Source organism: Salmo trutta, chromosome 24 (genome assembly GCF_901001165.1).
Source record: "Salmo trutta chromosome 24, fSalTru1.1, whole genome shotgun sequence".
Lineage (NCBI taxonomy): Eukaryota > Metazoa > Chordata > Actinopteri > Salmoniformes > Salmonidae > Salmo > Salmo trutta.
The window spans coordinates 37,682,777-37,754,865 of NC_042980.1; the positions used below are offsets into that span (position 1 = coordinate 37,682,777).

A 72,089-nucleotide genomic window follows, 5' to 3' on the forward strand; every position below is an offset into this window, starting at 1 on the left:
CTCGGTCCCAGCTTTTTCTTTTATTATTTTTTATTTTATTAGGATCCCCATTAGCTGTTGCAAAAGCAGCAGCTACTTTTCCTGGGGTCGACACAAAACATGAAACATAATACAGAATGATATAATACAGAACATCAATAGACAAGAACAGCTCAAGGACAGAACTACATAAAAAAATGCAAAAGGCACACGTAGCCTACCTATCAATGCATATACACAAACTATCTAGGTCAAATAGGCAAGAGGCATTGTGCTGGTTTTTTTAAACCAGGTTTGCTGTTTATTTGAGCAATATGAGATGGAAGGAAGTTCCAAGCAATTAGGGCTCTATACAATACTGTACACTTCCTTGAATTTGTTATGGATTTGAGGACTGTGAAAAGACCTCTGGTGGCATGTCTGGTGGCATAAGTGTGTGTGTCAGAGCTGTCTGTAAGTTGACTATGCAAACAATTTGGGATTTTCAACACATTGATGTTTCTTATAAAAAGCTTTGATGCACCTGTCCTAACACTTCCTTGTAGATGGTATTGGGGTGAACAGGCAGTGGTTCGGGTGGTTGTTGTCCTTGATGATCTTTTTGGCCTTCCTGTGACATTGGGTGCTGTAGGTGTCATGGAGGGCAGGTAGTTTTCCCCCGGTGATGCATTGTGCAGACCGCACCACCCCCTGGAGAGCCTTGCAGTTGTGGGCGGTGCAGTTACCGTACCAGGCGGTGATGCAGCCCGACAGGATGCTCTCAATTGTGCATCTGTAAAAGTTCGTGAGGGTTTTAGGTGACAAGCCAAAGGTCTTCAGCCTCCTGAGGTTGAAGAACCGCTGTTGCTTCTTCACTACAATGTCTGTTTGAGTGGACCATTTCAGTTTGTCCGTAATGTGTACGCCAAAGGAATTAAAAGTGTGCAAAGCTGTCATCAAGGCAAATGGTGGCTACTTTGAAGAATCTCAAATATAAAATATATTTTGATTGTTTAAACCTGTTACGGCTGGGGGTTCCGCTAGCGGAACGTTTCCACAACATCCGGTGAAATTGCAGAGCGCGAAATAAATAAAAAATATTCGAAATATTTAACTTTCATACATTCACAAGTGCAATACACCAAATTACAGCTTAACTTCTTGTTAATCTAGCCACCGTGTCAGATTTCAAAAAGGCTTTACGGCGAAAGCAAACCATGCGATTATCTGAGGACAGCACCCCATCAAACAAACACATGACAATCATATTTCAACCCGCCAGGCGTGACACAAAACTCAGAAATAACTATATAACTCATGCCTTACCTTTGAAGAGCTTCTTCTGTTGGCACTCCAATATGTCCCATAAACATCACAAATGGTCCTTTTGTTCGATTACCGTAAATTCCGGACTATAAGCCGCAACTTTTTTCCCACGCTTTGAACCTCGCGGCTTAAACAATGACGCGGCTAATATATGGATTTTTCCCGCTTTCAAATTTGTGGGTCCTGACAGCATGGAGCATTGTCAAAAAATCCACTATCATCAATGGGTTTTGAAAGGCTGGACTGCTGCGTGTTGAAGAGGGCTCAGTGGGGGATTTGCCTCCGGATGAAAGTGACGAGAGCGACAAGGAAAACGATCCAATATCGGATGAAGCAATTCTGAGGCTATTCAACTCCGACACCGAAGGAGATGACTTCAGTGGTTTCAGTGCACAGGAGGAGGAAGATAGTGACCAATGACTTTCTTGGTAGGCTACTGTTTACTGCGAATTTTTTATTTTTTGTTACAAGCCATGTTTTGTTAAAGCCTATTTATTTTTGTTACAAGCCGTGTTTTGTTAAAGCCTGTGTAAAGTTTATTTGTTTCAATGTACCGGTAGGCACCTGCGGCTTATAGACATGTGCGGCTTATTTATGTTCAAAATAATACTTTTTTTAAAATTCAGTGAGTGCGGCTTATATTCAGGTGCGCTCAATAGTCCGGAAATTACGCTAATTCCGTTGTTATATCTCCAAAATGGCAATTTATTTGGCGCGTTTGATTCAGAAAAACACCGGTGCCAACTCGCCCAACATGACTACAAAATATCTAATAAGTTACCTGCAAACTTTGTCCAAACATTTCAAACAACTTTCCTCATCCAACTTCAGATATTTTAAAATGTAAATAATCGATAAAATTTAAGACGGGATAAACTGCGTTCAATAGCGGATAAAATGAAAGTGGAGCGAGCTTCAGGTCGTGCGCCCCAAACAAGAGTACACTAGGCTGGACCCTCGTTCTGAATAGCCGTACTTCTTAATTTCTCTAAAGAAAAACATCAACCAATTTCTAAAGACTGTTGACATCTGGTGGAAGCAATAGGAACTGCAACCAAGTGCCACAGAAATCTAGGTTCCCATAGAAAATAAATTGAAAACACAGTGAACTCAACAACAAAATAATTCCTGGATGGTTTGTCCTCGGGGTTTCGCCTGCCAAATAAGTTCTGTTATACTCACAGACATTATTTTAACAGTTTTAGAAACTTTAGATTGTTTTCTATCCAGATCTACCATAGATCTACCATGTCCTAGCTTCTGGGCCTGAGTAGCAGGCAGTTTATTTTGGGCACGCTTTTCATCCGGACGTGAAAATACTGCCCCCTATCCCAAACAGGTTTTTAACCGCTGCGCCACTCGGGAGCCCTGAGTGGGAATAATGCCTTGTAATGCTTGTTAATGCGTTTCAACTTAAGTTATACACCTTGTATGTGAATGCATTCATTTTACAAAGTTCATTAAATATGACTTGCCAAGATAAATAAAGGTTAAATCATCATTCTTTAAAAAAAAATGTATTGAGCTGTATCTAATCACATTGCATGCATTGTTTATATGTGCTATGTGCCAAGATAACCAGCCATGGTAAAAGAAAGTTGTTTCGTAATCAAGTGTACTATGAACTGTTTCCGACGCACTCCCTCCCCATCTCCCTTCACACACGGTGGGTCCAGATCACAGCTTCCCAGGTTTATATGCATTGAGTTTGAATGTTTGTTGCAAGACTATGTACAACTTCACCCGAGCGATCCCAAAAAAAGACATTGAAACAGCTCTCGTTCTTCCTCTCACCTGTTAAGGATCCAGTTGGTGGACACATGGGTAAGAGATGATTCTATAGTGTTTATCTCTCAGGACCATTTGACTGTTTGGCCAAGAGTGGATTGTAATTTTCATTGATGTCAGGCATCTCTGCCTATCAGGATCATTATTCCTATTCATACACAATAGAGATAAATCTTTTTCCAATCCAAGTCCCTGTTTTTCATTTGGTGTAGCTGTTTTCTCTCTGGACAGAACCCAGATTGGGTTTAAATCTTTCTGTTTCAGGGCAATCCAGGGCTTCAGTCCAGAAATCTTAATCAGCTAACTAGTCAATTCATTGGGAAGGTTTGAATGTTTAATGCAGAATCATCCAAGGCTTCTACTAGCCAGTCCCAACGGAGCAGAAAGCACAGACATTCTCCTTCTCCATCTGCCAGTAAGTACATAATTGAGTTCATGTGTTGAAGTCAGTCATTGAAACCCCTAGAATACAGGACATTATTGAAGTGGTCAACTATATGTATGTATTAAGTCCTGTGATTTCACTCCATATTTTTGCCATCACAATCTGTCTGTCAGGCTCTGTTGCATGTGTCATACTTTAGTTCTCTCTTTAAAAACCCCAAATGTCCATTAAGTGTCAACAAAATATTCTTCTTACAAATGTCTTTACAACATTTCAGAGTTTCAGAAGTATGTCCTTATTAAATTGGTGGAGATATTGGAGGAGGTGAGATGTGTTGGGAGAGCAGAGTCTCCATGTCAAGAGGATGGAGAACGAGGAAGACTTGCAGAGTCCCAGGACTCAGAGTTCCATGTCAAGAGGATGTAGAATGAGGAAGACTTTGAGCACCTACAGGAGCAGCTCCAAAGTGTGGATGCACAGAATCTGATAGTGACATTTAAATGTATTTTGTCATTTAATTTACACTGCAGATTTAGTCTATATTTTTCACACTACTTAAAGGAATAGTTCAGGTTTTTGGATGTTAGACCTCATTTCCACTTACTTGGAATGTTGAAAGCTCATCAAAACAGTTTTTCGGTCCTATTTCCATTCTTGATGTTTCTCTGGCTTGCTATGGGCTGGTATTTACCCATGCTAGTGAATGTTGATATGGAAAAGTTGTATTATTTCCACTATTACAAGCATAAATATTATTCTACCTGAAAATACTTTCACTGCTTAATGAGTATAGAAATATATATTTTTTCCAAAACATTCTCTGTTTGAAAATTATATGTTTATGCTTGTAGTAGTGGAAATATATTATGTTTTCATATCGACATGCATGTATAGCCCACAAAAATATGAGATGGCTGTAGAATTTATTGTGGAAAGTAAGTACCGTAAATTCCGGACTATAAGCCGCAACTTTTTTCCCAGGCTTTGAACCTCGCGGCTTAAACAATGACGCGGCTAATATATGGATTTTTCCCGCTTTCAATTTATTTCTTCCAAAAAACCACATTCTGTGACGTGCTCAGTTTTTTAGCAGCATGAAGCTTTCATTAGACCAATGAAATTGCCGAACGGGTTAAGGTCAAACAACTTTTTTGTTTACTGTTTAGATTAAATCGAGCGCTCTCAAACTTCCCATCATTCTGATTACGGTAGTCATTTTGTCACCCTCATCATGGCAAAGACACGGAAAAATGCATATGATGCAGCTTTCAAGTTGAAGGCGATTGATCTGGCTGTTGGAAAAGGAAATAGAGCTGCTGCACGGGAGCTTGGTCTTAATGAGTCGATGATAAGACGTTGGAAACAGCAGCGTGAGGAATTGACTCAGTGCAAAAAGACAACTAAAGCTTACTGCTAATTTTTTATTTTTTGTTATAAGCCGTGTTTCGTTAAAGCCTATTTATTTTTGTTACAAGCCGTGTTTCGTTAAAGCCTGTGTAAAGTTAACTTGTTTCAATGTACCTGTAGGCACCTGCGGCTTATAGACATGTGCGGCTTATTTATGTTCAAAATAATATATTTTTTAAATTCAGTTCAGCTTATATTCAGGTGCGCTTAATAGTCCGGAAATTACGGTAGTCATACTGAAACAGTGATTGCTGCTATAATCCACTTCCACTAGTATGGCTAATGCTAGCGGTTAAGCCATCCAGAAGAATGCTTAAGAATGGAAATATGTCTGAAAAAAGTGTCTGGATGAAACTACAATACTCCAAGTAAGTGGAGAATTAGGTCTAACTTCCAAAAACCTGAACTACCCCTTCTACACAGCATAACTTTTGGTGTTTTAAACAAAAAGTAATTGTTAATTGACTCTTTTGCCACTTAGATTGCAAGGTTAAGCAAAATTGGTGGCAAGGACACAAAAGACTGCGCCAACAACAAGTATATAATACCTTCAGAATGGATCCAATAAGAAAATAATTTTGAAGATATCGTCAGTGATACTAAGTTTCTGCAACAAAGACAATAAAATCAAGAGCCATATCTCCTCAGCAGTTTGACAATGTTCCATTCACTAATAAAGTGCCTCCTTTGTGTGCTTGAATTCTTGTTCAACTTCAATGGCCATCGCTCAAAACGAGGATTATGAGACAGCCGTGTACTCCGTTGTCAGTGGTAGCTACAAACATGGCATTATTCTGTAGTATATACTGTATATATACATACATTTTGGGTACAAAATGGGTGGCTCATTCTAAGTCCACACAGCACATTAAATGATATGGAACATCCAAAATGAGTCCTACAGTCCTGTTACTTATGTTTTTGCACAGTTCAGTCTATAAAATGGCTTAGTTAAAAAGTTGACACAGAATAGACTTCTCTGTTGTTAGAAAGACAATTCCTCCCATCTTTTCTCCGTCCTCCACTAGCGTTCCACTTAAAACGTCACAGGTGAGAGGAAACAAGCACGTAAGAAATGAGATGTTCCGCACGCAATTTTCTTCATCTGTGGTTGATGTGTGTACTCTTAAAACTTCTTACATCTACACGTTCCGCTAGCGGAACGTCTGCTCCAATATCCAATGATGGGCGGGGCGCGAAATTCAAACTCCTCTAAATCCGAAAACTTACACTTTTCAAACATATGACTATGTTACAGCTATTTAAAGACAAGACTCTCCTTTATCTAACCAAACTGTCCGATTTCAAAAAGGCTTTACAGCGAAAGCAAAACATTAGATTATGTCAGCAGAGTACCCAGCCAGGAATAATCACACAGCCATTTTTCAAGCTAGCATATCATGTCACATAAACCCAAACCATATCTAAATGCAGCACTAACCTTTGATGATCTTCATCAGATGACACACCTAGGACATTGTGTTATACAATACATGCATGTCTGTTCAATCAAGTTCATATTTATATCAAAAACCAGCTTTTTACATTAGCATGTGACGTTCAGAACTAGCATTCCCACCGAACACTTCCGGTGATTTTACTAAATTACTCACGATAAACGTTCACAAAAAGCATAACAATTATTTTAAGAATTATAGATACAGAACTCCTCTATGCACTCGATATGTCCGATTTTAAAATAGCTTTTCGGATGAAGCACATTTTGCAATAATGTAAGTACATAGCCCGGCGTTACAGGGCTAGCTATTTAGACACCCACCCAGTGTAGCCTTCACCAAAATCACATTTCCTATAAGAAAAATGTTCTTACCTTGCTTGTTCTTCATCAGAATACACTGCCAGGACTTCTACTTCAATAACAAATGTAGGTTTGGTCCCAAATAATCCATCGTTATATCCAAACAGCGACGTTTTGTTCGTGCGTTCTAGACACTATCCCAACGCTAAATCTCGGCCACGAGCATGACGCAAAATATGACAAAAAATTTCGAAATATTCCATTACCGTACTTCGAAGCATGTCAACCGCTGTTTAAAACCAATATTTATGCAATTTATCTCGTAGAGAAGCGATAATATTCCGACCGGGAATCTGCCTGTCTGTAAACTGAGGAAAAAACCAAAAGCCGGGGGCGGGGCGTGTCACGCGCCTAAGGCTTAGTCCATTGACTGACCACTCAGCATTTGCTCTCGTGTGCTTCAGCCAGGGCTTTGAATGACATCATTCCTGTTTTTCCCGGGCTGTGAGACTCCATTGTTGACGTGAGAAGTGTCACGTAAGAGCAGAGATCCTTTGTAAACGACAGAGATAATAAAGAAGGGCAAGAAATGTTCAGACAGGGTACTTCCTGAACAGAAGCATCTCAGGTTTTTGCCTGCCATAGGAGTTCTGTTATACTCACAGACACCATTCAAACAGTTTCAGAAACTTTGGAGTGTTTTCTCTCCAAAGCTAATAATTATATGCATATTCCAGTTTCTGGGCAGGACTAATAATCAGATTAAATCGGGTACGTTTTTTATCCAGCCGTGAAATTACTGCCCCCTAGATGTAACAGGTTAACAACTCCCCAAAATGAACTCACTAATATCTACAATATTCATAATCTACTCATTTGAATGTGTCACGTTTTGTTAATGCTATGAAAGATTATACAATAGCCCATAGCAAAATGAAAACCTGATCTTTCAGAAGAATTTCACAACAATTATCATTATATTTACCTGTAGATGGTAAATATTTGCTATACCCTTAGCGCTTAATCGCGTAAGCAAACGAGAATATGTTCCATCATCTATGTTCATTTACATTAGAGCAAATTGTCCACCGATAGTCCTGTCATTTCTCAGCCCTTTTGGCTATATGAAAGTCTATACCCTCACGCATACATATTTGTTATTTGTTATTATGAGAAAGTTGAATGTACTTTTCCAGCACATTCACCCCATCTATTTACATTGCTTATGCATATTCAGTGTGTCCTGATTATGTCAAAAAGATGGGAGGAATTGTGTAGTTGACAGCCAACCTTTATTATACTTTGGAAATCTCTATTAAACCCTAAGCTGGATGTCATTGAAACCAGTTTGAATGCAGGTTTTTTGGGGGTTTTATGCAATGGAGTGGAAGTGGTTTTATGTACAAGCCCACTAGGTCTGGAAGAGTTAAAGCCCCAGCCATCTCTTCTAACCCAAACCTCAGCTGGATAAACAATGCCTGTTTTTAATTTTCTCTTTCAAGGTCTCTGGAAATCAGTTTGTTTGAATATGCTCAAACTGTGGGGGCTGTCAGTGCAGTGTGTGTGCATGTGTGAATCATATTTACATGTGTGTTGTTGTTTGTATCTGACAGGACTGGATTATTTGAACTAGTACCAAGGCTGATGGAGCTAGATGAAAGCAGAACAACTGAACATGTGTCTCCACGGCCTTGAGACTTCACACAGGCCTCAACTGCAGTGCTCCTCTCTGTAAACACAGTTTCCTCCCGTGGCTGTGTGTTTGGACAAGAAACAAGGAAGTGGCTCAAACACTGGCCCAGAAGGGCAAATGGTGTGGCGGTTCCTTCAAATCGAAGGAAATGTGGAAAAATAAACATAAACATGTAGTGTTGATGTTGAAATGTAGGTGGTTCTGTTTTTCTTTGTTTCATGTGGGACGTGTCAGCAGTTGTGCCTAAAATATAACCATGGTGAGCTGAGATTCCTATCTTTCACCTGTCTCAGGCAATGTGGAGGAAGTGAAAGGATAGACACACACACACACACACACACACACAGGTACAAACACACAGGTGCACACACAGGTACACACACAGGTACAAACACACACACAGGTGCAAACACAAACATGTACATATACTCACACAGTAACCCAGTACATATGCACAGATACACACACACACACATGCAAAGACAGACAGACAGACAGACAAACAGACAGACTGACTGACTGACTGACTGACTGACTGACTGACTGACTGACTGACTGAAAGACTGAAAGACTGAAAGACTGAAAGACTGAAAGACTGAAAGACGTACAGACAGACAGACACTCAGTACAGTATGTTTAAGACTTGGTTGTGATGACATCATTGGCGGCAGACAATAGGGAGTGGAATATAACAACCCATTAGCTGTATGGCTTCAAGGAGATGGGTAGGACAGGAGACAGAAAGACCGAGAGAGTGGAAGAGGATGACTGGGAGAGAGACGTAGAAAGAGAGAGGGGGAGAGAGAGAAGGACTGGGATAGAGAGAGAGAAGCTGCATGAGAGAGAGAGTGCGTGAGAGAAAAAAAGCGAGCAAGAGAGAGACAGAGGAGAGGCAACATACTATAAGAGAGAAGGAAAAATGTGGCCTGGCATCTGCCTGTCTTGCTGGGATACACCTCTCTGCTCCCCTCTTGTGGTAGCTTAAAAAAGTGCAGATGGCAGAACACACTTCTCTACTTACTCAGCTACAGATACAGCCTACATAGAACATATTTTTTATGTGCAGAAAAACTACCCTGAAATTCTTAAGAATGTATCGAGATGGTTGTAAAACTTATCTGGACTTTCACTGAAGGGCTGAGAGTGTTTTCTCCAACTCTCTGACCACTCAAATGTTATATCACCACAGGACCACGTTAGTGTACTGTACTTTCATGATAATCTATTGGGAAGGATGTGCTGTACTGGGAGCATATCAGTGTCGCTGACATTTGTGTGATCAACATGTTTATTGATTTTGCACTAAAATAATGAGACAATAACATTACATACAATGTTACTGTTCTCTTTATGAAAACATGAGAACAGTGCAGACGTCTTTCCTCTCAACCACAGTTTCCACCTGAATTTCTATCTATTTCTATCACTGCAGCTGTTTGAAAGCGGTTTCATTTCCCCAGAACTGTATGTAGGGAAACTGAGAGGAGAAAGGGAGAACCTGAGTGAAGGTAGAAAAATAAGAAACAGGGGAGTCTGATTTTCAGACTTTAAAGCTAGGGGGAGAGTGAACCTGTCTAGTACTGGAGGACAGAGGAGTCAAGTGTTGGTTTGACCTCTGTAGCAAGGTGGTGTCTGAGTCCAGTTGTTTCAGGGGTTAAATGATGTTTTTAAGTTGGGAGTCAATTGTAGAGCTGAGAGGTCCCTGAGGTTTGGCAGCATCAGCAATAATAGCAACAGTAGAAGTAGATGTAGCAGTAGCACCACTAGCAGCAGCACCACTAGCAGCAGCACCACTAGCAGTAGCACCACTAGCAGCAGCACCACTAGCAGCAGCACCACTAGCAGCAGCACCACTAGCAGCAGCACCAGTAGCAGTAGATGTAGCAGCAGCACCACTAGCAGCAGCACCAGTAGCAGTAGATGTAGCAGTAGCACCACTAGCAGCAGCACCAGTAGCAGTATCAGTGGGGAGCTGCAGATCCGTGGAGATCTGGAGCAGGGGAGTACTGATCTCACTGGACTGCAGGCCGCTGGCCACCCTCAGTAGGCAGCTGAGCACCATGTCTTTGGCCCGGCCCGCTTCCAGATGGCCCTCACGGCTCAGCTGCAGGGTGATCTGATCCAGGCTAGTAAGAATCAACTCTGAGGCCAGCAGAGGGCAGGGCAAGCCCTCAACATAGCCCCCATCATGGGCCATGTTCTCCAGCATGTACTGTTGGTACAGGTCCAGTATCTTGTTCTCCAGGTAGCGGTTGAGCAGCGAGTTAGAGAGTGGCCCCTCGAGCCCCTGAAGAAGGACGCTCCGGTCGCGGCCACTCCCCGCCCTCCAGCGGGAGGACCCCGAGCCTGAGCCCCACTGGAGAGGACGCAGAAGCCCGTCTTCAGTGGCCCGATCTGGGGGAGAGTCTTCTGCGGCCGGGAGTACGTCACAGGAATGGAGGAAGGGGCCGTTGGCTTGGTTGTCGCTACAGGGCAGGACCTCCCCATTGTGGGCCAAGAGAGGCAGCACCTGGTCACCCCCGATGTGGAGGTCGCTGTAGTTCTGACAGATGCTCTGGCAGAAGGAGGGCACCAGGAAGGGGACCTCGCCACCGGAAAAAGCCTGCCCAGGGATCTCCATCTCTGGGGAGATGTGTCTGTCAGGATGGGGACTCTGGGAATGCAGGTCCTGCGGTGGAGAAAAGGCCTGGGGCTGGATTTGGGCACTCGCCTGGGAGGGCCTCTGGTTTTGGGGCACTCTACTGAGGATGGAGTGGCCATTTCTGCTTGGCTGGCCTGGAGAGGCCTGAAGCAGGGTGGCTGCAGCCAGCTCTGACCCAGCCTTCACGCTCCTCCTGGGGGGCTCTATTACAGGGGGGAGAGGGTCCAGTCTATCCTGGTCACTACAGTAGGTCATGCTCCATAGTCTGCTCTCACACAGCATGGCTGGAAAGGAACACACATACAGCAGATTGGTCAGTTTACAGCAGTTTGGTCAGTTAACAGCAGTTTGGCCAGTTCATTTTTACACTGCTGGTACTTGCTGTTTATTATCTATGCATAGTCACTTTACCCTTACCTACATGTACAAATTACCCCGACGAACTTGTACCCCCGGACATTGACTCGGTTCCGGTACCCCCTGTATATAGTCTCATTATTGTTATGTAATTGTGTTACTTATTTTTTTTTCTTTAGTTTATTTAGTAAATATTTTCTCAATTCTATTTTCTTAACTGCATTGTTGGTTAAGGGCTTGTAAGTAAGCATTTCACGGTAAGGTCACACCTGTTGTATTCGGCACATGTAACAAATAGAATTAGATTTTACAGCAGTTTGATCAGTTCACAGCAGTTTGGTCAAAATATATTTTGGAATGTATTCATACATTTAAGAACTAACTGTGGGCAGTTATATGCATTTTTGTTTTGACTCTTGAATCATAATAGTTCAGTAGTAAAGCACCTTACCTTCAAATTCAAATGATGCAATGCGTCTCTTCAAGTCATGCAGTCCTCCACCTGTTGCTCTGGGTTGGAGGTGTGCTCCTCTCCTCGCTGTATTCAGGTCAATGTCTCCAGCTTCTCCAGGTCTATTGTACCAAGCCAGTGAAGTATTGTACCAAGCCAGTGAAGTATTGTACCTAGCCAGTGAAGTATTGTACCTAGCCAGTGAAGTATTGTACCAAGCCAGTGAAGTATTGGACCAAGCCAGTGAAGTATTGTACCAAGCCAGTGCAGTATAATAGAACAGTTTGAGTGAGTGGTTTTGTGTAACTAGCACTACTTTATACAAAACCAAGAGGAAGTGAGAGAGCGGTCCCTGTATCCTCCATCATAGCATCTGTGAAACATGTCCAGGACATGAAACAACAGTTTAGTTGAAAAAAAGCAGGTGAGTGGTTTAAAAGAGGAAGGACATAGTTATTTCATGAAAGAACACTACAAGCAAATACTATAGAAAGGGGACTCTCTCTTTCTCCTTTTGTCTCAGTGTAAAAGGATGTGGCCCTTTTTAAAGTAATGGAACAGGACGAAAGTGTGTGTATGTCAGTGTGTGTGTTTAATAAGAGTGGAGCGAAAACCCTCAGACACTAGGCCCTCCGTTGAATGAGTTTGACACATGTGCACTAGTCACTGGAGATTGCCTTGCGTCTGCTGACCCGCACAGAACCAGTCCAACGATGGCGTTCAGAGGGCCTGAAACATGAGACTGCAGCTTAATTACTTATTTGGCAGGGAAACTTCGACAGATATTAATCTACCAGTTTGACGATTAGGATAGCTAAGGTTTTGTCAAATAATGAGGAACGCATGCATGGCTCTGGTCCTCAGATGTGAATGGGTCACATGGTTAGGCCGACAGATTGGGAATTGTGCGTTGCATATCCCTTTTGAAGCTGCCTATCATTTTTCCTAACTTAAATCCAATGTGAGAAATGCTGAAATAGTACATTGTGTCTATAGCCGACTGGGCAGAGAGACTACAGCGTGTGAGTTTTGGTGACACTTGGTGTTAGGCCCGTTTGGTGACACTTGACACTAGGCCCGTTTCCATAACTCAAGCCCCCATAACCTCATAGTGACAGATGGTGGAGTTGAGAAGAACTGAGTACAATGTGTTCCACCTCCTGGCATTCAGACAGTTTCAGCACCATGGAGTATCAATGTGACACTGTTGTTTAAATGCGTAGTCCACTTGTTTTGTAGGTAATTTCTGAGGAATATTGTTTGGAAACGGTTATGGATGGATGTGTCAATGTCATTTCGACACCACAATCTAGCGACCATTATATTCTCTAACTGTGATCCGCTCCATGCGCAATAGGGATGTTTAGGAAGATCAACAAGGTGCAGTAGTGGTGTTTAGGAAGATCAACAAGGTGCAGTAGTGATGTTTAGGAAGATCAACAAGGTGCAGTAGGGGTGTTTAGGAAGATCAACAAGGTGCAGTAGTGATGTTTAGGAAGATCAACAAGGTGCAGTAGGGGTGTTTAGGAAGATCAACAAGGTGCAGTAGTGGTGTTTAGGAAGATCATCAAGGTGCAGTAGGGGTGTTTAGGAAGATCAACAAGTTGCGGTAGGGATGTTTAGGAAGATCAACAAGGTGCAGTAGTGATGTTTAGGAAGATCAACAAGGTGCGGTAGGGGTGTTTAGGAAGATCAACAAGTTGCGGTAGGGATGTTTAGGAAGATCAACAAGGTGCAGTAGGGATGTTTAGGAAGATCAACAATGTGTTCGCCGCAACCACCAGGGACACAGGTGATGGCAGCCCATGGTCCGCTCAGGACTACCACAGTGCGTGCACGTCAAGCTGGTGCACAGCACCTCCATACTCCTGTGGGCCAGAGGACACAGCCATCCATCAACTCCACCCTAAAGTGGAGCAAATGTTGAGTCCACCAGCGCCTTGTAATATTACCAGAGGCAGGACTGGATATGGCTCTACTCTCAAAACCAGAACTGTCTGGATATTTGAAAGAGCTGGTGGCTTAGAGACGGAAAGGAAAGTCAAGGAAAGTCAACAACTTCAAAATCAACGAGATTAAGGCCACCATCTCCCCCAAGAAGAAGCCAGAACCCCTGCCACTCACCTCCAAGGACGCATAGGTAGAGAGGCTGTGTGAAACACTAAATGGCTATGACCTCTCCTTACCATTATCTTTAATGTGTCCTACATTAAATTGTTGAAACACTGAATGCCTAATAAAGAAATTAATAAACAATCTTATTCTCTCTTTTGTTTGTGTTGTGGTTTTTTTCCCGACAGATCATGAGGACCAAACTGTTTGCCCCTCCAATCCCCATTGAGGAGGACACTGGACTTATTTTACGCTGTCATCGTGAGCTGTGACCCTGAGCCCACGAGCAAGCTCCACTTAAACGATGGGCACGCTGATGTTGATTTTTTGGTGAGTTGTTATTTAGTTAGAAGTAAGATCAAGCTGCTTAAACCATGAAGACAGTGGACAACATCCTGTGGTTGATCTACTGGTCATTGTGAGCGACACTGTTGAAATCGGCCTACATAAAGTTTCTTGTCTCCGAGTAACTGATCACAAACTATCTTTTTGTGTTTTTTCCTGTCTTCCTGTGTAGAATTTTGATGGGCATTTTGAGAACTGAAGTGAACCCATCTCTCTCTCTCTCTCTCTCTCTGTGGCCACAAGCACCTCTGGGCATGACCTCCACTCCAACTGGGTCATGAGTGTCCCACAGCATCCCATGGATGAGTCAAAGCTGAAGAAGCCGGCCCCAACCAGTGACCACAGCAGCAGCACGGCCAAGAAGAACAGCGACAACGAACAGCCGACGACACCTAGAGGAACCCCATCCACCTGCCAAAAGTGGTTGATTTCTCCTTCCAGACCCCGCGACATGTACGCAGCTGGTGAGGAATTGGTGGGGAAACACTGTAATATGAAAAGCAGCAGGAAGTGAGAGAGATGTGAGAGGAGTAGGTTGACTAGAGGAAGGAGGAACTGAGAGAGAACGAGAGTAAACATGGTGGTGTGGCAGCCAACGATGACATGAGAAATTCTGTCAATATTTTGGCATTAATACGTTTGCAAACAAAGTAAAAAAATAAATAATTGAGTTAATAAAGTCGCATACAAACGTGGCCTCTTTTTTTTGCGTTCTTAAGGCAGCTCCTAAATGCAGGTGTTTCAGCCTGGCTCAGTGCTTCCTGTGGTGGTGGGGCAGTCAGTGGAAAATACGGCGTGTAGGGGTTGGTAATGTTTTCTTGTTGTGCCGTGATTGGCTCAGTGTTCTGTCACTCATGGAGACACTGTCACTGCAAAATCTACAGGGAGAGCTCCAAAATTCAATCCCCTTGGGTGCTGCCATAGAGTTACATTAGAAGTGCCCATCCAAGAAGGCTCAAGGTCACTGGCCACAGATAAAATGAAGTCAAATCACGTTATATCTACAGTAGCTTTAATTGGACTGATCATGTCAACATCGTAATTTCAAAATCTTAGCTAGCAAGTTAGACAAGCAGTCATCATCATGAATCACATCAATATACTGGCAAATCCTTTTTATCCTTCTAATATGAAGATAAATTATAGATAAAACATATTAGTGCTCATCGGCCATTGGACATAAACAAGTTGGAAATCACAAATTCAACAATGAGTGGTTTGGAAGGAATCAGTGGCTAAATGCAAGCGTTGCAACGCGATCCTTAGCCTGCTATTCAGTGGAGTGGGTGTGTGGTCCAAGTCTGGGTTTAAGGGTCTCTTTTCCAAGCTTAAAAGGATAAACATTCAACATCATGGGCCAGAAAAGGTTGAATATATTGGCCATGCTGTCAATCTAGCATGACTTCTGCCGCGTTCAAAACAACTGGAAACTCGGAAATCTCAGACTACAGTGAGTTCAAGACAACTGGGAACGAGCTCCGACTGGGAAGATACGTTTTGAATGGTCATCCAACTCAGAATTCCAAGTAGGGAACTTGGGCCTCTTTCTAGATTGGAACCTGAAGATCACTGACGTCATGATTCGACCTTGTTCTTTTCAGAGTTCCTAGTTGTCTTGAAAGCAACATAAATCCAGAGAATGCCAGACTTCGATGACAAAATTTGCCCACAAGGACCGCTGCGCCACCTTCCTGTTAAAGTGAGCACAGCACAACAAGGTGAGTCCAAAAATGTATTGTACGCTGCTGCATACATTATGTAATATGCCAGGGTAATATGTATACTGTAGCTAAGAAAGTAATATTAAGTGTATATTGTGTAGTAAGCTGTCCATGTGCCACACTCTAATAATTTGGTCCCTTTCCCCCTCATAACTTAGCCTACTGTCTTGACTTGGTGGTACATAATGTAGCCTATAGCCTGTTTTAGAGAAATTGAATCAGTGAATATTGTAAGAGCTTTCATTGTCTGCTTATATGGCCCCTTTATTTATCTTACAGATCTGACTGTACAGGGAGAATACTGTTTAAGCAATGTTTTTTTAAAAGGCAGTAAATGAGGCTGAATGAACTGTGTCGCTGCCAGACAAGGCTCTGCTGATAGCCAGGTGTAGCAGTGATAAGGATTCACTCCATGGTGCTGAAAAGAAAGCTCTGCTGTTGGGACAGCTTTACGTAGGCCCAGTTTGTGGGCACCGTTTGTCACCGTTATAGTGCAATTCATGTATTTTTTTGTGTTGTGTAGTGGCTTTTCTGGCATGCATTAAAAAAATGTTTTTGCCCCACCAAGATTTACATGCTAAAATTGCCACTGCTACAGGGGGAACAGAGAAAATGGTATCTGCCAGAGCAGAGGCACCTGTCCTGACAACATCTGTTGGGTTTTCACATTTCTAATCCTGGCGGCCTGATAAATAGTCCAGTCTGCTGCGGCCCCTGTGACTGTTACCTGATCCACAAAGGGCTGTGCGTAATTTGGGACAGTGTAATGCCCAACGAATGCTCTCATTACCTAGTTACTGTGACTGTAAACAGACCATCTACTCCACATGACTCAGCTGTCATCACAAGTCTGTCAGCTGAACAATGCAACTGTCCATTTTCTTTATAGACTCATTTTATCCGTTTTTTCCTGGAGCATCCGTCTCTCAAGACAACCAACATTAGGTTGTTCACCATGTACCTTAAAGACTGAATTATTAAACCAAGGTTCTGCTAATGTAATATTATGCTGTAGACCAGGCTATCATTGTACTATTACAATATGATATATTCTATTAAGCGTATATTTCTGAATATTAAAATGGCTCACCGTGGCACGTTCACTTTTTCCATGATTTCATATGGACCTGTGGTGTGTTTGTTAAATTGTCTGAAACTGAATATTACATGTTGTACTCCTGCTGGTTATCTACAGTAATCTGAGACCACATGTTGTACTCCTGGATGGTTATCTACAGTAATCTGAGACCACATGTTGTACTCCTGCTGGTTATCTACAGTAATCTGAGACCACATGTTGTACTCCTGCTGGTTATCTACAGTAATCTGAGACCACATGTTGTACTCCTGGTGGTTATCTACAGTAATCTGAGACCACATGTTGTACTCCTGCTGGTTATCTACAGTAATCTGAGACCACATGTTGTACTCCTGCTGGTTATCTACAGTAATCTGAGACCACATGTTGTACTCCTGCTGGTTATCTACAGTAATCTGAGACCACATGTTGTACTCCTGCTGGTTATCTACAGTAATCTGAGACCACATGTTGTACTCCTGTTGGTTATCTACAGTAATCTGAGACCACATGTTGTACTCCTGCTGGTTATCTACAGTAATCTGAGACCACATGTTGTACTCCTGCTGGTTATCTACAGTAATCTGAGACCACATGTTGTACTCCTGCTGGTTATCTACAGTAATCTGAGACCACATGTTGTACTCCTGTTGGTTATCTACAGTAATCTGAGACCACATGTTGTACTCCTGTTGGTTATCTACAGTAATCTGAGACCACATGTTGTACTCCTGCTGGTTATCTACAGTAATCTGAGACCACATGTTGTACTCCTGTTGGTTATCTACAGTAATCTGAGACCACATGTTGTACTCCTGCTGGTTATCTACAGTAATCTGAGACCACATGTTGTACTCCTGCTGGTTATCTACAGTAATCTGAGACCACATGTTGTACTCCTGCTGGTTATCTACAGTAATTTGAGACCACATGTTGTACTCCTGCTGGTTATCTACAGTAATCTGAGACCACATGTTGTACTCCTGTTGGTTATCTACAGTAATCTGAGACCACATGTTGTACTCCTGCTGGTTATCTACAGTAATCTGAGACCACATGTTGTACTCCTGCTGGTTATCTACAGTAATCTGAGACCACATGTTGTACTCCTGCTGGTTATCTACAGTAATCTGAGACCACATGTTGTACTCCTGGTGGTTATCTACAGTAATCTGAGACCACATGTTGTACTCCTGCTGGTTATCTACAGTAATCTGAGACCACATGTTGTACTCCTGTTGGTTATCTACAGTAATCTGAGACCACATGTTGTACTCCTGCTGGTTATCTACAGTAATTTGAGCGCTCAGTAAAGAAGAGTGGGAGCAGCAAGTTTGAACATGTACCATAATATACTCCAACCTTGAAAGAATAGTAACTATTCATTATCTTAGGCTTTGTCCTCTGCCTCTCTCAATGTGCATCAGCCCTGCCTCTCAATGCAAATTCAAATCACTTCGCTCCAGATGAGTTTCCTGCATCATCCCTATTGTCTGGAGATTCAACCCTTTTCAAGGACAAAACAAAAGGACAAAAATAGTTATTTTCTTTATTACCAAAAGCACGTGTGCGTGCACACACACTGTAGACACACAGACCGACAGACACACACACACACACACACACACACACTGCACTGACACACACACACACACCGACTGACCGGCACACACTGACAAAACAAAAGGACAAAGTGCTATTTTTTAGAGCCCTATATAAAGGGCTCTAAAATACACTCTAGACACGCACACCGACACACACACACACACACTAGACACCGACCGACATACACACAGACCGACAGACACACACGCAGACCAACAGACACACACACTAGACACGCACACCGACAGACACACACACTAGACACCCACACAGACCGACAGAAACACACACTGTAGACACGCACACTGACCGACAAACAGACACACAGACACACAGACACACAGACACACACACACACACACACACACACACACACACACACACACACACACAGCTGTATCATCCTAACATTCATTTTTTCTCTGCCTTTCCCTTGGGGCTGAAGAAGGCAGACATGCTCTTCATGCCTGTTTTGTCCACCTTGGCCAGGGTCTTCTGTGCAGCACTCATCTTCTTGGGCGGCTGGGGGATGAGAAGAGAGAGTCAATAGCATTGCTGATCCGCCTTGAGTGAAGACGGCTGAAATGTTATTACATATCAGCATGGCTCATTTCCAGACAGAGGTTACTTGTAGGCCTCTGCACTGCATTGCTTTAAACTGCAATCACGTAGACTGGTTTAGCTTGACAGAAAATTATATACGGGGCTCTAAAATACATTTTTATAAAGGGCTCTAAAATACATTTATATAAAGGGCTCTAAAATACATTTGTTGATAGCACTGCTGCTCCCAATTTAAAGTTAGGAGCACCACATCAAATTTAGCAGCCCCAGAAAATGTTTTTATTGATAGACTGGTTATCAATGTGAATTCTAGCTTCTGCTGAAGCACATGTTGATCCCTAGAAACTAATACCTAACTCTGTAAATTAGTTTAACTAAAATGTTGATACAAATACCTGTCATTGAAATTAAAAAGATTTGTGAAATATTAGGTTTCTACTGTTTCCTATTGAGATGCATTACATAGACAACTGTACACTCTGTTTAAGAATGTCAGGTTTGTGATGAGGACATGCAAATCTGTCACTCAATCATTGCTATGATCATTGATCACCTGAAGAAGCTATGCCTTTTCCTTTCTTTCTGTGCCCCCACGTTTGGATATACTGTTAGTTACCAGGTCCAGGTTGTTAACTAGCTAGCTAATGAGGTAACATGAGATTTAGTAAGGTACAGGAAACCTATCACTACCTATAAAACTGTTTGAGAAACAAATGCCTGCAAGAGTCCCCCCCTCATTTCTCTCCTTGGTCCCTTCGTGCAGACTGCCCCTAATCTCACTCACTTTGCGGGAGAAATCGGAGCTGTTGAATTTGGTGTAGTCCTCTCCTGCCTCCAATGGTTTGTCAGTCAGTTTCCGCTTCTGCCGACCGAACACGGCACTTACAGTTAGCCGTACTTTCCACTCAGAACACCGACCGTCACATCCCAGACACACGACAGACAAGCCAGGGACACGCAAGATACCGTGACTACCGCAAACCCACCAACCACACCCACCAACACACGTGAAACAGGAATAAAAACACACTAATCTACTGCTACACTGCAACCATCAGGTGAATGTCAATAGAAGACAGTTGAAAAGCCACTGGCGCTGCAATATCTAAAAGCAAGCAGTACATTTAAAAAAAAAATCACAAATATTTTACCAAATAAACACATAACTTGGAACAAATATACTGTATACAAATATAACTACACAGTGTAACAACACAAATTCAAAATGAAGCTGGAAAAAATACCTTTGAGGGAGGCTCCACCTCCTTAGGACTTGAGAGCTCAGGTAACCTGTCAGGAGGAAAGTGAAGGATTACTGACTCACCATCAAACTGTTACACATTAACAATACTGCTTAATGTGTTACCTTCAGTACTATCATGGTCTTAATGTCACAATCTGGCAATGGAATCACTAGTACATTTCCAGTCAAAGTGCTGCCCTGTGGGGGATGTGTTTTCAAAACAACTGTTCTTTGAATTCTGTGGTGACTGCCTCAAACCGCCCAGTCATCTGCAGTTTCCATTCAATAAATATTACTCAGTGGCAGTTACAATGAAGCTACATGAAAATGTAATTCTAGATTGTGCTTTTAACATTAATACATAAAAACTAAGTATAGTCAATGTGTGTACATACTGGAGATGCTTGAGGAGGGCTTTGCTCAGGTCTTCACTGATGTACTCAGATATCAGGCCATGGGCATACCGCAGGTAGTCCTCTGTGTGATTATGAATAGAGGGTATGAGAGTTAATACCACAGCATCACTTTATACATTTCATTACACAATTATAACCTTCCTATTGATATCACAGAAAACTGGGTTTACAATCTGCGCTTGTGTGAAACTCAATGTAAAACAGGAATTGGCTAAGTCTGCTGTGCTAGGTCCTGGGGTGTAGCTAGGTCCTGGGGCGTAGGTAGGTCCTGGGGCGTAGCTAGGTCCTGGGGCGTAGCTAGGTCCTGGGGCGTAGCTAGGTCCTGGGGCGTAGCTAGGTCCTGGGGCGTAGCTAGGTCCTGGGGCGTAGCTAGGTCCTGGGTGTAGCTAGGTCCTGGGGCGTAGCTAGGTCCTGGGGCGTAGCTAGGTCCTGGGGCGTAGCTAGGTCCTGGGGCGTAGCTAGGTCCTGGGGCGTAGCTAGGTCCTGGGGCGTAGCTAGGTCCTGGGGCGTAGCTAGGTCCTGGGTGTAGCTAGGTCCTGGGGCGTAGCTAGGTCCTGGGGCGTAGCTAGGTCCTGGGGCGTAGCTAGGTCCTGGGGCGTAGCTAGGTCCTGGGGCGTAGCTAGGTCCTGGGGCGTAGCTAGGTCCTGGAGCGTATGTACAAAATACAGCCCAAAATGTGCATGAGCCACTTCATGCAAAAGTTGGCATTCTCACGTCAATTTAGTTGACGTGAGAATATGCTCACCTCTCTGCAAACTTCAGACAATGAGTACACATCTCTGCTAGTGGTTGAAATATTGTATTGCAAGCTGGGAAGTAAGTATTTTGTGCAAATGGAGGAAATTATGAAAAGCTTGTTCATAAATAAAACAGGAAAACATATGAACAAGAATGCAGCCATTTGCCGTTAGTGAGAAAACAAAAAAAATTATCTGTAGGATTTAAAATAGACATATGAATATTTATCCTATTTAGTTTATTTTCATAACCATTGGAGAATAAATGATTCACCTTTTTTGGCCGTGATGGGTTTATATTCCCGAAGAAGCCATACAACAAATTACCATGCGCATCTCATTTAACCTAGTAGCCTAGTAAATAAATAGGCTGTGTATTTCAAGTTTTCAATCCCATAGACAGAGCATTTTATAATACAGTCAAATGTAACATTGAAGTAGCCCTTTGAATACTACTGCAAGTCCTGTAATTACATTTTATTTTGAGTAGTCGGCCCTAGACAATGTCTCAGAACTTGTGGGCCGTCCATCATGTTTAGGTTGGTGGAAGAGTGGATAGAAAACATGGCTGAATCTAAATGTTCTACTGACAGGCCCACAACAAGTTGCCATTGTGTTCTCATTCCCAAACTGACACAAGTCCTTTACCAGACACAGCAGAAATGACTGCTAAAGACTCAAACAGTCTGCCAACACAGTAAATAGACCGGTAGCTTACGTGTGGGTAGGATACAGTATTGCTGTGCGAAAGGAGCACAACATCATAGCCTATTTAATCTCAGAGCCTATACCAAGACAAGACATAGAAAAACAATAATCTTTTGACAAACTAAATATTTAACAACAATTCATTTTTTGTATGCTGTGGCCTAATGCCAACAGTTCCAAATGATACAGCAAATGACAGGCGTTATACTCATCATAAATGGTGACTGGAGGGCGTTTTACGACAGGTAAATTAGAACGGGTGATTTATAAGGGGAAACATGCGTATGTATGGCGTGCACCAAGTTTAGAAATCTATATATTTTCTCGCAGTCTTTTCAGAAATGGCGCACGCAGATATTTAGTGTGAAATGTATGCAACAGTTATAAATGAGGCCCCTGATCTCTACAAGGGGTTTGGTGCCATCCTCTGGTTCATGTTATGTATGCAGGCCAGGGAGAGCATGCCCAGGTATATAGTACTGGACCAGACTGGACCTGGGCTTGACTCACCTTCCTGGGTCTCTGACTCCTGCTTGACTCGGACATACGTCGTGGACTTTACTCCCTCTCCCACTGAGATGTTACTCTTTCTCAGGATCTTCACTGTCCTCTCAGCCTGGAACAGCAGAGACACAGCAAGACCAACACACAGTTAATGCTGTCACATCTACTGGCCATTCCCCACTCCTCTCCTGGGAACCCCCAGCATGGCCATTCCCTACTCCTCTCCTGGGAACCCCCAGCATGGCCATTCCCCACTCCTCTCCTGGGAACCACCAGCATGACCATTGCCCACTCCTCTCCTGGGAACCCCCAGCATGGCCATTCCCCACTCCTCTCCTGGGAACCCCCAGCATGGCCATTCCCCACTCCTCTCCTGGGAACCCCCAGCATGGCCATTCCCTACTCCTCTCCTGGGAACCCCCAGCATGACCATTGCCCACTCCTCTCCTGGGAACCCCCAGCATGACCATTCCCTACTCCTCTCCTGGGAACCCCCAGCATGACCATTGCCCACTCCTCTCCTGGGAACCCCCAGCATGACCATTCCCCACTCCTCTCCTGGGAACCCCCAGCATGACCATTCCCCACTCCTCTCCTGGGAACCCCCAGCATGGCCATTCCCCACTCCTCTCCTGGGAACCCCCAGCATGGCCATTCCCCACTCCTCTCCTGGGACCATTCCCCACTCCTCTCCTGGGAACCCCCAGCATGGCCATTCCCCACTCCTCTCCTGGGAACCCCCAGCATGGCCATTCCCTACTCCTCTCCTGGGAACCCCCAGCATGGCCATTCCCCACTCCTCTCCTGGGAACCCCCAGCATGGCCATTCCCCACTCCTCTCCTGGGAACCCCCAGCATGACCATTCCCCACTCCTCTCCTGGGAACCCCCAGCATGACCATTCCCCACTCCTCTCCTGGGAACCCCCAGCATGGCCATTCCCCACTCCTCTCCTGGGAACCCACAGCATGGCATAACACCTGATTGATGATTTGGTTTAATGGGCTAGAACAAAACCTTGCACACCTTAGACTAGGACACCTGGGGGTACTGGGCCTATCCACAGGGGGTACTGGGCCTATCCACAGGGGGTACTAGGACACCTGGGGGTACTGGGCCTATCCACAGGGGGTACTAGGACACCTGGGGGTACTGGGCCTATCCACAGGGGTTACTAGGACACCTGGGGGTACTGGGTCTATCCACAGCGGGTACTAGGACACCTGAGGGTACTGGGCCTATCCACAGGGGGTACTAGGACACCTGAGGGTACTGGGCCTATCCACAGGGGTACTAGGGAAAAATCATGAGTCCAATGGCCTACTGGTAAAATGCACATGGGGGGTACTTCAGGGGTCCTCCAGGCAGAGCAACATTCAGTTGTTGGTACAGTAACTGACAAAGGTTGGGAACCACTGCAATAGAGGATGATATGGGCATATGCAGCTCATAGTGATCAACGTGTACCTTTTTCTTTAACCATTCCATGGTCCTCTCCTGGCTGTAGCGCTGAAACTTCACACTGCCCACCTCTGAAGGAGCAGCACAAAGAGACCACAACATTACACTTGAATTCTGTGTTCACGTGCAGCTCATTCTTAGAAAATCAGAAACAATGTGACAAGAGTGTTGCAGTCTCTGAGGATCTGATATAGACATTTAATCCAGCAACCATTCATGTGCGCTTCAGACTGACGTACGAGTGAGAAGCTAATTATTGGGTTGAGAGGGGTCGTAATCAGAGTTGATAGTTGATTGTTTCTGAGGAGCACATTAACTTTCAACATTAGTTTGTATCTGCTGAACACAGTGACCTCTGACCTTTCTCCTCAGCCACATGGTGCAGGGAGGCCTGGGAGCGTATGCAGCTCAGCAGCCTGGTGCATGCTGGGAAGTCCTCGTCCATCATTACCTGGTCCACGGGCTGGAACTTCCCCTACAGCAGAACACAGAGAAATTAAATCACAAAAAGAAGAAGACAGATGACGTCACAAAAGGGCAGAAATGACCTTGCAAAGAGAGAAAGACCGAATGATATGTCATCACGATGACCGAACAGAGATGGAATCACACAGGACAGAGATGACATCACAAAAGAGAGGAAGACAGATGACATCGCAAAGAGAGAAAGAGAGATTAATAAAATCACAAAGGGGGGAAGAGAGATCACAAAGAGAGAAAGACTGACAAAGATGTAATCATAAAGGGGAGAGATAAAGATGCAATAAAACCAATTAAATACATTTCAAAAGTGAGTATGGTCTTATGGGCCTTACCTTAGGGTGTCCACCCAGAGTGGACATTTCACTTCCTTATGTTATAAAATACATTTTACCAAGACAAAATTTTGCAGGACATGAGCTGAATTAAATGTAAAAGGCTTGAAAATATTTTTAAAAGATCAGGAACTTTGCATTAGAGGTCGACCGATTAAATCAGCATGGCCAATTAACTAGGGCCGATTTCAAGTTTCCATAACAATCGGTAATCGGCATTTTTGGACGCCGATTATGGCTGATTACATTGCAATCCACGAGGAGACTGCGTGGCAGGCTGACCACCTGTTACATGAGTGCAACAAGGAGCCAAGGTAAGTTGCTAGCTAGCATTAAACTTATCTTATAAAAAAAAAATCAATCTTAACATGATCACTAGTTAACTACACATGGTTGATGATATTACAAGTTTAACTAGCTTATCCTGCGTTGCATATAATCGATGCGGTGCCTGTTAATTTATCATCGAATCACAGCCTACTTCGCCAAACGGGTGATGATTTAACAAAAGCGCAATCGCGAAAAAAGCAAAATCATTGCACCAATGTACCTAACCATAAACATCAATGCCTTTCTTAAAATCAATACACAACTATATTTTTTTAAACCTGCATATTTAGTTAAAATAAATTCATTTTAGCAGGCAATATTAACTAGGGAAATTGTGTCACTTCTCTTGCGTTCAGTGCAAGCAGAGTCAGGGTATATGCAGCCGTTTGGGCCACCTTGCTCGTTGCGAACTGTGTGAAGACCATTTCTTCCTAACAAAGACCGTAATTAACGTGCCAAAATTTGACATAATTATGACATTACATTGAAGGTTGTGTAATGTAACAGCAATATTTAGTCTTAGGGTTGCCACCCGTTAGATAAAACACGGAATGGTTCCGTATTTCACTGAAAGAATAAACGTTTTGTTTTCAAAATGATAGTTTCCGGATTTGACCATATTAATGACCAAAGGCTCGTATTTCTGTGTTTATTATATTATAATTAAGTCTATGATTTGATATTTGATAGAGCAGTCTGACTGAGCGGTGGTAGGCAGCAGCAGGTTCGTAAGCATTCATTCAAACTAGAGGTCGACCGATTGATTTTTCAACGCCGATACCGATTATTGGAAGACCCGAAAAACCCCGGTACCGATTAAATCGGCCAATTTTTTGTATTTATTTATTTGTAATAATGGCAATTACAACAATACTGAATGAACACTTATTTTAACTTAATATAATACATCAATAAAATCAATTTAGCCTCAAATAAATAATGAAACATGTTCAATTTGGTTTAAATAATGCAAAAACAAAGTGTTGGAGAAGAAAGTAAAAGTGCAATATGTGCCATGTAAAAAAGCTAACGTTTAAGTTCCTCGCTCAGAACATGAGAATATATGAAAGCTGGTGGTTCCTTTTAACATGAGTCTTCAATATTCCCAGGTAAGAAGTTTCAGGTTATAGTTATTATAGGAATTATAGGACTATTTCTCTCTATACCATTTGTACTATTGGATGTTCTTATAGGCACTTTAGTATTGCCAGTGTAACAGTATAGCTTCCGTCCCTCTCCTCGCTCCTACCTGGGCTCGAACCAGGAACACATCGACAACAGCCATCCTCGAAGCAGCGTTACCCATGCAGAGCAAGGGGAACAACTACTCCAAGTCTCAGAGCAAGTGACGTTTGAAACGCTATTAGCGTGCACCCGGCTAACTAGCTAGCCATTTCACATCGGTTACACCAGCCTAATCTTGGGAGTTGACAGGCTTGAAGTCATAAACAGCGCAATGCATTGCGAAGGGCTGTTTGAATGAATGCTTACGAGCCTGCTGCTGCCAACCATCGCTCAGTCAGACTGCTCTATCAAATCATAGACTTAATTATAACATAATAACACACAGAAATACGAGCCTTAGGTCATTAATATGGTCGAATCCGGAAACTATCATCTCGAAAACAAAACGTTATTCCTGTTACATTGCACAACCTTCAACGAGCCAGGCGGCCCAAACTGTTGCATATACCCTGACTGCGTGCAATGAACGCAAAATGGCACAATTCCACCTGGTTAATATTGCCTGCTAACCTGGATTTCATTTATCTAAATATGCAGGTTTAAAAATATATACTTCTGTGTATTGATTTTAAGAAAGGCATTGATGTTTATGGTTAGGTACAGTCGTGCAACGATTGTGCTTTTTTCACAAATGCGCTTTTGTTAAATCATCCCCCGTTTGGCGAAGTTGGCTGTCTTTGTTAGGAAGAAATAGTCTTCACAGTTCGCAACAAGCCAGGCGGCCCAAACTGCTGCATATACCCTGACTCTGTTTGCAAGAAAAGTGACACATTTTCCCTAGTTAAAAGAAATTCATGTTAGCAGGCAATATTAACTAAATATGCAGGTTTAAAAAGATATACTTGTGTATTGATTTTAAGAAAGGCATTGATGTTTATGGTTGGAGCAACGTGTACCTAAGCGATTATATGCAATGCAGGACATGCTAGATAAACTAGTAATATCATCAACCATGTGTAGTTAACTAGTGATTATGATTGATTGATAGTTTTTTTATAAGATAAGTTTAATGCTAGCTAGCAACTTACCTTGGCTTCTTACTGCATTCGCGTAACCTCGTGGAGTGCAATGTAAAGCAGGTGGTTAGAGCGTTGGACTAGTTAACCGTAAGGTTGCAAGATTGAATCCCTGAGCTGACAAGGTAAAAATCTGTCTTTCTGCCCCTGAACAAGGCAGTTAACCCACCGTTCCTAGGCCGTCATTGAAAATAAGAATGTGTTCTTAACTGACTTCCCTAGTTAAATAAAAGGTCTAAAAAATATATATATATAATAAGAATAAGAATAATTACAAAAATATATATATATCAGCCAAATCGGCCTCCAAAAATACCGATTTCCGATTGTTATGAAAACTTGAAATCGGCCCTAATTAATCGGCCATTCCAATTAATCGGTCGACCTCTAATTCAAACAGCACTTTCCTGCAATTGCCAGCAGCTCTTCACAATGCTTGAAGCACAGCGCTGTTTATGACTTCAAGCCTATCAACTCCCGAGATTAGGCTGGCAATACTATAGTGCCGAAAAGAACATCCAATAGTAAAAGGTATATGAAATAAAAATGGTATCGAGAGAAATAGTCCTATAATTCCCATAACTACAACCTAAAACTTCTTACCTGGGAATATTGAAGACTCATGTTAAAAGGAACCACCAGCTTTCATATGTTCTCATGTTCTGAGCAAGGAACTTAAACGTCCGCTTTTTTACATGGCACATATTGCACTTTTACTTTCTTCTCCAACACTTTGTTTTTGCATTATTTAAACCAAATTGAACATGTTTAATTATTTATTTGAGACTAAATTTAATTTATGTATGTATTATATTAAGTTAAAATAAAAGTGTTCATTCAGTGTTGTTGTAATTGTCATTATTACAAATGTATATATAAAAATCGGCCGATTAATCGGTACCGGGTTTTTGGGTCCTCCAATAATCGGTATCGGCGTTGAAAAATCATAATCGGTCGACCTCTACTTTGCATTAATATGAACAGCGTATACTAAAATATGAAAAAACTTGATGTCATGTCTCAAAAACAATATCTATTTTACCTCTATATTGTTTTATGTCCCCTAGATTACAAAAGAAAGATGACGAGTTCAATCGTAAGCCTGTCAGGTAGCCTTAATTCTCACACAGCATCCAGCCTAGCTGACACGGTGCTATTTTCCTGATTTACAGTATGACCACTTTTTTCCTCTGGCCTCCATTGATTTAGTCATTTTGACCATCCTACAAGGGTAAAAACTCCAATAAGTTTTGAACGGATTATGAAAGAGACATTTGAACATTGAAGGTTTGAACATTGGTTTTCTTAGAGGATTAATGACTTAAATGTAAATGTAATTATCTACACAATAAAGATAGTATTTTGCACAATGGTCAAAAGATGTGTTTTTGATTGGACACACTACTTACCTCTTTACCTGCTTTGATCAAGTAGGGCAACAGTAGGAAGAGGGGATCCATTGGAGTGACATACAGAAGTCTCCCATCTGTTCAAAATCAAATTATTACATTTGAATCTTCAACACCGCAATGTACACCATGTATTAAGACTGGTTAAGCTTAACTACCCATCATCTGACTGGAAATTACCTCTCTGTACAGTCTGGCCAATGAACCAGGAGTGGAAGTCCTCGTTAAAGGCTTTGACCTCATACAGCTGCACATCACCACTGCCCAACAGGTACAAAGACGCTGCATCTAGAAAAGTAAAAATAGATAGTTAGCTAATTTCACTAGATAGAGTAAAGAGAAAGCTAGCTACCACTTTGGAGAATGCTTTTTTTCAATGCTTTTGACTTTCATAGTTTTGCTTGGAATGATTGTTAGTTTACGTTGTGTCTGTGTAAAATGTGCTATTGATGCTCACTAGCTACCTGTTGAAGGGTTCCTAAGCCGGATGAAAGTGGGGTCACTGTCATCTTTCTTTGGTGTTTCCACTACAGAGTCTGTGTGGACAAAGAAATACACAAATACATGACATGCTGCTGCTGCTGTTGTCACCGATGCAGCCCACTGCTGGACGCGAAACTTTGTTGCAAGTGGAGCTGTTCCAATTAGATAACGATGGATCTAGCTCTAGTTTAGATGTAATATGGATGTGTAGCTATCGTGAAGTTGCGCTAACTCGGCTACGATGGATCATGCAACAACAACTGCCATTGTAGTAGCTGGAAAGACGAACCAGCAATGACAGTAACTTAGCTACATTCTGTCTAAACTACTATAACTAGCTATTTAGTAAACTACGTTAGACCACAGGTTAGTTATACACATATTTGTTATACCACAGATATAACAATTACTTTTATAATATTAAGTTATGCACAGATGAAAGTGAAATTAGTAAACTAACGTTAGCGAGCTACAGTTGCCTAATTTACCTGCAGCAACAACAACCCATCTGTCGTTTTGTGAATGTGGTGTCCGCTTCTTTTTAGTGGTCATTTTGATCTCGGCTAGCAAGCTAGTTAAAATGGCAAGCAACAATTTAAAAGTGTATTTTTTGTTAAGATAGCTAGCTAGCTGGTTGTTGTCAGCGCAACAAATCAGCCTCTCGTCAGCAGCACAAAAAAAGTACTTCCGTGTCACGGAATTTGGGAAATGTGAAAATAAAAGTCCCCCACGTAGTAGGAGAAAAGTCGCAATAACCTGTAATTATTAATTATATATTACAATAATTAGAGTAGCAGCAGCATAAGAGGGGGTTTGAGGGTGGGAGGTGGCGGGACACAATGCAAATAGTCCGGGTAGCCAATGTGCGGGGGCACCGGTTATTCGGGCTAATTGAAGTAATATGTACAAGAATGTGTAGTTAAAATGGTGTTCATTTGATTACCTGTTCAGGAGTCTTATGGCTTGGGGGTAAAAGCTGTTGAGAAGCCTTTTGGTCCTAGACTTGGTGCTCCAGTACCGCTTGCCATGCGGTAGCAGAGAAAACAGTCTATGACTGGGGTGGCTGGAGACAATTTTTTGGGACTTCCTGTGACACCGCCTGGTGTAGAGGTCCTAGATAGCAGGCAGCTTAGCCCTAGTGGTGTACTGGGCCGTACGCACTACCCTCTGTAGTGCCTTGTGGTCGGAGGCTGAGCAGTTGCCATACCAGGCAGTGATGCAACCAGTCAGGATGCTCTCGATGGTGCAGCTGCAGAACCATTTGAGGATCTGAGGACCCATGCAAAATCTTTTCAGTCTCCTTAAGGGGAATAGGTTTTGTCGTGCCCTCTTCACGACTGTCTTGGTGTTCTTGGACCATGTTAGTTTGTTGGTGATGTGGACACCAAGGAACTTGAAGCCCTCAACCTGCTCCACTGCAGACCCATGGATGAGAATGGGGGTGTGCTCGGTCCTCCTTTTCCTGTAGTCCACAGTAATCTCCTTTGTCTTGATCACGTTGAGGGAGAGGTTGTTGTCCTGGCACCACACGGACAGGTCTCTGCCTTCCTCCCTATAGGCTGTCTCATCGTTGTCGGTGATCAGGCCTACCACTGTTGTGTCATCGGCAAACTTAATGATGGTGTTGGAGTCGTGCCTGGCCGTGCAGTCATGAGTGAACAGGGAGTACAGGAGGGGACTGAGCATGCACCCCTGAGGGGCCCCCGTGTTGAGGATTAGCGTGGCGGATGTGTTGTTACCTAACCGTACCACCTGGGGGCAGCCCGTCAGGAAGTTCAGTTGCAGAGGGAGGTGTTTAGTCCCAGGGTCCTTAGCTTATTGGTGAGCTTTGAGGGCACTATGGTGTTGAACGCTGAGCTGTAGTCAATGAATAGCATTCTCACATAGGTGTTCTTTTTGTCCAGGTGGGAAAGGGCAGTGTGGAGTGCAATAGAGATTGCATCATCTGTGGATCTGTTGGGGTGGTATGCAAATTGAAGTGGGTCTAGGGTATCTGGGATAATGGTGTTGATGTGTGCCTTTCGAAGCACTTCATGGCTACAAACGTGAGTGCTACAGGTTGGTAGTCATTTAGGCAGGTTACCTTAGTGTTCTTGGGCACAGGCACTATGGTGGTCTGTTTAAAACATGTTGGTATTACAGACTCAGACAGGGAGAGGTTGAAAATGTCAGTGAAGACACTTGCCAGTTGGTCAGCGCATGGTCGCAGTACACGTCCTGGTAATCTGTCTGGCCCTGCGGCCTTGTGAATGTTGACCTGTTTAAAGGTCTTACTCACATCGGCTGTGGAGAGCGTGATCACACAGTCTTCCAGAACAGCTGGTGCTCTCATGCATGTTTCAGTTTTATTTCCCTCGAAGCAAGCATAGAAGTAGTTTAGCTCATCTGGTAGGCCCGTGTCACTGGGCAGCTCTCGGCTGTGCTTCCCTTTGTAGTCTGTAATGGTTTGCAAGCCCTGCCACATCCGGCGAGCTACAGAGCCGGTGTAGAACAATTCGATCTTAGTCCTGTATTGATGCTTTGCCTGTTTGATGGTTCGTCGGAGGGCAAAGCGCTGTTCTATCCTGCCGGTGCAGCGTATAGCCAGCTGTATGTTGATAGTGTCGTCGTTCAGCCACATCTCCGTGAAGCATAAGATATTACAGTTTTGAATGTCCCGTTGGTAGTTTAATCTTCCGTGTAGGTCATCTATTTTTTTGTCCAAAGATTGCACGTTTGCTAGCAGAATGGAAGGAAGTGGGGGTTTATTCAATCGCCTGCGAATTCTCAGAAGTGGACAAGTTCTCCCTGAAGAAAAGTATTAATATATATATATATAGCACATTGAGAGATTGGTATGTATTTAATATAATTGTATGTTATGGAATCTCTGTACAAAACATTAGGAACCATAGCTGCGAGAAGAAGGGGGGCTGAGGATGCTGCAGTAACCATGAATATATAAATATATATAAGTATTATATATATATATATTACATAGGTGAATATATAAATATATATAAGTATTATATATATATATATATATATATATATATATTAATACTTATATTTATATATTCATTAGGAACATGGTTCAGAGATTCCATAACATACAATTACATGAAATACATACCAATCTCTCAATGTGCTCCGCCTTATAATATACGTTATCTTATATAAAGTAGTAATTCTCATTAGTTTAGATTTCCCCCTGATGTAGTTATAATTTTGTAACATAATTCTTACATTGTGCACTATGACTATGCAAAGCTACAAAAAAATATTGATTTCGTATAGTTTTCAAAGCGTTTTACCGCAGACTTTTATTTTGAAGGCCGAATCGGAAAACCGGAAGTATTAATGCTGCTGCCGTGACGCAAATCTGCAACAAGAACTGACGGTGGGTGCAATGCTGCAACGTGAGCAGGGCACACTGGACAAAAAAGGCGGGTAACTCCCTGTCGTTCCACAACAATGTGGTCTAGTCTAGTGATTAGCGAAGGTGGGGAGGTTACATTTATATGCTAAAAAGTACAAATACATAAATATGTCGTGTGTTTTATACTTTTACCAAATTATTCAGTACAATTTTGTTTTTGACCTCTTGTTATATATTTAATTGTTTAACCTATATTTAACAAGGCAAGTGAGTTAAGAACAAATTCTTATTTACAATAACTGCCTACCCCTGCCAAACCCAAACGACGCTGGGCCAGTTGTGCACTGCCCTTCATTTTTTTTAATATATATATTTTTAACTAGGCAAGTCAGTTAAGAACAAATTCTTATTTACAATGATGGCCTAAACTATGGGACTCCCAATCACGTCCGGTTGTGATACAGCCTGGATTCAAACCAAGGTGTCTGTAGTGACGCCTCTAGCACTGAGATGCAGTGCCTTAGACCGCTGCGCCACTCGGGAGCCTTATGGGACTCCCAATCACAGCCAGTTGTTATACAGCCTGGAACCGAACCAGGGTCTGTAGTGACGCCTCTATCCATGAGATGCAATGCCTTAGACCGCTGCCCGGGAGTTGTAATGTTCTCAAGTGAGTCCCTTGGTCATGATTGCCTTTGTAATATTTTCACTGAGTGAACAGCATTTCATGGCAGGGAAATACTACAGTAAAATTAATGATTGAGGCTTTATATACAAATACAGTATTGTGTGTTTTTACTGTATGTCGGTTGTTATTAGCTACACATATAGTTGTGACCAGCAGTGGTGTAAAGTAATTAAGTAAAAATACTTTAAAGTACTACTTAAGTCGTTTTTTTTTGGTATCTGTATTTTATTTTACTTTCCTAAAGAAAATATTCCACTTTTTACTCCATACATTAACCCCGACTCCCAAAAGTATCATTTACATTTTGAATGCTTAGCAGGACAGGAAAATGGTCACATTCCTGCCCTTATCAAGAGAACATCCCTGGTCATCCCTACTGCCTCTGATCTGGCGGACTCACTAAACACAAATGCTTTTTTTTTTTTACTTTTGATACTTAAGTATATTTAAAACCAAATACTTTTAGACTTTTACTCAAGTAGTATTTTAGTAGGTTACTTTCACTTTTACTTGAATCATTTTCTATTAAGGTATCTTTACTTTTACTCCAGTATGAAAATTGGGTACTTTTTCCATCACTGGTGACTAGTGGCACCTGTCTCAATAACAGAGTACACCAAGTTGCCTTGAGAACCAACACTCATTTACATTTAAGTAATTTAGCAGATGCTGTTATCCAGAGCGACTTACAGTTGTTGCATTCATCGTAAGAATGCTAGGTGGGAGAACCACATATCACAGTCATAATAAGTACATTTCTCCTTGTAACGATGTGCGCTGAGAGTCGGAAGCAAGTTCAGGGAGTGTGTTTTAATATGTAAATGCAACATAAAACAAAACAAGAAACACGAACAACACACAGACTAAACACTGGAACAGAAACAATAACGCCTAGGGAAGGACCCAAAGGGAGTGACATATATAGGGAAGGTAATCAGGAAGGTGATGGAGTCCAGGTGAGTCTGATGACGCGCAGGTGCACGTAACGATGGTGACAGGTGTGCGCCATAACGAGCAGCCTGGTGACCTAGAGGCCGGAGAGGGAGCACACGTGACAGTACCCCCTCCCCGACGAGCGGCTCCGGCACGCAGGACACCGACCAAAATGGCGATCCCGGAGATCAGGAGCGGACCGGTCACCTCTGCTGAGGCGTGGGAAACCTGTCAGTCCGGCTGAGACGCAGGAGCATGGTGACCTAGAGCGCCGGAGAGAAAGCATACGTGACGGTACTCCCTCCCCGGCGTGTTCGGCTCCAGCCGCAGGATGCCAACCAAAGGGATGATCCCCAGGGATCAGGAGCGGACCAGTCACCCCTGCTGATGCGCGGGAACCTGTCGCCGGCTGTGGCGCGGGAACCTGACAGACCGGCTGAGGCATGAGAACCTGATGAGCCGGTGGAAGCAGGGGAGCCTGGCAATCCGGCGAAGGCATGAAAGCTCGACAAGCCGGCTGAGGCAGGGGAGCCTGGGGATCTGGCTGAGGCATGAGAGCCTGGCGATCTGTCTGAGGCATGAGAGCCTGGCGATCTGTCTGAGGCATGAGGGCCTGGCGATCTGTCTGAGGCATGAGAGCCTGGCGATCTGTCTGAGGCATGAGAGCCTGGCGATCTGTCTGAGGCATGAGGGCCTGGCGATCTGTCTGAGGCATGAGAGCCTGGCGATCTGTCTGAGGCATGAGAGCCTGTAGCGGCTCCCGAACCCGACATCATTCCCACCGGAAAAAAATAAATAAATAAAAAAACACTCCCTGATGCTAAGGTGAAGTGTTATTCTGTAACGAGTGCACGTAGAGTCGGGAAGCAAGTTCAGGGAGTGAGTGTTTTAATAAATAAACACAACTAAATACAAAACAAGAAACACAAACAACGCACAGACATGACACTGGAACATAAACAATAACGCCTCGAGATGAAACCAAGGGGAGTGACATATGTAGGGCAGGTAATCAAGGAGGCAATGGTGTTCAGGTGAGTGTCATTATGCGCTGATGCGCGTAACAGTGGTGACAGGTGTGCGCCTTAACGAGCAGCCTGGTGACCTAGAGGCCAGAGAGGGAGTACACGTGACAGTACCCCCTCCCCGACGCGCAGCTCCAGCCGCAGGACGCCTACCAAGATGACGATCCCGGGGATCAGGAGAGGACCAGTCACCTCTGCTAAGGTGCGGGAACCTGTCGATCCAGCTGAGGCACGGGAGCATGGCAACCTAGAGCGCCGGAGACAGAGCATATGTGACAGTAACCCCTCCCCGGCATGTTCGGCTCCAGCCGCAGGACGCCAACCATAGGGACGATCCTGGAGTTCAGGAGTGGAAATCTGATGAACCAACTGAGGAGTGAGAGCCTGATGAGCCGGCTGAGGAGTGAGAGCCTGATGAGACGGCTGAGACCTCCCCGGTACCTCCGGAACCAACACCACCTCCAACACAAAATCTAAAAAAAACTCCCTGATGCTTCCCTTTGATGAGGCGTCATTCTGGAACAAGTGTGCTGAGAGTCGGGAAGCAAGTTCAGGGAGTGAGTGTTTTAATAAATAAATGCAACATAAACAAAACAAGAAACACAAACAATGCACAGACTAAACACTGGAACAGAAACAATAACACCTGGGGAAGGAACCAAAGGGTGTGACATATATAGGAAAGGTAATCAGGGAAGTGATGGAGTCCAGGTGAGTCTGATGACACGCAGGTGCGCGTCACGATAGTGACAGGTGTACGCCATAACGAGCAGCCTGGTGACCTAGAGGCCAGAGAGGTAGCACACGTGACACTCCTCAATAAAGGCAGAGTTAGTAAGGGGAGGTGGGAAGTCAAGTGTGAGTGTTAGTTCACAAAAGTGTATTTAATTTATTGAAATGTTTTGTTGTGGGGGCTGGTCGGGGTGAGGAAGCGGCGGTGCGAGGGGGTTTCTGTGGGATTATTTAAGATAGTCATTGAAGAGGTAGGGTTTCAAGGTTTGTTTTTGGAAGATGGGCAGGGACTCTGCTGTCGTAGCTTTGGGGGAAGCTGGTTCTACCATTGGGGTGCCAGATCATAGAAGAGCTTGGACTGGGCTGAGCAGGAGTTGCTCTCCCATAGCAGTGGGATGGCCAAGAGACCAGAGGTGTCAGAACGGAGTGCTCGGGTTGGGGTGTAGGGTTTTAGTATAGCCTGAAGGTAGGAGGGGCAGTTCCTCTTACTGCTCCGTAGGTAAGTATCATGGTCTTGTAGTGGATGCCACCTTTGACTGGAAGCCATTGGAGTGTGCAGAGGAGCGGGGTGACATGGGAGAAGTTGGGAAGGTTGGACACCAGACAGGCTGCAGCATTCTGGATAAGTTGCATGGGTTTGATGGCACTAGCTGGTAGCTCAGCCAACAGCGAGTTGCAGTAGTCCAGATGGGAAATAAAAGTGTATGGATTAGGACCTGCGCCGAATCCTGTGTGAGGTAGGGTCGTACTCTACGGATGTTGTAGAACATGAACCTGCTGGAGCTGGACAATGATTTGATGTTTGCAGAGAACAGTAGGGTGTTGTCCAGGGTCAGGCCAAGGTTCTTTGCACTCTCAGAGGGGGGCACCATGGAATTGTCAACCGTGATGGAGATGTCTTGGAGCAGGTAGGCCTTCCCCAGGAGGAAGAGCAGCTCCGTCTTGTTGAGGTTGAGCTTGAGGTGGTGGGCCGACATTCAAGCTGAGATATCTGCCAGGTAAGCAGAGATGTGTGTCACCACCTGGGTGTCAAAAGGGGGGAATAAGAAAAGTAGTTGACTGTCATCTGCATAGGAATGACCATGTGAGGATATAATGGAGCCAAGTGACTTGGTGTATAGAGAGAAGAGGAAAGGGCCTAGAACTGAGCCCTGAGGGACACCAGTAGTGAGAGTACATGTTGCAGACACAGATCCTCTCCAAGTCACCTGGTAGGAGCTGCCTGACAGGTAGGATGCAATCCAAGAGTGTGCAGAGCCTGAGATGCCCAGCCCAGAGAGGGTGGAGAGGAGGATCTTATGGTTCACGGTGTTGAAGGCAGTGGATAGATCTAGGACAATGAGAACAGAGGAGTGAGAGTCAGCTTTGGCAGTGCGGAGAGCCTCCGTGACACAGAGAAGAGCAGTATCGGTTGAGTGACCTGTCTTGAAGCCTGACTGGTTAGGGTCAAGAAGATCGTTCTGAGAGAGATAGCAAAGTGTAGGTCATAGACAGCACGCTCAAGTGTTTTGGAAAGAAAAGAAAGAAGGGATACTTGTCTGTAGTTTTTGACATTAGAGCAGGATTTCATCTGGAGAGAGAGGGGAGAAAGAGGTCAAGACATAGGGCAATTCTGTGTGAGTGGGACCAGTGGACTCAACAGGCTGACTGAATAAGAAACGGATGCCGTGAACCTTCTTTTCAAAGTGGTTGACAAAGTCGTCCGCAGAGAGGGAGGAGGGAGTGGGAGGGGTGGAGGATTAAAAGAGAGAGGAGTAGCTTGACATTTTTAGTGATAGAAAGTCGTTTTAGCAGTGCATACAGAGGAAGAGAAGGTAAAGAGGAGAGAGTGAAAAGATGATAGGTCCTCCGGAAATGTAGTTTTCCTCCATTTTCGCTCAGCTGCCCGCAGCCCTGTTCTGTAAGCCTGCAATGAGTCACTCAGCCACAGAGCAGCAGGGGAGGGCTGAGCCGGCCAGGAGGTAAGGGGACAGTGCGAGTCATAGGATGAGGAAAGGGAGTAGAGTAGGGTTGAAGATGCAGAATCAGGAGACCGGAAGGTGAAATGATTTAACAGGAGTGAGAGATAAGAGGAGAGAGCAGTGGGAGAGAGAGCGCGAAGATTGCGATGGCTCATGACCATCTGGGTAGGTGCTGAGTGGCTAGGGTTGTAGGAGAGGGGGACAGAAAAAGTTTCTGATCCCAACAAGTAGTGATCAGAGACCTGGAGGGGGATTGCAGTGAGATTAGTAGGCGAACAGCCTCTCATAGGTTACTGTAGAAGGAAGGGAAATACCTCAAGGCATAAATGAACCACCATTAACTAAAATGCCTTGCTATAATGATGTTTATTAAATCCCAAATCCATCCACGCTTCTTTAGACATTCTGTCTAATTAGGGTAGGAATCCCCTATTTGCCCCCCTTTGCCCTCTCCTTCTTTCTCCTCTTTTTGCATAAACAGTGGCAAGAAAAAGTATGTGAACCCTTTGGAATTCCCTGGATTTCTGCATAGCGCTACTGACAAAATATTCTGTGAACAGATTAAACTAAAGTTGAGTTGTTTGGAAGGAACACACAACACTGTGTGGAGAAAAAAAGCACAGCACCCCAACATCAAAATCTCATCCCAACTGTAAAGTATGGTGGAGGGAGCATCATGGTTTGAGGCTGCTTTGCTGCCTCAGGGCCTGGACAGCTTGCTATCATTGACAGAAAAATGAATTCCCAAGTTAATCAAGACATTTGCAGGAGAATGTAAGGCTCTCTGTCTGCCAATTGAAGCTCAACAGAAGTTGAGTGATGCAACAGGAGAACGACCTAAAACACAGAAGTAAATCAACAAGAGAATGGCTTCAACAGAAGAAAATACACCTTCTAGAGTGGCCCAGTCAGAGTCCTGACCTCAACCCGATTGAGACGCTATGGCATTATCTCAAGAGAGTAGTTCACACCAGACATCCCAGGAATATTGTTGAACTGAAACAGTTTTGTAAAGAGGAATGGTCCAAAATTCTTCCTGACCATTGTGCTGGTCTGATCCGCAACTACAAAAAAACGTTTGGTTGAGGGTATTGCTGCCAAAGGAGGGTCAACCAGTTATTAAATCCAAGGGTTGACATACTTTTTCCACCCTGCACTGTGAAGTTTTACACAACGTGATAAAAAAAAACATGAAAATTTACAATTGTTTGTATGTTATTAGTTTGTCACACCCTGATCTGTTTCACCTGCCCTGTTTCACCTGCCCTGCCCATGTAGCCTTCCCTGTAGCTCAGTTGGTAGAGCATGGTTTTTGTAATGCCAGGGTTGTGGGTTTGATTCCCATGGGGGGCCAGCACAGAAAAAAAAATGTATGAAATTGTATGAAATTAATGCATTCACTACTGTAAGTCGCTCTGGATAAGAGTGTCTGCTAAATGACTAAAATGTAAATGTAAAAGAATGTCTCCACCCCCTCCAGGTGTCGCTTGTTTTTCCCAGTGTATTTATCCCTGTGTTTCCAGTCTCTCTGTGCCAGTTCATCTTGTATGTCCAAGCCTACCAGCCGTTTTCCCGTTTTCCTGCTTTGCCATTTCTCCTTTTGCTAGTCCTCCCGGTTTTGACCCTTGCCTGTTCTGGACTCTGTACCCGCCTGCCTGACCATTCTGCCTGCCTTGACCTCGAGCCTGCCTGCCACTCTGTACCTCCTGGACTCTGATCTGGTTATGACCTTTTGCCTGTCCACGACCATTCTCTTGCCAATTCCCTTTGGATTTATTAAATCTTAAACTCCAACCATCTGCCTCCTGTGTCTGCATTTGGGTCTCGCCGAGTGTCATGACAGTTTAAGCAGACTGTGTTTGTCTATTGTTGAGACTTAGGTGAAGATCAGATCACATTTTATGATCAATTTATGCAGAAATCCAGGTTCAAATACTTTTTCTTGCCACTGTATTCTTCAAATAGCCTCTTATTCCAGTGTGGCTGGCCACTGTTTCTGTGCACCTGAAAAGAGACACAGTATATTCACTCTTCAAATCAAATCAAACTTTATTTGTCACATGCCCCGAATACAGCAAGTGTAGACTTTACCATGAAATGCTTACTTACAAGCCCTTAACCAACAGTGCAGTTCAAGAAGAGTTAAGAAAATATTTACCAAATAAACTAAAGTATGTTAAAGTAACACAATAACATAACAAGGCTATATACAGAGTGTACCAGTACCGGGGTACAGGTTAGTTGAGGTAAATTGTACATACAGTTGAAGTCGGAAGTTTACATACACTTAGGCTGGAGTCATTAAAACTCGTTGTTCAACCACTCCACAAATTTCTTGTTAACAAACTATAGTACTGGCAAGTCGGTTAGGACATCTACTTTGTTCATGACACAAGTACTTTTTCCAACAATTGATTACAGACAGATTATTTCACTTAACTGCTCTGGACTGGGGACCGTCGCTGGACCGTCGCTGAATTTCTTACTACCTTAAAAGGTTTATATAAAAGGGTTGTACTTGTGCTCTGTATTTATGGACTGATGTCACTTCACATTGAGGGCATGTATCATTACTATTGCTCCTATCTAACCTGTGAATGTGTCGCTGTGACCGTCCTGTCAATGCCTGTCATCACTGTTTGATATCTTTTATTGCCGGTACGTTTTACTGTATTTTTGTTATTTTCCTAACACAACGCATTTCTACTATATGATCACTTTGTGCATTGGGTCTGAGAGAGATATTCTGAGAGTAGTGAACGTGTGGCTGTGACCGTCCTGTCAATGCCTGTCATCACAGTTTGATATATTTTACTGCCGCTAAAAGCCAAGTCACCTGAAGTGTGGGTATCCGTGTGCCTTTCTTCTGGCTGGCTATATGAAGTTGGTTACATCACTTCAATGAGAGAATTGCAAATACTTAAAAAATATATATACACTACCGTTCAAAAGTTTGGGATCACTTTGAAATGTCCTTGTTTTTGAAAGAAAAGCTATTTTTTTGTCCATTAAAATAACATAAAATTGATCAGAAATACAGTGTAGACATTGTTAATGTTGTAAATGACTATTGCAGCTGGAAACGGCAGATTTTTTTGAGACTGGTGTTTTGCAGGTACTATTTAATGAAGCTGCCAGTTGAGGACTTGTGAGGCACATGTTTCTCCAACTAGACACTCTAATGTGCTTGTCCTCTTGCTCAGTTGTGCACTGGGGCCTCCCACTCATCTTGGCCCCAGTACATCACTGGGGCCAAGCTTCCTGCCATCCAGGACCTATATAATAGGTGGTGTCAGAGTAAAGCCCATAAAATTGTCAAGCGGTACCAGAGTGCCAAGTCTAGGACCAAAAGGCTCCTTAACAGCTGCTACCCCCAAGCCATAAGACTGCTGAACAATTAATCAAATGGTAACAGAACTATTACATTGACACCCCCACATTTGTTTTGTACACTTGTATACACACAGTCCAGAGCCTCCAGCGGCGGTCGCAGTCCAGAATCTCCAGCGGCGGTCCGCAGTCCAGAGTCTCCAGCGGCGGTCTGCAGTCCAGTGTCTCCAGCGGCGGTCTGCAGTCCAGAGTCTCCAGCGGCGGTCTGCAGTCCAGAACCTCCAGCGGGGGTTCCCAGTTCAGAGCTTCCGGCGACGATCCACGGTTCGGGTCCTCTGGCGACGATCCACGGTCCGGAGCTTTCGGCGACAACCCCCGAAAGAGAGTTGCCACCGAGGATGGCAGATCCGCGAGTAGAGCGGGGTCTACGTCCCGCACTGGAGCCGCCACCGAGTCTAGATGCCCACCCAGACCCTCCCCTATTGAGTCAGGTTTTGCGGCCGGAGTCCGCTCCTTTGGTTAGGTCAGGGTGTGATTTGGGTGGGCATTCTAGATTTTGTATTTCTATGTTCTATTCAATGTTTTCTATTTCTTTATGTTAGGCAGAGTATGGTTCCAAATCAGAGGCAGCTGTCTATCGTTATCTCTGATTGGGAATCATACATAGGCAGCCCTTTTTCCCACCTTCGGTTGTGGGATCTTGTTTTTGCATAGCTGTTAGAAGCCTGCAAGACTTTTCGTTCGTTGTGTTGTTTATTGGGGTTTTTTCTGGTTCACCTTAAATAAGTTTATGATGAACCCAACTCACGCTGCGCCTTGGTCTACCCATAACGACGAATGTTCCAATCTACTCATTTGCTGGATGCAGAGTTCAACAGAGTTCAAGTGAAGGTCAAGCAAATCATAGAGAAAGAAGACTGTATTTGTATTGCAATCATCTCTGATGGGTGGTCGAATGTTCGTGGGCAAAGAATAATTAACTACATCATCTCCACCCCTCAACCAGTATTCCACAAGAGCACAGACACAAGGGACAACAGACACACCGGTCTCTACATTGCAGATGAGCTGAAGGCAGTAATCAAGGTACTTGGACCACAGAAGGTATTTGCACTGGTGACAGACAATGCTTTGAACATGAGGGCTGCTTGGTCTAAAGTGGAGGAGTCCTACCCTCACATCACACCCATTGGCTGTGCTGCTCATGAAATAAATCTGCTCCTCAAGGACATCATGGCACTGAAAACAATGGATACACTCTACAAGAGAGCTAAGGAAATGGTTAGGTATGTGAAGGGTCATCAAGTTATAGCAGCAATCTACCTCACCAAGCTTACGTGAGAAGAATAATTGCACTACATTGAAGCTGCCCAGCAACACCCATTGGGGTGGTGTTGTCATCATGTTTGACAGTCTCCTGGAGGGGAAGGAGTCTCTCCAAGAAATGGCCATATCACAGTCTACCGATATGGACAGTCCCATCAAGAGGATCCTCCTGGATTATGTATTTTGGGAGAGAGTGGTAAGCAGCTTGAAACTCCTGAAACCTATAACCGTAGCCATTGCGCGGATTGAGGGACAATGCCATCCTGTCTAATGTTTAGACTTTGCTTGCAGATGTAAGAGAATAAATCCATACTGCCCTGCCCACTTCACTGTTGCTCCAAGCAGAGGAAACTGAAGTTCTGAAATACACAAAAAAGCGTGAAGACTTCTGCCTGAAGCCCGTACATGCCGCAGCATACATGTTGGAACCCAAGTATGGGTTATTGGCAGTCTGGCGAAGTACACTTCCAAGCAAGGGCTTTGGGATGGAGATGCAACATGGCAGTCGTGCCAACATATTTCATCAGCCACCTGGTGGAAGGGACTTTGTGGATTTGAGGCTCTTTCCCCTGTTGCCTCCATCATACTCCAAATCCCACCAACATCAGCCGCCTCAGAGCGCAACTGGTCCTTGTTTGGGAACACACACACCAAAGCACGCAACAGGCTGACCAATACAAGGGTTGAAAAATTGGTGGCCATCCGGGCAGATTTGAAGCTTTTTGAGCCTGACAACGATGTCACGCCCTGATCTGAGAAAGACGGTTTGTTTCTCTATGTGGTTAGGTCAGGGTGTGGGGTGGGCATTCTATGGTGTCTATTTCTTTGTTTTGATCCGAGTATGGTTCCTAATCAGAGGCAGCTGTCTATCGTTGTCTCTGATTAGGAATCATACTTAGGCAGCCTTTCCCCACCTGTAGTTGTGGGATCTTAATTTTGGACTGCTTGTTAAGCCTGCAAGACGTGACGGTCGTTATCATTGTTTATTCCTTTTGTTTGTAGTGTTCTCAGGTAAAATAAATACAACGATGAACACTTACCACGCTGCGCTTTGGTCCACTCCTTTTGACGATCGTGACAGAAGATCCCACCACCAAAGGACCAAGCAGCATGGGCCGATGGACTGGACCTGGAGGAAATCCTGGATGGGGCAGGACCCTGGACAAGGCCTGGGTAGTATCACCGCCCGCAAGAGGAGATAGAGGCGGCGAAAGCGGAACGGCGATACTGGGAGGAACAGGCAAGGAAACCACGGAAGCCCGAGAGGCAGTGGCAAAAAGAAAATGGGGGGGGGGGCCCACGGGGAGATTGGCGAAGTTGGGGTTGAGACCTGAGCCAACTCCCCGTGCTTAACGTGGGGAGCGAGTGACCGAGCAAGCACCGTGTTTTGCGGTGATGCGCACTGTGTCGCCAGTGCGCACTCACAGCCCGGTGCGCTCGGTGCAAGCTCCTCACCATTGCCGTGCTAGAGTTGACCGTCAGCCAGGAAGAAGTGCGCCGGCTCAGCGTATCTGGTCTCCAGTGCGTCTCTACGGCCCAGGTTATCCTGCGCCTGCTCTACGCACGGTACCCCTCGTTCACCAGCACAGCCCAGTTCATCCTGTACCAGCGCTCTGCCCTTGCTGGGCTAAAATAACCATCCAGCCAGGACGGGGTGTGCCAGCCCTAAGCTCCAGACCTCCAGTGCACCTCCACGGCCCAGTATACCCTGTGCCTGCTCTGCGCACCCAGTCTCCTGTGCGTCTCCCCAGTCCGGTGAGACCGGTTCCAGCTCCACGTATCTGCCCGGATGGCCACCAATTTTTCAACCCTTGTATTGGTCAGCCTGTTGCTGACCAGTGATGATCAATGGTCCGAAGCCTCCAGTGATAATCCATGGCATGAAGCCTCCAGTGATGATCCATGGCATGAAGCCTCCAGTGATGATCCATGGCCCGGAGCCTGTAGTGATAATCCCCGGCATGAAGCCTCCAGTGATGATCCATGGCCCGGAGCCTGTAGTGATGATCCATGGCACGAAGCCTCCAGTGATGATCCATGGCCCGGAGCCTCCAGTGATGATCCATGGCACAAAGCCTCCAGTGATGATCCATGGTGCGGAACCTGTAGTGATGATCCATGGCACGGAGCCTGTAGCGACGGTCTCCAGTCCGGAGCCTTCAGCGACGCTCCCCAGTCCGAAGCCTCCAGCGACGCTCCTCAGTCCGGAGCCTCCAGCGACGCTCCCCAGTCCGGAGCCTCCGGCGACGCTCCCCAGTCCGGAGCCTCCGGCGACGCTCCCCAGTCCGGAGCCTCCGGCGACGCTCCTCAGTCCGGGGCCTCCAGCGACGCTCCCCAGTCCGGAGCCTCCAGCGACGCTCCCCAGTCCGGAGCCTCCAGCGACGCTCCCCAGTCCAGAGCCTCCAGCGACGCTCCCCAGTCCGGAGCCTTCAGCGACGCTGCCCAGTCCGGAGCCTCCAGCGACGCTGCCCAGTCCGGAGCCTCCAGCGACGCTCTGCAGCACAGAGTCTTCAGCGGCGGTCTGCAGCCCCGAGTCTTCAGCGGCGTTCTGCAGCCCAGAGTCTTCAGCGGCGGCCTGCAGCCCAGAGTCTTCAGCGGCGGTCAGCAGTTCAGAACCTCCGGCAATGACCCACGGTCTGGTTCCACCGGCGACACAGAAGCGGGGGGATCAGCGGGCGGTGTGGGGGCTATGCCTCGAACCAGAGCCGCCACCAAGTATAGATGCCCACCCGGACCCTCCCCTATAGGTTCAGGTTTGCGGCCAGGAGTCCACCTTTGGGGAGGGGGGGGGGGGTACTGTCACGCCCTGACCTGAGAGAGACGGTTTGTTTCTCTATGTGGTTAGGTCAGGGTGTGGGGTGGGCATTCAATGGTGTCTATTTCTTTGTTTTGATCCGAGTATGGTTCCTAATCAGAGGCAGCTGTCTATCGTTGTCTCTGATTAGGAATCATACTTAGGCAGCCTTTCCCCACCGGTAGTTGTGGGATCTTAATTTTGGACTGCTTGTTAAGCCTACAAGACGTGACGGTCGTTATCATTGTTTATTCCTTTTGTTTGTAGTGTTCTGAGGTAAAATAAATACAACGATGAACACTTACCACGCTGCGCTTTGGTCCACTCCTTTTGACGATCGTGACAAACGAGCTATCCTCAACCAGGTTGGAAAGTGACAGTGAAGAGTCTGATGTTCAAGAGGTAGACATTGAGGAGGTCCAGGGAGAAGACATGGAAGCCTGAGAGGAAGACAACCAAAGCTTTGACTATCATTTTATAGATGTATGTTGAAAACATTTTTGGGAGATGTGATGGATCATTGGGGATCATTCAATATTCCCTTTCTTTTGTTGTTCAGTGAAATCATCCCATGTGAAGAGTCAACTCATTTAATTAAAGTTCAATTTGTAACTAAATAGTTTTTTTATTTCTATTGGATGGATTTAATCATTTGCAATTATGTCTACTTAGGATAAGGTAAAAGGTTTATGTTTCTGTCTCCATGTGATATGGTAAATATTTCCAATGCAAAAAACATCTACATTTAAATGGTACTAATATTAATTTGCATATATTTCCGTAAATTCCCATATATTCCAGTTAATTCCCACGGAAAGTTTCCACCTCTGAATATTCCCCAAAATGTGAAACCCAACAGTTAGTGACATTACAGTGCACTGACTGACTGTGCTAGTTAGCTCGTCATTAACATGGCTAGCTAAACCAGCAAACACTGGATTAACTTGCCGAAATAGGCTTTCAATACATTAACGGCAACATAAATATATACATAGTCACATTCACCGTTTTCAATAGACACTACTGTGTTATACAGTTTTAAACAGTAGTTATATACAGAGGAAGGAGACACGAACTTGCTCTCAGGTTTTATCGGCATATACAGTGTTGTAACGATGTGCAAATAGTTAAAGTATAAAAGGGAAAATAAATAAACATACACTGCTCAAAAAAATAAAGGGAACACTATGGGTTGTATTTACAATGGTGTTTGTTCTATATCAATTTCTCTCGGACTGAAGAGCAGGTAGACAAACTTTCCAAATAGGGGAGAAGCACTCAAAACCCATTAGTTGTTCATTCTAGGAAAATAATATAAACAAAGGTAGGCCTGAAGACCTCTCTTATTGCCAACCTTACTACAATGGCAGTAAATATTTTTATGAATTCGACAACAGATAATGAAAGGAAACATTATTAATAGCACACCTTTTTCTGAGGTGAATGATTTCACCCACTACTCTGCGCTTGAACAGCTGGTGTTCTTTGATACTACATTGTGCGTAGCGCGAGTGAGGTTAACGGATTAAATTACATTGTTGTGTCACTGATCTACACTTCCATAATGTCAAAGTAGAATTATGTTTGGAGAAATTTTTAAAAATTAATAAAAAATATAAAGCTGAAATGTTTTGAGACAATAAGTATTCAACCCCTTTGTTATGGCAAGCCTAAATAACTTCAGGAGTAAAAATGTGCTTAACAAGTCAGTTAATAAATTGCATGGACTCACTCTGTGTGCAATAATGGTGTTTAACCCCCTAGAGTCGATTGACGCACCGGTGCATAGCAAAAAAAATCCATCAAAATCTGTCGGTTTAAGCTAGAGATATGGTTTTTGCATTGGATGCGTCTCAATCCACAAATGAATGGGACCCCACTGTGGAAAGGGGAGATTCTCATGAGCACAATGTTTCTCCGTTTTTCTCTACGACCCCCACAAGTGTCACAAAACTTGTTTGAAGGTATATTATATATATATTTTCTGAGATTTTTTATTTCTAGGTTTTGGACAGACACTTCAAAACCTTTTTTCTTATGATTTATTTTTGGTCTGTCCTTATTGCCATTCCATGTGTTTCTACAGGCTTTAATAGTAAAAGCCAAAATCCTGAAATTCAAAATCAAATAGCTAAATTTAATATGTCAGCTTAGCACCCTCCTAATGTCTTAGACTCTAAGGAATTAACACATTTCTTTTATGACTACCGCATCTCTGTACCCCACACATACACCTTTTTTTTTTTTTTTAAGCAGACATTGAATATCCCTTTGAGCATGGGGAAGTTATTAATTACATTTTGGATGGTGTATCAATACCGCCAGTCACTACAAAGATACAGACGTCCTTCCTAACTCAGTTGACAGAGGGGAAGGAAACCGCTCATTTCAACATGAGGCCAATGGTGACTTTAAACCTGTTACAGAGTTAAATGGCTGTGATAGGAGAAAACTGAGGATCGATCAACAACATTGTAGTTACTCCACAATACTAACCTACAGTGGCAAGAAAAAGTATGTGAACCCTTTGGAATTACCTGGATTTCTGCATAAATTTGACACAACATTTTAAATGATCTTCATCTTAGTCACAACAATAGACAAACACACTGTGCTTAAACTAATAACACACAACTTATTGTATTTGTCTTGTCTACAGTCATGGCCAAAAGTTTTGAGAATGACACAAATATTAATTTTCACAAAGTCTGTTGCCTCAGTTTGAATGATGGCAATTTGCATATACTCCAGAATGTTATGAAGAGTGATCAGATGAATTGTAATTAATTGCAAAGTCCCTCTTTGCCATGCAAATGAACTGAATCCCCAAAAAACATTTCCACTGCATTTCAGCCCTGCCACAAAAGGACCAGCTGACATCATGTCAGTGATTCTCTCGTTAACACAGGTGTGAGTGTTGACGAGGACAAGGCTGGAGATCACTCTGTCATGCTGATTGAGTTCGAATAACAGACTGGAAGCTTCAAAAGGAGGTTGGTGCTTGGAATCATTGTTCTTCCTCTGCCAACCATGGTTACCTGCAAGGAAACACGTGTCGTCATCATTGCTTTGCAAAAAAAATGGCTTCACAGGCAAGGATATTGCTGCCAATAAGATTGCACCTAAATCAACTATTTATCGAATCATCAAGAACTTCAAGGAGAGCCGTTCAATTGTTGTGAAGAAGGCTTCAGGGCGCCCAAGAAAGTCCAGCAAGCACCAGGACCGTCTCCTAAAGTTGATTCAGCTGCGGGATCGGGGCACCACCAGTACAGAGCTTGCTCAGGAATGGCAGCAGGCAGGTGTGAATGCATCTGCATGCACAGTGAGGCAAAGACTTTTGGAGGATGGCCTGGTGTCAATCAGGGCAGCAAAGAAGCCACTTCTCTCCAGGAAAAACATCAGAGACAGACTGATATTCTGCAAAAGGTACAGGGATTGGACTGCTGAGGACTGGGATAAAGTAATTTTCTCTGATGAATCCTCTTTCCGATTGTTTGGGGCATCTGGAAAAAAAGCTTGTCCAGAGAAGACAAGGTGAGCGCTACCATGTGTGATGCCAACAGTAAAACATCCTGAGACCATTCATGTGTGGGGTTGCTTCTCAGCCAAGGGAGTGGGCTAACTCACAATTTTGCCTGAGAACACAGCCATGAATAAAGAATGGTCCCAACACATCCTCCGAGAGCAACTTCTCCCAACCATCCAGGAACAGTTTGGTGATGCACAATGCCTTTTCCAGCATGATGGAGCACCTTGCCATAAGGCAAAAGTGATAACTAAGTGGCTAAGGGAACAAAACATTGATATTTTGGGTCCATGGCCAGGAAACTCCCCAGACCTTAATCCCATTGAGAACTTGTGGTCAATCCTCAAGAGGCGGGTGGACAAACAAAACCCCACAAATTCTGACAAACTCCAAGCATTGATTATGCAAGAATGGGCTGCCATCAGTCAGGATGTGGCCCAGAAGTTAATTGACAGCATGCCCGGGCAGATTGCAGAGGTCTTGAAAAAGAAGTGTAAACACTGCAAATATTGACTCTTTGCATCAACTTCATGTAATTGTCAATAAAAGCCGTTGACACTTGTGAAATGCTTGTAATTATACTTCATCCACAGAGTGTCGTCTTTACTGTCTTGTTTTCCATTGGGTCTTTGTCGTCATCTGTTTATGACATTTCCACTTTTTGTAGTTTGTACTGTCGACGACGGCCTGCAGCAGTCTGTCACTTTTTCTCTTTGCTGTTTCTCTTTTGGCTCCTGTTCAGCAGAGTCTGAGGCTGCCATCTGGTGGTGGCTCAGGTAGTTGCTGAGGTTCCAGGTGTGTGGGTGTCTCTATGGAGTCTTTACAACGCTGTTGGACCTGGTTCCTTTGACTCTTGAACCACGCCGGGATAACCTCACTGTCGTAGGGCTTGAGTCGGTTGTGGTGCATTATCGTTCCGTGTTGTTGCTGAGGTTTCTTGGCGGTTGTTTCAGCTCCTTGGTCAGGAACAGGAAAAGCTTCAACACACCAAGTAAACTGGTTGACGATGATGAGAATGTACTTGTTTCTAGAACTGGACAACTGGAAATGGGTCTAGTGTGTCCACATGGAGACGATTCAGGTAGGTTTTGTAGGGACCTGCAGCTTTCTGAGAATTGCGGTGCTAACATCTCTGTATGAACAGGTGGACATCTCTTCCCATTTCGTATCAGTGGTAGCTCTGGCGGAGATGCTTCAAGCTCTTCCCCTCCCCCAGATGACCACACTGGGGCGGGTCGTGGCAAGCTTGCAACACTTCAGTCTGCATTGAGGCTGGCACCAGCAGCAGTGATGATGGGCTGAGTCCACCAGCTTTCTCCCTGCCGAAGTAGAGAACGTAGTTCAACTTGAGGCCAGCACAGCCAGCACTTCCTTACTGCAGGGCTATCCAGGGTAAATTGATCCTTTGTGGGAAGGTTTCCTGACTCTTTCCACTGGTGAAGGATGGAGGGCATGGAACCAACTGAAACCATTTCCTTATATTACCGCTAGGTTTTATGGGTATTATGACTCATACTGGGGTACTCTATTCAGCCGACGACTCCTTAGACTGGCGAAGCTCTCCTTACTTCCTTGTGAATGTGGTCGGGGGGGCGGGGAGTACCCCTAACCAAAGCGCTGGGGGAGCTGTTCCTTGAGAAGGTTATAGTCCTCCCGAATATGCTCAGGCAGTGAGAATACATACAGTTGAAGTCAGAAGTTTACATACACCTTAGCTAAATACATTTAAACTCAGTTTTTCACAATTCCTGACATTTAATCCTAGTAAAAATTCTCTGTCTTAGGTCAATAAGGATCACCACTTTATTTTAAGAATGTGAAATGTCAGAATAATAGTAGAGAGAATGATTTATTTCAGCTTTTATTTCATTCATCACATTCCCAGTGGGTCAGAAGTTTACATACACTCAATTAGTATTTGGTAGCATTGCCTTTAAATTGTTGAACTAGAGTCAAACCTTTCGGGAAGCCTTCCACAAGCTTCCCACAAAAAGTTGGGTGAATTTTGGCCCATTCCTCCTGACAGAGCTGGTGTAACTGAGTCAGGTTTGTAGGCCTCCTTGATCGCACACGCTTGTTCAGTTCTCTCCACAAATTTTCAATAGGATTTGAGGTTAGGGCTTTGTGATGGCCACTCCAATACCTTGACTTTGTTGTCCTTAAGCCATTTTGCCACAACTTTGGATGTATGCTTGGGGTCATTGTTTATTTGGAAGAGCCATTTGCGACCAAGCTTTAACTTCCTGACTGATGTCTTGAGATGTTGCTTCAATATATCCACATAATTTTCCTACCTCATGATGCCATCTATTTTGTGAAGTGCACCAGTCCCTCCTGCAACAAAGCAGCCCCACAACATGATGCTGCCACCCCGTGCTTCATGGTTGGGATGGTGTTCTTCAGCTTGCAAGACTCCCCCTTTTTCCTCCAAACATAATGATGGTCATTGTGGCCAAACAGTTCTATTTTTGTTTCATCAGACCAGAGTAATCTGTCGGTAAACAATTGTTGTAAAAATTACTTGTGTCATGCACAAAGTAGATGTCCTAACCAACTTGCCAGAATTATAGTTTGTTAACAAGAAATTTGTGGAGTGGTTGAAAAATGAGTTTTAATGACTTCAACCTAAGTGTATGTAAACCTCCGACTTCAACTGTATCTGATGGCTGCTCCCCACAGGCATTCATGTAGCCAGCCGGTCAACCTGCACCATTCCAGCCATACTTCTTAGCCTGCCATTCAAATGGCAACAGGAAGGACTTCCAATCATCTTTTCCACTGAAAATGGCTAGCTTAGCCTTTGGGCCATCCTGTGTGGTGTGTTTGTTCTGCTGATTGAAGTTTCCAGACCTCTGTTCACCACTCTATTACATCTAGCTCTGCTGAAAAATGGCCAACGGTCCCATGGCTGGGCCTTTCCTGGATGTCCCAGTGGAATGGCAGGGGAGAGTCAGAGTAGGGCCGATGTCTCTCTTGTGCGGCGTGTTCGGAGCTCTCATTAATATCCCCTCTGGAGGCATTGGCCATTGTTGCTGGTTGAGTCTGAGTTCCAGTGGTCCCTGATGTGCGCTTCATTACAGAAAAGAGCATCATTTCAGTTGTTGGATCTGGTTATCCAGCACTGCTCTCAGCCCATTTGAGGTGTAGACCAGCTCAGGGGCAGATGCCATGGCATAATTCTGTTCTCCTTCATACATGTTTGTTTTTCATTTATAGTTGTACTTATTTTCTCATTAATGTACAGTACCAGTCAAAAGTTTAGACACACCTACTCATTCATAGGTTTTTCTGTAATTTTTACTATTTTCTACATTGTAGAATATTAGAATAATAAGAAATCAAACATATGAAATAACAATTCTTCAAAGTAGCCACCTTTTGCCTTGATGACAGCTTTGCACACTCTTGGCATTCTCTCAACCAGCTTCATGAGGTACAGTGAGGGAAAAAAGTATTTGATCCCCTGCTGATTTTGTACGTTTGCCCACTGACAAAGAAATGATCAGTCTATAATTTTAATGGTAGGTTTATTTGAACAGGGAGAGACAGAATAACAGCCAAAAAATCCAGAAAATCGCATGTCAAAAATGTTATAAATTGATTTGCATTTTAATGAGGGAAATAAGTATTTGACCCCCTCAATCAGAAAGATTTCTGGCTCCCAGGTGTCTTTTATACAGGTAACGAGCTGAGATTAGGAGCACACTGTCATGTCCTGACCAGTGAAAAGGGTCATTTTGCCATAGTAGTAGGGTCAGGGCGTGGCAGGGGGGTTGTTTTGTGTGTTTTGTAGTTGTTTTGTTCTAGTTTTCTGTTTCTATGTTTCATTTTCCATGTGTGGCCGAGTATGGTTTCCAATCAGAGGCAGGTGTCTTTCGTTGTCTCTGAGTGGAAGCCATACTTAGGCAGCCTGTTTTCCTTTGGGTTTTGTGGGTGGTTATTTTCCGTTTAGTTGTTTTACCTTACGGAACTGTTGGCTGTCGTTTGGTTGTTTTCGTTGAAGTGTCATCATTTAATAAAGTAAGAATGAGCACTCTACACGCTGCGCCTTGGTCCCCGTTCATCGACCGCTGTGACACACACTCTTAAAGGGAGTGCTCCTAATCTCAGCTTGTTACCTGTATAAAAGACACCTGTCCACAGAAGCAATCAATCAGATTCCAAACTCTCCACCATGGCCAAGACCAAAGAGCTCTCCAAGGATGTCAGGGACAAGATTGTAGACCTACACAAGGCTGGAATGGGCTGCAAGACCACCGCCAAGCAGCTTGGTGAGAAGGTGACAACAGTTATTATTCGCAAACGATTATTCGCAAATGGAAGAAACACAAAATAATTGTCAATCTCCCTCTGCCTGGGGCTCCATGCAAGATCTCACCTCGTGGAGTTGCAATGATCATGAGAACGGTGAGGAATCAGCCCAGAACTACACGGAAGAATCTTGTCAATGATCTCAAGGCAGCTGGGACCATAGTCACCAAGAAAACAATTGGTAACACACTACGCCGTGAAGGACTGAAATCCTGCAGCGCCCGCAAGGTCCCCATGCTCAAGAAAGTACATATACATGCCCGTCTGAAGTTTGCCAATGAACATCTGAATGATTCAGAGGACAACTGGGTGAAAGTGTTGTGGTCAGATGAGACCAAAATGGAGCTCTTTGGCATCAACTCAACTCGCCGTGTTTGGAGGAGGAGGAATGCTGCCTATGACCCCAAGAACACCATCCCCACTGTCAAACATGGAGGTGGAAACTTTATGCTTTGGGGGTGTTTTTCTGCTAAGGGGACAGGACAACTTCACCGCATCAAAGGGACGATGGATTGGGCCATATACCGTCAACTCTTGGTTGAGAACCTCCTTCCCTCAGCCAGGGCATTGAAAATGGGTCGTGGATGGGTATTCCAGCATGACAATGACCCAAAACACAGGGCCAAGGCAACAAAGGAGTGGGTCAAGAAGAAGCACATTAAGGTCCTGGAGTGGCCTAGCCAGTCTCCAGACCTTAATCCCATAGAAAATCTGTGGAGGGAGCTGACGGTTCGAGTTGCCAAACGTCAGCCTCGAAACCTTAATAACTTGGAGAAGATCTGCAAAGAGGAGTGGGACAAAATCCCTCCTGAGATGTGTGCAAACCTGCTGGCCAACTACAAGAAATGTCTGACCTCTGTGATTGCCAACAAGGGTTTTGCCACCAAGTACTAAGTCATGTTTTGCAGAGGGGTCAAATACTTATTTCCCTTATTAAAATGCAAATCATTTTATAACATTTTTGACATGCGTTTTTCTGGATTTTTTTGTTGTTATTCTGTCTCTCTCTGTTCAAATAAACCTACCATTAAAATTATAGACTGATCATTTCTTTGTCAGTAGGCAAAGGTACAAAATCAGCAAGGGATCAAATACTTTTTTCCCTCACTGTAGTCACCTGGAATGCATTTCAATTAACAGGTGTGCCTTGTTAAAAGTTAATTTGTGGAATTTCTTTCCTTCTTAATGCGTTTGAGCCAATCAGTTGTGTTGTGACAATGTAGGGTTGGTATACAGAAGATAGCCGTATTTGGTAAAAGACCAAGTCCATATTATGACAAGAACAGCTCAAGTAAGCAAAGAGAAGTCTGAAATCGGAGTAGATACCAAGGGTGAATTTACGACCGCACCTCTTGATTACTCAAATTTGTCTCTTTACCTGTGCACCTATGTTGTAAACTTTCATTCATAGGCTAGGTTGTAGCAACCTCATGATGGGTATAGGGAACATTTGAGTATCATTTAGTAGCCTAAACCTATCGATGATACATTGAACTGGTTGAATGGAATATGAATGACAGCCATCCAATATGCTGTAATAGAAATAAGGCCATGCTTATAAAATTTAAATCTTCCTCCCTCATCTTAAACGTCACCGGCCGCCACTGTCAGGACTCTCTCTTGCACACACATGGTGGCCTGTCCACACACATACTCAATGTCATTCACAGCTAGCCTGCAATATTTTCATATTCAGATTTTGTCATTTGACAATCAAACCAACAGATTAATAATTGAGTAATGCAAATAAGTATCCCATTGAGTGTTTTTCCGTTTTCGGTTGTCAGACTCAGAAAGTTTGGTGTGTGGCTTACTGCAAAGTGTGTTGAAGCAGGTTTACACTTATGTCACTAGATGGCGTCAGAAAATCATGAAGAGAGGGCCTGGAGGCTGGAGCTGCATTAGGAAATGTCTTCATCCTTACAGAGAGGACAGAAAGTTGGATCAGTTAGTACAGACGTTTTGTAAGGGGATTGTTCTTCATTATTTAAAAAAGGATCCGACTTCTTACCATCCTACCACTAGGTTTTCTTTTAGTGCTTCTTTTTGGACTCCTTGGCCCTCAAGAGATGAGAACTGCAGACACACACAGAGAGAGAGAGAGAGAGAGAGAGAGAGAGGAGAGGACGAGAGAGAGAGGAGAGAGAGAGAGGGAGAGGGAGAGAGGGTGGGGAGAGGGAGGAGAGAGAGGATGAGAGAGAGAGAGAGAGAGAGAGAGAGAGAGAGAGAGAGAGAGAGAGAGAGAGAGAGAGAGACAGCATGGATGCCTCATACAGGATGTGACATTATATCTCCCAGTGGGTTTCCTGTGAGTCACTTGTTTTTATTCCTTCACTGTTCAGTCTGATAAATAAGCCTGTGTGTTTGTTTATCCCAGTTGGCACGCTGCCTCTCTTTAGGGCAGCTGGGCTCTCTTCTGTTCATCCTTATCAGCCAGACTCTGTTCCTGAGGATAATGTGTTGCCTCTGTTTGTCTCTGTGACTTGGAGATGATAACATGCTTACAGAGTCATATGGGGAGAGGGGGAAAAAAGTCAAGACACAGTCAATTATCCTGTATTCTAGTGTGTGTGTGTGCGTGCGTGCGTGCGTGTGCGTACAGTATGTAAGTGTGTACTTTTGAGGAAGTGCTGACTTAGCACATTTGTGTTTGCCTTTCTGTCTCAGCTAAGCTAAAGTGCAGGAGCCTCTCTGGCATGTTTCTGAGGCTCCTTCATCGTGTTGATCTCTCTATCCTAGAGGCACTCGTAGCACAGCCCATTAACGAGACTCTAATTAGCTTGTTTTGCTAACAAGGAGGTTAGGGCAGGGGAGGGTTGTGTGTTGTCGGGTGACCAGCGGAGCTTTGAAGCACTGCCATGGAGGAGTCCCTATGGGCTGAATTGCAGCCCACCGGAAAAATACAGACAGATACATCTACATTGAGGAGCTAGCTAGGGCTCAATCTCCCCGTCTCCATCTACATCTACACTGAGGAGCTGGCTAGGGCTCAATCTCCCCGTCTCCATCTACATCTACACTGAGGAGCTGGCTAGTGCTCAATCTCCTCGTCTCCATCTACATCTACACTGAGGAGCTAGCTAGGGCTCAATCTCCTCGTCTCCATCTACATCTACACTGAGGAGCTAGCTAGGGTTCAATCTCCCTGTCTCCATCTACATCTACACTGAAGAGCTAGCTAGGGCTCAATCTCCCCGTCTCCATCTCCATCTACACTGAGGAGCTAGCTAGGGCTCAATCTCCTCGTCTCCATCTACATCTACACTGAGGAGCTAGCTAGGGTTCAATCTCCCTGTCTCCATCTACATCTACACTGAAGAGCTAGCTAGGGCTCAATCTCCCCGTCTTCATCTACATCTACACTGAGGAGCTAGCTAGGGCTCAATCTCCCCGTCTCCATCTACATCTACACTGAGGAGCTAGCTAGGGTTCAATCTCCCTGTCTCCATCTACATCTACACTGAGGAGCTAGCTAGGGCTCAATCTCCCCGTCTCCATCTACATCTTCACTGAGGAGCTAGCTAGGGTTCAATCTCCCCGTCTCCATCTACATCTACACTGAGGAGCTGGCTAGGGCTCAATCTCCCTGTCTCCATCTACATCTACACTGAAGAGCTAGCTAGGGCTCAATCTCCCCGTCTTCATCTACATCTACACTGAGGAGCTAGCTAGGGCTCAATCTCCCCGTCTCCATCTACATCTACACTGAGGAGCTAGCTAGGGTTCAATCTCCCTGTCTCCATCTACATCTACACTGAGGAGCTAGCTAGGGCTCAATCTCCCCGTCTCCATCTACATCTACACTGAGGAGCTAGCTAGGGTTCAATCTCCCTGTCTCCATCTACATCTACACTGAGGAGCTAGCTAGGGTTCAATCTCCCTGTCTCCATCTACATCTACACTGAGGAGCTAGCTAGGGCTCAATCTCCCCGTCTCCATCTACATCTACACTGAAGAGCTAGCTAGGGCTCAATCTCCCCGTCTCCATCTACATCTACACTGAGGAGCTAGCTAGGGCTCAATCTCCCCGTCTCCATCTACATCTACACTGAGGAGCTAGCTAGGGCTCAATCTCCCCGTCTCCATCTACATCTACACTGAGGAGCTAGCTAGGGCTCAATCTCCCCGTCTCCATCTACATCTACACTGAGGAGCTAGCTAGCGCTCAATCTCCCCGTCTTCATCTGTCTCTCTGGCTTTTTCCTTCCCTCTGTTGTTCTATTCTTCTCACTGATCCTCTCTTTCTCTATTTCTCTGTGTGGCCCATTAGGGTTTGCCTCACATTTTCCGTCTCTTGTGCTTTCCTTCTCTTTTCCTCCCTCTTTTCCCTCTTCATTTCTCTTTCATATTCATATTCTTACTCTCTCTGTTTTTGTATGTTTTTTCTCTGCAGCTCCCTTTCACCTGAGGCATGTGAGGCAGTGGTGGGAGGAGCTATAGGAAGACGGGCTCATTGTAAAGGCTGGAATGGAATGAATGGAACGGTATCAAACGGTATCAAACCACATGTTTCACTCCGTTCCATTTATTCCATTCCAGCCAACACAATGAACCTGTCCTCCTATAGCTCCTCCCACCAGCCTCCACTGGTGGAGAGTAACTTGAATGGCACACATTGAACTGCACTTAAATTCCTGCTAAACATGTTAATAATACCCCTCTGTTCTACCCTGAACGTAATGTACTGTTACATTCAACTTTTGCCCAAAACCACATTAGCCCTTTGAGTGTAATTACATTGATGTGTTGATGGTTTCTGGTCTGGAACAGACAGAAAGAGCAAGAGTGAAATATGTGGATTACATGTTTAATGACCAAGAGAGATTCATATTAAGCAGATAGTATTATTAGTATTATATCTAGCTAAAGTATTTAAAACCAATACCATTTGAACCCAGGTATAATATGGAGGTGAATATTAAGCAGCCAGACGAACAGAATGTTGAATGAAAGCTTTCTTTCAGTATGTCCAAAAGACAGTGGTTGGGTTGGAGGTGGAGGTGCTCTCTTAGTGAGAATAATAACAGCCTTTCTGACTGAGGATGGTACCAGAGAACGATAGACAGCAGTAGTCTCTATCCTCCACACGCTGACAAGAACAAAGTGGCTCTAAATGTAGGTGTGGTTAGGGGTTAGAGTGGGCCCAGACGACTAGTGTGGCCTAACCCTCTCCTCCCCTCTCCATCTAACCTCTCTGCTCTAGTGTGGCCTAACCCTCTCCTCCCCTCTCCATCTAACCTCTCTGCTCTAGTGTGGCCTAACCCTCTCCTCCCCTCTCCATCTAACCTCTCTGCTCTAGTGTGGCCTAACCCTCTCCTCCCCTCTCCATCTAACCTCTCTGCTCTAGTGTGGCCTAACCCTCTCCTCCCCTCGCCATCTAACCTCTCTGCTCTAGTGTGGCCTAACCCTCTCCTCTCCTCCCCTCTCCATCTAACCTCTCTGCTCTAGTGTGGCCTAACCCTCTCCTCCCCTCGCCATCTAACCTCTCTGCTCGAGTGTGGCCTAACCCTCTCCTCCCCTCGCCATCTAACCTCTCTGCTCTAGTGTGGCCTAACCCTCTCCTCCCCTCTCCATCTAACCTCTCTGCTCTAGTGTGGCCTAACCCTCTCCTCCCCTCTCCATCTAACCTCTCTGCTCTAGTGTGGCCTAACCCTCTCCTCTCCTCCCCTCTCCATCTAACCTCTCTGCTCTAGTGTGGCCTAACCCTCTCCTCCCCTCTCCATCTAACCTCTCTGCTCGAGTGTGGCCTAACCCTCTCCTCCCCTCTCCATCTAACCTCTCTGCTCTAGTGTGGCCTAACCCTCTCCTCCCCTCGCCATCTAACCTCTCTGCTCGAGTGTGGCCTAACCCTCTCCTCCCCTCGCCATCTAACCTCTCTGCTCTAGTGTGGCCTAACCCTCTCCTCCCCTCTCCATCTAACCTCTCTGCTCTAGTGTGGCCTAACCCTCTCCTCCCCTCTCCATCTAACCTCTCTGCTCTAGTGTGGCCTAACCCTCTCCTCCCCTCTCCATCTAACCTCTCTGCTCGAGTGTGGCCTAACCCTCTCCTCCCCTCTCCATCTAACCTCTCTGCTCTAGTGTAGCCTAACCCTCTCCTCCCCTCTCCATCTAACCTCTCTCTCTCTCTCCATCTAACCTCTCTGCTCTCTCCCTCAATCATACAGCTACAAAGGAGCACAATGTCACAGAAACACTTTCTTTCTGACTCCTTACTTTTCTGTTTTATTTTATTTATTTCTCACTCTATCCCTTCTTTATTTTTGGCTTGCGGAGGGAGGGGGGATAGGGCGGGTACGGGTAGTGATGGGCAGACAAGTGTGGGTCTGTGTTGAGGGATAAGGCTGGGTGGGGGCAGATTTTTCTCCCTCTACTGGGGCCGTCAAGTCTAGATGTGGTTGGTTGGTTGATTGATCAGTCGGTCAGTTGGTCACACTTTGGCAACCACACCCCAGTTGACCGCGTGTCGCCATATGACCCAGATGAGCAGCGCAGCGGGACTCAGATTTGTTATTGGTTACAGTTGATACCTCAGACATCCCCGGAGTTCTCCTCCTCAATCACACCAAGTAGAAGGGGCTGCAGCATCTGTCCACAGCCCCTCCCAACCCATCCTCTCCTCTACTCGCCTTCTATGGTCTGTCTGCTGGCCCTACAGTGATGCGGTAGGGGCAGGAGGGAGACTGGTGGGAGAGTGGGGTGCAGGATGTGGTCTGGAGAAGTCAATATTCACCCCTGGGGTTCATACTACTGTCATACAGGAAGTAACGGGGCCTCCTGTAAGGTCTAACAGTTTGTCTCAAATTGGCACCATATATAGGACTCTGGTCAAAAGTAGTGCACTTTTCAGGGAATATGTAATGTTTGTGTGTCTTCTTCAGCCGCTGCGCTGATACAGTAGCAGAACCCCAGTAGTAGTATTTCAGCAGCTTCTGATTGGGCCTTTTATGTTCATAGTGTTTGTTTTAAAATCAAATGCTCAGCTATATTAGATTCTGAAGTAGGTTGTGTAGCCCTTCATGAATTCTTTGTCTAAATCTGAGTGAGAACTCTCACACACACACACACACACACACACACACACACACACACACACACACACACACACACACACACACACACACACACACACACACACACACACACACACACACACACACACACACAGATGTGGTGAATTCCCCCTTGGCAGCAGAAACCTCTGAGTCACCATCCGGGTTTCCCTTCCTTTCTCTTCCAAATATGGGTGGGAGCATGAAGGAAGAGCGGGAAGCGGAATGCGGAAGGCGGACTGGAACCCTTTTGTGATGTCAGAACATTCTAACAGCAAGCCAGGGATTAAAACAACCTCACAATCCCACTGTCTGGAAATACACATCACACCGGAGGAAAGCATTCCTGGCAGTCACAATGGCATTTCCTCTAGCATAACACTAATGTCTAAACTCTCAACTGGACACACACACACACTCATACACACTCATACACACTCATACACACACACACACACACTCACACACTCACACCCCCCCCCCCCTTCCCTTTGGACGTTACACCAGAGAAACTCCCTCTTCCCGTAAAACAGCTTGCATTTTTCCCCCTGTTGTGCCTCCTGACATTGACTAGTTATTCCCAGCATCACTCTCCATGGGAGAGCAGAGGACCAATGGTAGGAAAATAATCTGTCTGTCTGTTTGTCTGTATATCTGTACATCTGTCTGTCTTTCCCTCCCTATCTCCTTTTCTCCCGTGTTCATTGTATGAGCGTGGAATGGGTCTGGGACATGCTATTCTATATGTTATAATGAGGACATTGACGGCAATATAACCACTGACCATGACAGCCACCATGTGGGGCCCTAAAACAGTGTTGTCTACCCCATAAATGGGCTCCGCCACTTGGGTAAATCTTCACAGATTACTCCGAGCCCTGGGCCCTTTTCCCTCCGCTCCGCCTCTGTCTGTCCAGCCATCTAGACGTCAACCCCCCATCACCACTATCCCTAACCATAATTACTGTTAACTATGAACAAGGTCCTCACACACACACACACACACACACACACACACACATACACACAACTCGCTAGGCTCTAAGGAACAGTGGATTAGAGCTGATGTGGTACATCTGTAGACCACTAGACTGCCACAGCCCGCAGACGGCTCAGAGAGTCTCTCAGCTGGCAGAAATGACAAGCTGTTGAGAAAACACACTGAGCTGTAATTAAAACAAACAGTCATCAAGGAGAAAAGCTCTCTGTGGATGTGTGTTGATTTTTATATTTATGAGAGCCCAGGCCGCAAGGGCACCAGTGTCGTCTCTGGTCTCCAAGGCCAGCTCAGGTCAGGACAGATGTGTACACCACAGTGGTGCTAGAGCTTAGCAGGGGGTAGTTGTAGTAGTAGTAGTAGCAGTAGTAGCAGTAGCATTAGCAGTAGTAGTAGCAATGGTGAAAAAAGTACCCAATTGTCATACTTGAGTTAAAGTAAAGATACCTTAATAGAAAATGACTCAAGTAAAAGTGAGTCACCCAGTAAAATACTACTTGAGTAAAAGTCTAAAAGTATTTGGATTTAAATATACTTATGTATCAAAAGTAAATGTAATTGCTCAAATATACTTATGTATCAAAAGTAAAAGAAAAGGAAAATAAATCATTTCAGTTTCCTTATATTAAGCAAACCAGACGGCACATTTTCTTATTTTTTTATATTCCGATAGCCAGGGGCACACTCCAACAAACAAAGCATTTGTGTTTAGTGAGTCCGCCAGATCAGAGGCAGTAGAGATGACCAGGGATGTTCTCTTGATAAATGCTTGAATTGGACCCTTTTCCTGTCCTGCTAACCATTCAAAGTGTAAAGAGTACTTTTGGGTGTCAGAGAAAATGTATGGAGTAAAAAGTACATTATTTTCTTTAGGAATGCAGTTTAAGTTTAAATAAAAGTTGTCAAAACTATAAGATACCCCCAAAAACTACTTAAGTGGTACTTTAAAGTATTTTTACTTAAGTATTTTACACCACTGAGGAGTAGGAGTAATAGTTGGTGTGGTTATTGTTGTTGTAGTAGTTGTAGTCAAAGTAGTAATAGTAGTTGTTCTAGTAGTAGTAGTTCTAGTAGTAGTACAACTAGTAGTATTAGTAGTTCTGGTAGTAGTAGTAGTTCTAGTAGTAGTATTAGTAGTAGTAGTTGGTGTGGTTGTTGTTGTAGTAGTAGTAGTTGTAGTCGAATTGGTAATAGTAGTTGTTCTAGTAGTAGTAGTTCTAATAGTAGTAGTTCTAGTAGTAGTAGTAGTTCTAGTAGTAGTATTAGTAGTAGTTGTAGTAGTAGTAGTTCTAGTAGTAGTAGTAGTTCTAGTAGTAGTAGTTCTAGTAGTAGTACTACTAGTATTAGTAGTAGTTCTAGTAGTAGTTCTAGTAGTAGTAGTAGTAGTACTACTACTACTACTAGTAGTAGTAGTAGTAGTAGTTCTTGTAGTAGTATTAGTAGTAGTTCTAGTAGTAGTAGTAGTAGTACTACTACTACTAGTAGTAGTAGTAGTTCTAGTAGTAGTATTAGTAGTAGTTGTAGTAGTAGTTGTAGTAGTAGTAGTAGTACTAGTAGTAGTTCTAGTAGTAGTATTAGTAGTAGTTCTAGTAGTAGTAGTAGTAGTGGTAGTAGCATCCTAGTGTTAGTAGTAATATAGTAGTTGCCTTGTATTAGAAGCAGTAGTTCTGACCCCCTCCTTCTCCTCCTCTCGTCTGCCAGGTACCATGTCTCTATCACCTGGGCTTTCTAAGGCTATAAACTCTTTCCCTCACTCTGCTGGATCAGAAAACATGTGATCTATCTCTCAACATGACAGCAACGTTTTCTTCTCTTCCTCAGTTGCGTAGCGGGGGAAAACCATCAGGGGGCCCTGCGCTGCTGAGGTCGGTGCTGTGGAGATCCCTCCACTTCCTGGTTTACGGGCTGCTACATGACAGCGCCGACAGCCCCAGCCATTAGAAGATTAGCCGGATCGTTCACTGGCGTGCCAGGATGGATCAGGAATAAAATGATTCCAGACACTCTATAGAAATCTAGGAGGTGGTGACAGAATGTAGCAAGGTGACCATTATTTTCCTTTCACAAACTATTTAGATCTGGGATAAAGGGAGGGAGGGAGGGAGGGAGGGAGGGGGGTATGTATTTCGCAAGTGTTTGAAACGGGCCCACATGTGTAACTGTGTTTGTCAGCAGTTTTCTCTCTCTCGTTCTCTCTCTCCCTCTTCAAAGGATGACATCTTCTCTCAAGAGGCATCCTGCCCCCTGCCGTCTGAAATGGATGGCTCTACTGAATAAGTCTTAATCCACTGAGTGACAAACTCACAGGCACTGCATTGACACCTCAGTCCATTTATACAGGCCAGGGTTAAACATCACTTGATGAAGTCTAACAGACTGACTTCTAAGAGATGCCCAAAGAAAGCTCATAAATATGATGGAATGACTTGGGAATCAGAAGAAGTAAAAAAAATGGATGGTGCAGACCGACAGACATACTGATGGATGAAGGTAGAGACAGGCAGAAATATAGATTTGCAGACAGATAAAAGTGTGTATGTCCTGAGATCCTAACATCAGAAACCTTATCCTCATTTGGGTCTTACCTCAGAAGATGAATGGAGCCAGTGTCAGTGTAAAATAACGAGTCAGTCTCTTAGTGAAATTGTTCATATGATGGATCTGTGCAGCCATTTACATCAATGAAACCTGTCATTTTCCCTCCCAAGTCAAATGACTCTTTTCATCTTTTCATGCATTCTTCAACCCAAGAGCACTCAGGCATTTGGCAAACCCAACGCTCCACTGGTCTGACACTACACTCTTAGAAAAAAGGGTTCCAAATGGGTTCTGCGGCTGTCCCCATAGGAGAACCCTTTTTAGTTTCAGGTAGAACTATTTTGGGTTCCATGTAGAACACTCTGTGGAAAGGATTCTGCATGGAACCAAAACGGGTTCTTCAAAGGGTTCTCCTATGGAGACAGCCGAAGAACCCTTTTTGGATCTAGATAGCAACTTTTTTTCTAAGTGTAAGAGCAATGTCAAACGACATTTTGACCAAACACGCATAATCGATAAGCAGATTGACATTTTAAGCACATTTGTATCTAAGTAGTGTATAAGATGGTTTATGTCAGCATATATTAACAGAAAGACAGACCAAAGACAGACTGTGTGTAAGAATAGTGACATCATTCTTCATGTTCAGAAAGACAAAAACTTGATTCAGGCTCCACACAAACAGTTGGACCAATTCAGTGCTGTAGGGAGTGGTGATGTCCATTGTTGGCAAAGTACACTATTAGGGAAAGGGAAAGGGGGATACCTAGTCAGTTGTACAACTGAATGCATTCAACTGAAATGTGTCTTCCGCATTTAACCCAACCCCTCTATTAGTCCATGGGGTTGCAAAGGTTTAATGGTATTAAATTGTTCTCCACCAACTCCTGATCAAATTGATATTTGATAGCCATATAAGTTTTTCACACGTGTGTATATCTTGATGTATGGGAATCTATGCAATAGATTGTTCACAGGCTGATAAAAGAATGCTGAGACAAGTTGGAATTTCCACATGCACATTGAAAATGACTGTATCAAACAACAATGGAACATTCTACTCGGTTAATCTCTAATTAAAAACCATGGGATATAGTACAGTGATACTATCAAGAGCAGTGCACGGGTTTCTTCTGTTTCTCATGTAGTACATTATTGCCATCAGATCTAATGATTTACCAAGACTGACTCATCATTGAAACAACAATGTTACAAATAGCAGAAATATATATTTGTTTTAGTGATATTGGTAACACTGGGAAATAAGTCCAAAAGTGTCTGTGAGGTAGCCTAGGCAGAGAGCTGCTGTACATTTTGTGTAAATATTTGTAATAATTCATGTTTTTTATAGAATTTTTCCCTAACAAACTTGTGGTTTTATGAATGAACTATTGATTTAGCTTATTATTATAGTCTGAATAGTTTGAATCAGCACGTTTTCAAGACTGAATTTGGCGGTTGGTTTTTGGCTTGCTAGCGACCTAATGTGAGCCGGCTAGGAGGCAATGTTTTGATTAGATTATGCCAACTCACCAGAGGTTGAGAATGGAGAGAAGCCCGAAGGCAGAGGTGTACAGAGAGAACACAGATGACCATGGCCATATGGAGGACTAAGTTAAAAGGCTACTCCTGAATTACTATTGAAGTGTGGTGTGCTTTCTGGTGCCGCATGACTGCCGTAGCATCACCCAAGTGGGTGCTGAATTTTGGTAGTAGCAAAGAGTAGCTAGCAAGATAGTTCAGTGGCTAGTACGGAACTCTAACTTCATCTGTCTGAGTCCTACAACTAAGCCACGGACGGCGTGGGCGGCGAGACACCGTGATGACAACGTACTGCCTGCTGCCTGCCTGCTTCTGGCTCTCACCTTTGACCTCCTCCTCTGACCTCAATCACGCCATAACCTTTCTCAACCTTCAGTCTCTTGACCGTTGATCAACTCATGATGATTAATGATGTTGTGGTTTTTAAATTACTTGTTTTTTGTTGTTAATTTACAGCGCTTTGAGATGTCTTTATGTAATGAATAGTGCTATATAAGTTGAATAAGTTAGTAGTATTATTATTATGAGATCCCAATCTGTTACCATATTGGTTTTATAGTTGACACCTGTAATAGTCTGTTATATAGTAATTCTCAGCATGCTAACATGCAAGGTGTACTCTGTCATTTGTTGAGTTGTCCCGGCAAGTTAAGACAAAGATTTAGGTAAGCACTAACGTTCTCTAAAAAGGAACAGTGGTGATTATAATCTCTTCTGTCCCTGACCATCATAATATTTAAAATGACGCTCTCTAAACTTCAACCTAACAACTTATTTCATTAAATATGCTACCTAATCGTTCTGTAGTCATTAGTTCAGTGGCTGGTTGACAAATTTAATAGAAATTATGCAATTGTGATTAGAAAAGATCCAGCCTTTTAGCAATTTGATCTGGCCCTATACTACAATATAAGAAAATCCATAAATGGTGTAACTAGACACCATCTGCAGTGCCTTCAGAAAGTATTCATACCTCTTGACTTATTCCACATTTTGTTGTGTTACAGCCTGAATTCAAAATGGATGAAATAAAACAAAATTCTCACCTATGCTACACATAATACCCTACAATGAAAAAGTGAAGAAATGTTTTTAGACATTTTTGCAAATATATTGAAACTTTTGGACACACCTACTCATTCAAGGGTTTTTCTTTATTTTTACTATTTTCTATATTGTAGAATAATGGTGACGACATAAAAACTATGAAATATCACATATGGAATCATGTAGTAACCAAAAAAGTGTTAAACAAATCAAAAAATATTTTATAATTGAGATTCTTCAAAGTAGCCACCCTTTGCCTTGTCAGTTTTGCACACTCTTGGCATTCTCTCAATCAGCTTCATAAGGTTGGAATGCATTTCAATTAACAAGTGTACCTTGTTAAAAGTTAATTTGTGGAATTTCTTTCCTTCTTAATGCGTTTGACCTAATCAGTTGTGTTGTGACAAGGTAGGGATGGTATACAGAAGATAGCCCTATTTGGTAAAAGACCAAGTCCATATTATGGCAAGAACAGCTCAAATAAGCTAAGAGAAACCAGTCTATCATTACTTTAAGACAGGAAGGTCAGTAAATATGGAAAATGTAAAGAACTTTGAAAGTTTCTTTAAGTGCAGTCGCAAAAACCATCAACCACTATGATGAAACTGTCTCTCATTAGGACCGCCACAGGAAAGGAAGACCCAGAGTTACCTCTGCTGCAGAGGATAAGTTCATTAGAGTTACTAGCCTCAAAAATGTGTATTTGTATTTATTATGGATCCCCATTAGCTGTTGCCAAGGCAGCATCTACTATTCCTGGGGTCCAGCAAAATTAAGGCAGTTTATACCATTTTAATGACATTACAATACATTCACAGATTTCACAACACATTGTGTGCCCTCAGGCCCCTACTCCACCACTACCACATATCTACAGTACTAAATCCATGTGTATGTGTGTGTATAGTGCATATTTTATCGTGTGTAATGCGTGTATGCATGTGTCTGTTCCTATGTTTGTGTTGCTTCACAGTCCCCGCTGTTCCATAAGGTGTTCTTTATCTGTTTTTAAATCAAATTTTACTGCTTGCATCAGTTACTTGATATGGAATAGACTTCCATGTAGTCATGGCTCTATGTAGTACTGTGTGTCTCCCATAGTCTGTTCTGGACTTGAGGACTGTGAAGAGACCTCTTGTGGCATGTCTTGTGTGGAATGCATGGGTGTCTGAGCTGTGTGCCAGTAGTTTAGACAGACAGCTCAATGCATTCAACATGTCAATACCTCTCATAAATACAAGTGGTGATGAAGTCAATCTCTCCTCCACTTAGAGCCAGGAGAGATTGACATGTATATTATTAATATTAGCTTTCTGTGTACATCCAAGAACCAGCCGTGCTGCCCTGTTCTGAGCCAACTGCAATTTTCCTAAGTCCTTTTTTTGTGGCACCTGACCACACGACTGAACAGTAGTCAAGGTGCGACAAAACTAGGGCCAGTAGGACCTGCCTTGTTGATAGTGTTGTTAAGAATGCAGAGTAACACTTTATTATGGACATACTTCTCCCCATCTTAGCTACTATTGTATCAATATGTTTTGACAATGACAGTTTACAATCTAGTGTTACTCCAAAGAGTTTAGTCATCTCAACTTGCTCAATTTCCACATTATTTATTACAAGATTTAGTTGAGGTTTAGGGTTTAGTGAATGTTTTGTCCAAAATACAATGCTTTTAGTTTTTTAAATATTTAGGGCTAACTTATTCCTTGCCACCCACTCTGAAACTAACTGCAACTCTTTGTTAAGTGTTGCAGTCATTTCAGTCACTTTAGTAGCTGACGGAAATATTGTTGAGTCATCCGCATACATAAACACTCTGGCTTTACTCAAAGTCAGTGGCATGTCATTAGTAAAATGTTTAAAAAGCAAGGGGCCTAAACAGCTACCCTGGGGAAATCCTGATTCTCCCTGGATTCTGATTCTACCTGGATTATGTTTGAGAGGCTTCCATTAAAGAACACCCTCTCTGTTCTGTTAGACAAGTAATTGCAGCCCAAATAAATGCTTCACAGAGTTCAAGTAATAATTTTGTTCCCTCATAAATCTACACACAATACCCCATAATGACAAAGTGAAAACAGGTTTTTAGAAATTGTTGCTTATGTATTACAAATAAAAAACAGAAATACCTTATTTACATAAGTATTCAGACCATTTGCTCTGAGACTCGAAATTGAGCTCAGGTGAATCCTGTTTCCATTGATCATCCTTGAGATGTTTCTACAACTTGATTGGAGTTCACCTGTGGTAAATTCAATTGATTGGACATGACTTGCAAAGGCACACACCTGTCTATATAAGGTCCCACAGTTGACAGTGCATCTCAGAACAAAAACCAAGCCATGAGGTTGAAGGAATTGTCCGTAGAGCTCCGAGACAGGATTTTGTCTGCAGATTTTCTGCTGCATTGAAGGTCCCCAAGAACACAGTGGCCTCCATCATTCTTAAATGTAAGAAGTTTGGAACCACAAAGACTCTTCCTAGAGCTGGCCGCCCGGCCAAACTGAGCAATCGGGGGAGAAGGGCCTTGGTCTTGGAGGGATGGGAGATCCTTCCAGAACCATCTCTGCAGCACTCCACCAATCAGGCCTTTATGGTAGAGTGACCAGACGGAAGCTACACCTCAGTTAAAAGCACATGACAGCCCGCTTGGAGTTTGCCAAAAGGCACCTAAAGGAATCTCAGACCATGAACTCTTTGGCCTGAATGCCAAATTTCAAATCTGGAGGAAACCTTGCACCATCCCTGTGGTGAAGCATGGTGGTGGCAGCATCATGCTGTGGGGATGTTTTTCAGCGACAGGGACTGGGAGAGTAGTCAGGTTTGAAGCAAAGATTAACTTTCGTGATATCCAATTAGTAGTTACAGTCTTGTCCCATCGCTGCATCTCCCGTAGGAACTCGGAGGTGAAGGTCTAGAGCCATGCCTCCTCCGAAACACAAGCCACACTGCTTCTTGACACACTGCTCGCTTAACCCGGAAGCCAGCCGCACCAATATGTCAGAGGAAACACCGTACAACTGGCGACCGTGTCAGTGTGCGTGCGCCTGGCTTGCGTGCGCCAAGCTTGTAGCATCATACCCAAAAACTCAAGGCTGTAATCGCTGCCAAAGGTGCTTCAACAAAGTACTGAGTAAAGGGTCTTAACCTGTTTTTGCTTTGTCATTGTGGGGTATTGTGTGTAGATTGATGAGGGGAAAAAACAGTTTAATCAATTTTAGAATAAGGCTGTAATGTAACAAAATGTGGACAAAGTCAAGGGGTCTGAATACTTTCCGAAGGCACTGTATATTACATAAACATACTGTTGAAACTTAGGCTATGGTGTAATGGAATGTTTGCATTTTGTAGTAGATTTTGTGGGTTTTGACACTCTTATGTAGGTGTCATAACAACCCATATAATAACTTCTATGGTAGGTTTTGTGGGTTTGTTTTTACATTGTTATGTAGGCGTCATAACCAGCCATAAAATAACACAATATATGTCAACAGGTCTAAATATATGTGTCATGACAGTATTATGACCATATTATAATAGGTTATGAAAGGTTATGTCAGCTGTAATGACATATTCTGACATGGTTATGACTGTCCGGGGGTATCATCGGATGGGGCCACGGTGTCTTCTGATCCCTCCTGTCTCAGCCTCCAGTATTTATGCTGCAGTAGTTTATGTGCCGGGGGGCTAGGGTCAGTCTGTTTCATCTGGAGTATTCTCTTGTCTTATCCGGTGTCCTGTGAATTTAAATATGCTCTCTCTAATTCTCTCTTTCTCTCTTTCTTTCTTTCTCTCGGAGGACCTGAGCCTTAGGACCATGCCTCGGGACTACCTGGCATGATGACTCCTTGCTGTCCCCAGTCCACCTGGCCATGCTGCTGCTCCAATTTCAACTGTTCTGCCTGCGGCTACGGAACCCTGACCTGTTCACCGGACGTGCTTGTTGCACCCTCGACAACTACAATGATTATTATTATTTGACCATGCTGGTCATTTATGAACATTTTAACATCTTGACCATGTTCTGTTATAATATCCACCCGGCACAGCCAGAAGAGGACTGGCCACCCCTCATAGCCTGGTTCCTCTCTAGGTTTCTTCCTAGGTTTTTGGCCTTTCAAGGGAGTTTTTCCTAGGGAGTTTTTCCTAGCCACCGTGCCTCTTTCACATGCATTGCTTGCTGTTTGGGGTTTTAGGCTGGGTTTCTGTACAGCACTTTGAGATTTCAGCTGATATACGAAGGGCTATATAAATAAATTTGATTTGATTTGATAACGTGTTATGACGCTGGGTGTCAGGTAAAGTGTTATCCAGATGGTTGACATGTTAGAGTGTTTTGTTTGTAGATGATAATGCTAGCTAGCTATTTGACAGCATTTTCAGGCCCAGGACCACCTCAAAAAATGCATCTAGCTATAACATTTTGTACAGTAACATCACACAAACATGTATTTCTCAGGGAGATAGTGGTGGAGCGCTGTCTGCCTAGAAGGCCAGTATCCCGGAGTCGCCTCTTCACTGTTGACATTGAGACTGGTGTTTTGCGTGTACTATTTAATGAAGCTGCCAGTTAAGGACTTGTGAAGCATCTGTTTCTCAAACTAGACACACTAATGCACTTGTCCTCTTGCTCAGTTGTGCACCGGACCCTCTCACTCCTCTTTCTATTCTGGTTACAGCCAGTTTGTGCTGTTCTGTGAAGGGAGTAGTACACAGCGTTGTAGGAGATCTTCAGTTTCTTGGCAATTTCTCGCATCTAGCTAGCATTGCCAAGAAAGGGGTTTTCTAATGATCAACTAGCCTTTTAAAATGATAAACTTGGATTAGCTAACACAACGTGCCATTGGAACACAGGAGTGATGGTTGTTGATAATGGGCCTCTGTACGCCTATGTAGATATTCCATTAAAAAAACAGCCGTTTCCAGCTACAATAGTCATTTACAACATTAACAATGTCTACACTTGTATTTCTGATCAATTTTATGTTATTTTAATGGACAAAATGTTTTGCTTTTCTTTCAAAAACAAGGACATTGCTAAGTGACCCCAAACTTTTGAACGGTAGTGTACATTTGCACATAAATCATTCCATTGAACCCATAATTCGTTAGTCATTACTGCTTATATAGTAATAAACATACTAAAACATGCTCAAGTCAATTATACTATATCATCCAGAAAGCCATATGTATTGATACGCATTAACATTCGAATTCTGATAATATGGTAAAACAAAACCCCTACTATGAATGTCCCATGGTTATCATGGTTATCTCTCAAATTCAAGAACCTTAATTTAGCACACACCGACGAGGTTAGATTGTACATTTACCAACAGGGGACCATATATATTTCTCAGTACGGCCATCG

At 43.9% G+C, this 72,089-nt stretch overlaps 3 protein-coding genes across 4 annotated transcripts; all 3 read right to left on the reverse strand.

Annotated features, from left to right (window-relative positions):
- Positions 1–9,970: 9,970 nt before the first annotated feature.
- Positions 9,971–12,035, reverse strand: LOC115160552 (uncharacterized). The gene is made up of 2 exons (XM_029710717.1): positions 11,766–12,035; positions 9,971–11,241 (listed from the first exon to the last, which is right to left on the reverse strand). Exon 2 carries the CDS (start codon positions 11,237–11,239, stop codon positions 9,971–9,973), a length of 1,269 nt encoding a protein of 422 aa, XP_029566577.1. The 5' UTR covers positions 11,240–11,241; positions 11,766–12,035.
- A 7,001-nt stretch (positions 12,036–19,036) lies between these two features.
- On the reverse strand, positions 19,037–30,242 carry rnaseh2b (ribonuclease H2, subunit B). 2 transcript variants are annotated; one of them, XM_029712048.1, is made up of 11 exons: positions 30,045–30,242; positions 29,538–29,609; positions 29,254–29,361; positions 29,074–29,150; positions 24,619–24,733; positions 24,265–24,329; positions 22,805–22,910; positions 20,829–20,910; positions 20,435–20,480; positions 19,975–20,052; positions 19,037–19,148 (listed from the first exon to the last, which is right to left on the reverse strand). In XM_029712048.1, the coding sequence occupies exons 1-11, from the start codon at positions 30,106–30,108 to the stop codon at positions 19,038–19,040; spliced, it is 924 nt and encodes a 307-aa protein (XP_029567908.1). In that variant the 5' UTR covers positions 30,109–30,242; the 3' UTR covers position 19,037. The 2 variants fall into 2 exon arrangements, with proteins under 2 accessions (XP_029567908.1, XP_029567909.1); XM_029712049.1 differs by lacking the exon at positions 19,975–20,052.
- LOC115161243 (uncharacterized) lies at positions 22,919–24,257 on the reverse strand. Its single transcript, XM_029712050.1, has 2 exons — positions 23,941–24,257; positions 22,919–23,838 (listed from the first exon to the last, which is right to left on the reverse strand). The coding sequence occupies exon 2, from the start codon at positions 23,697–23,699 to the stop codon at positions 23,013–23,015; it is 687 nt and encodes a 228-aa protein (XP_029567910.1). The 5' UTR covers positions 23,700–23,838; positions 23,941–24,257; the 3' UTR covers positions 22,919–23,012.
- Positions 30,243–72,089: the final 41,847 nt, after the last annotated feature.

Bases quoted from the DNA above. Each gene is read 5' to 3' on its own strand.
- LOC115160552 (XM_029710717.1), bottom strand. From the start codon at position 11,239: ATGCTGTGTGAGAGCAGACTATGGAGCATGACCTACTGTAGTGACCAG.
- LOC115161243 (XM_029712050.1), bottom strand. From the start codon at position 23,699: ATGGTCATGCTGGGGGTTCCCAGGAGAGGAGTGGGGAATGGTCATGCT.
- rnaseh2b (XM_029712048.1), bottom strand. From the start codon at position 30,108: ATGACCACTAAAAAGAAGCGGACACCACATTCACAAAACGACAGATGG. The intron at 29,151-29,253 runs GTAATTTCCAGT...GATTTTGAACAG, and splicing joins TGGCCAGACTGTACAGAGAG to ATGGGAGACTTCTGTATGTC. The intron at 20,911-22,804 runs GTGAGTCAAGCC...ATAATCACACAG, and splicing joins GGAGTCAGAGACCCAGGAAG to AGGACTACCTGCGGTATGCC.